Here is a 72,089-nt window from a genome sequence, read left to right as displayed (position 1 = left end):
ATACAACAAGTTGTTTAGTTAAAAAATGTCATAATTGTATATGGTTATTGTCTATATGTAAGTTCCTGTCATCAGAATTTAACATAAATGGACACCTTTATTAATGGACATTTTCTTGATTACATTCATGGGAGGAAATTTCATCCACCAGCAAGAAATGCAGAGAGCTGACAATTCTATTTTTTGACAAAATGATTTCGGAGAGCCCCTGGAGGTGTAGTGGAATGCTGGTATTTTAACGTACTCCTTAAATCCGTTGGCCTCTCCGGGAATGCTGCGTCCACCGCTGTTGCTTTTGGGATGTCAGGTATAATCACGCTGTGCCACGCTGCTTCGGTGTAACTATAACTGATGTGCTCGATAGCCCTGCGCCTTAGCCCACCCTGACAGGCCCGACTGTGGGGCCTCTGCCAATCAAATCATCTCTCTCGCTTACATCATAAAGGCTGCCCTTCAGTGCATCCTTGTTTAGACGCGGCGGTGGAGAAGTCATCATTATTTCCATGGCAACCATTTCATTATGGAGTGAAATCTGCGCCTGGATGCCTAGGTCCCTTAAAACTAATGAATTTTTATATAAATTGATTTTTCAAAACAACTTAATTGGCTCTCCTTGTAATTACACCCCTCATACCTCTCCGTTGGTTATCAGCTTGGTAAGGGGAAGTTGAAACAAATGTGCCTTTTCTTGTTTGTTTTCAACAACACTGAAGAAATAGACGGAAAAAGGTATTTAGACCACTTTGATCACGCAGTAATGCAGCTTGGTGGCTCGCATTTCGTCGCTCTGTTAAAAAAACAGGCATCTGTTAATGCTAGTGCAATCAGGTGTCACAAACACCTTCAACTGAGTCATTAAAAATAAATAAAACACTTCCACTTGATTTCATGCTCCAGCCAGATGGGTCTTCCTCAGGCAAAGCCTGTCCTGTTAAGAACTGGATGAGGAAGGCTCCTAGAAGTAAATGCCGCCTCTGTGCATATTTCACATGATTTAAACCCTTTTTCCCTCCCTTGAAAACTCAGTGCAAGCACTAGAGCACCCAACCCTGTTCCTGGAAAGCTTCAATCCTTTTGGTCTTCATTTCAACTCCATTTTGGCACACCTGGTTCTACTAATTAGCAGCTCAATGAGATATCTAGCTGTTGAATGAGTTGTGTTTTGTTACGGTTGGAGTGAAAATCTACAGGACTGTAGATCTCCAGGAACAGGGTTGGACAGCCCTGCTCGAGCTGTTGAATTAGGTGTGTTTTGGTTAGGGTTGGAGTGTAAACCAACTGTAGATCTACAGAAACAGGGCATCAAATAAATAACTGAAATAAAAGTACATTTTTGTTCTTTAAAGAACACATTTCCCAAGTGTACCCATTAGGCAGAATAATGTTCCATTTGGGAACTAATGAGTACATTTTACAAGCAAAAAAGGTACAAATGAATTGTGTATTGCAGGGGTGGGATACAACTTTATGTACCTATAGGGTCCCGCCTCAGAGACAAGAGGTTGTATCTTTTTAAGCACTTTCCATACCATTCTTTCAGAGTGAACTCACCATCAGCCTCAATGCAATTGCATCACTCGCCAGTGGCTTCACACACGCAGCAGAGTTTGGGTGGAAACCATAGGAACTCCAGAGTGGCTTGAAGTGGACTGCTTCTATCAGTCTCTCCTTTTACTGCCTCTTCACATCAGATTGCTGTTACGCCGTTAGAGCAGATCTTTCTCTCACTTTGCTCTGTCATGTTTTGGGGATTTATAATAATTGGTTGAAAAGAAAAAAACCTACCATAAGCGGAGAAATGGCTTTGGCGGACGAACGCAGCGTGCACTAAATTTCCGAACCACGCTTGAATGTGCACCGTGTCTAGCGGACTTTTCTGCAGGCATCGACAAACAAGTTGGAGACGGTGTCAGAATGAAAAGGTTAATGGACTGTTTTATCAGGTTAGCGGTGAGAAATAGCTTTAGCCAAAGAAACTTGGTGCAAGCAAATACATGAGGAGCCAGAATGGGGAAAGAACAAATGTGTGTTTTTCACTTATCGGAGAGGCACTTTGCTGAGGACAAGGTGTTAAGATTACTTCAAAAAGCAAAATCGAGTAAAGCTTTGATCGAGTCCCCAGAGGTGTGTGTGTGTGTGTGTGGGTGATGGAAATCTGTGGTCAGTGCAGGGAGGGGGTGGGACTGTGGATGTACAAGGGGGAGACTAATCAAAGCGACCGGCTTCAAAAAAACTCATCAGCATGAAAGGAAAGAAAAAAGGGAAAGTAAAAAAGAAAAGAAAAAGAGCGAATGTGAGAATGGCAGAAGCGCCAGCACCAGGGATTGCTGCCCACGCACTTTTCAGCAGAGCCAAATACCAAGAGGTCAGAGGGTAATGCGGAAGTATACACTGGATCAGTGTATCCTAAATGAGTTCACTTGAGCCTGTGACCTGCAGTGTATTATCTGCAGTACTGCAATGGCAGGTGAGAAAATGTCAATTTCTCCATAAAATGCCTTCTGTGTGTGTGTGTGAGTGTGTGTGTGTGTGTGTGTGTGTGTGCGCGTGTTTGTGTGTGTCATGTGAGCATGTGGATATGTGTGTATGAGATAACTTTATCAAGTATTCTATATCATAAAAGGTTATTTGATATATCTGAATAGTCAATATATATATACAGTATATATATACACACACACAGACACATTTATACAGTACCTCCTGCATGATTCATTTTTTCTATTTTTTCGGATTGATTAATTTATACATCTATGTAGATAACCTTATGTAGTGCATTAAAGCCAGTAGAAGAAAGAAATGTCAAGTATAAATAGTGAATAAGCAAAGGCACTGAACCCACTGACCTAAGATTCAGTTCAGCTCTTTCAAAAGTGACACACACACACACACACACGCAAACTGTAAGCATTGAGCCTTCAAACTGCGCATCCAATCAGTTGTAATTACAATTTTGGACAATCCATTCTATTTGTGAGCAAATGTATGTGCCCTCTGAGAGAACAGCAGTTGGACTACTGGGTGGCTCATCTGTTAAGGCACTGGGCACCACAGTCTGGTATCAACTCAGGACTGTTGCCAGTGGCAACTATGAATAGCAAGGCAAAGCACGATTGGTTATAGCATTACCCGGGGATTGGACTGTTTCAGGTGACTGGAATGACAGTGCCTCATGGTGTAACAGCGACCTCTGCTGGTCGGTCAGAGGCCGACCTGTTGAGCTACACATTAGCAGTCCTCCTCCAACTCATGTTTGTGTGAGCCTGACTTGTGAACTGCAGTGTGATAAGAAAGGCCAGTAGGTATGCCTGCTTTAGAGGAAAGCAGGTACGTGATCTGCACTATACGTACATTTACATTTAAATGAATAAAGAGGCGGGGGGTGGGGGGCGCATTTGCAAAACATGGACAGCAACCCTGTGTGATTCGTTTACAAAATGGCTCCAGCTACGCCTGAGGGCTTGCTCCTCGCAAGGTGGCCTTTATACGGTTTGATTGATGATGCTGTTGTCTTGACAGGTTGGTATTTCATTTCAGCATTGATGAAGATGGGCATAAACAGGCACCAGTGACCTCACCTCACATTGATCTCACAGCCCCTTTTTGTGTACATATTGACTACGCGCTACAAGTAACCATGGTGATGACGACACTGATCTTATCAGCAGTGACGGCAAAAGGAATTACGTCAACTTGGTTTCTACCATGGACGGAAGGAAAAAAAAAGGATTTATTTATTTATTGTTTCAGGTTAGGCCTTCATTTGTGTTAGTTACCACTTTAGGCAGTGAAATATTAGGGGGATATTATGCTAATGCCGGCTCTTTAACAACTTTAAGTGATTTATAAAGCCTGATGGCAGTTACTCCACTGTTTTTTTTTTACTACCTTGGGAAAACAGGTTTTAACTTTCAATCAGACCTGAGAGCTTTCACTTGGTCGCTATAATTGCTACTATAAGCGGGTATTGTTGGAGATTACAAATTCATCGTCGACATGTCAGGGGAGCAGGGAAAAAAAAATATGTAAAGAGCAACTGACTCCCCATTTTACCCAGACAGATATTGGATGAGATGGTCTAGTTCACATCGAATCAATGACTGCTTAATAGGGAAAAGTAAGAAAAGAAAATGGTCAGTTGCTTGATAGAAAGGTAGAAATGCCAGTTTTACCGTGGCTCCTCATTCTGCGTTGACCCAATATTCATCTTTTCCCACTCACGTCGAGAAGCTATTTAGGACCGTTTCCACCGCACGTTGGCTCAGACTTGCGTCATTCTGTCCCAAATGTGACCAAGTGATGATGCCCATGAGAGCCCTTCAGTTTGGCTCAGGAGAGTGTAGTGGCATATCAAGGGAAGACAGTCTAGGCGAGAAAGTGTCCATGAATATTTAATCTTTTATATGTCAAGGTAAGACCATAAGAATATTCTGAACGTGTTTAAAAACACAGCAATTCTTGTTATTTGGTTATAGTCTATCAAGATAAGACTGCATAAATATGTAAAGAGAGTGATAATATGTTTTTGTGGCTTGTTACTAATTGTGGATTGTTGTTTTATGTGATGGAAGGCTACACACAGGCTAAAAAACTGTAATTAAAAGATTGAAAAGGGAAATTAAGTTTGTGATGAATACAATGAGTAAACAAGCAGGAAAACAACAGTTTAGTGTACACTGGTTTGCTTAAAGGAAAAAATGGAGCCTCTCTCCTTTTTTTCCATTGATTATTTTTCTTCTCATTTCCTGGCACCACACTCTTTAATGGCTTCCTGATCTGCTTGACATGTGTGAATCCAGATTTGAAAAGTGCATTGGGCAACATCCATACAAGACAAGGTGGCTGGGTGTAAGACAGTATCGTTTTACAGCGGATGGACCATATCGGGATTAGCAATGTGTGCGTCAATCGCATCAACTTCAGCTTTCAAATTTGTGAGCTTGACACTCATTCTAGCACAACACACTGATTAGGAGAAATCGAAGTTTCACTTGAAAAGTTTAGACTGATAAGAATTTAGATTTTAGGCGATTTTTCATATTTTATGAAGGCGTGGGAAACTAATGCAATCTGTCCATAGGCCAGTCTGTAGTCTTGTTTTTTTTTTCTCTCTCTTCTTTGGTGATCTATTTCTGTATGTCCTGCCAATGACACACTGTGGACTCCTGCAGTGTCTCTAAATCACCATGTTTCGCAGAGGACTGAACATCTGAACAAACCTGAAAATTAAAAAAACTTAAATTGGCAGAAGCAAATCAGAGTTGCTCATGTCTATACACTCCCAGATAAGCGAAAATTTACCAACAGTGGAAATATGAAACCGAGTTTCAGATCAAAGTCAAGCCAATGGACCTAGTGATTCAAAGCTATACGTTCAGGTTTAAATTGACTTAAGAGGGGACAAAAGGGTGAATGGCCAGTCAGTACATATACAATATATTGAAATATATTCCGTTTCACTTGAAAGAGAAGTGCAGACCACTGCCAAAGCAGCAGTGGAGCTGTCTGCCAGTGCCGTCGTAGACAAGCGCGTAACATTCTCGACACGTCCATGCGGGAAAGCAGCGTAGCATATTATAAATACACTGGGCATTTTGTCAGGAAGCTTCACGTTCCAACGATTGGTCAGGCACTGCACTTGTTCCCCTTAAGGGAGGTCCTTAATCTGAATTACTCCAGTTGATGTCTAGAGGTATATTTGTATAATATATACAAATACGAGAAGCGTAAGTCATCCTGGATAAGGTCATCAGTCATAAGTAGATAAGTAATGTAATCTAATGATGCCTTTCACAGTGTAATTTGCTCTTGTGCAAAGCTCACAGCTTTTGGCAGCGCATTATCTTCCTTTGAAACGGCGTGATGCTGTTCGAGAAGCGGATAATTGTCCATGGGCAACAGAGAGACATAAGAACCGTGTGCCCTTTAGTTCCGAAAGATCTTTATTTATTTATTTTTTTGTCTTTGAGTAAAGACTGGTGTGAATTTAAAAAAAGTTTACAGAGACACATTTCTTCACACCTTTCATAAGACACGATTATATTGCGGGAGTTCAAACACTGAACGGCAGACTAAAACATGGAGGAACACTCTCAAATTAAAATAATAAAACTACAGTACAGTTTTGCTCTCGGTTCAAATACTTTATGAATTATGAATTGGGTGTATTCTTAAATGTAGCCCCCAGCATTAAGTCTGTGTGAAGGTAATATTGGCCAGTTAATAAGGTAATGTAGTGTTCTGGCCATATTGGCAACTTCATTATTTTACTGCTTGTGTAGGATTATTGCACTGTGAAGTAATCTCCCATCAACATTCAAACCCTTGTATGTGAAATTAGATTGTTGCAGCACATCAGTGGGAGACCACCATTTTAAGAGTTACCAGAAGTTTCCAAGGTGGGGAGTAATGGGAAACCAAACCAAGATAAACATACACAGGCACTACGGGTATATCAATCTTTTATGGATCAAATAATCCACACGGATTTATGCTGGAAATTGTACTGCAAAATTATAATCAAACATATTGAGGATATAGATGGTGGGAGGTAGTTCATCCGGAGTAATTAAAATAGATACGAATTAAATACTTAAAATGGCAGCAATCCATCATTTGAAATGAGGATTCCTCCGGAGATGGGAACTGTGAGTAAACAGGATGCGGAACAGCCCTTGCCTTCAGGGTTGTGAGGGTTGCATTCAAGAAATGAGGTGTGATCACATGCTTCCGGGTGACTGGTGGGGCTTTTCTCACTTGGTGGTGTACACTGCAGGATTTTTAACCGCGAATTAGCACTTTTCGAGTTCTTGAGAAAATCCTAAGAAAATCCGCAGTCTTTGCCAGACGGCTGTGCACACCCTCCTCTGACGGTTGTTTCACGTGAGAAGGTCAGTGATTCAATCGCACCCGATCCAGGCTTTAGCTAGTCTGCAACTCTTGTGAGAATATCAAAGCGGTGTGATTTTATCTTCGGTCTGTAGGCACGGCTCGTGTAGTGCGTGACCCCCTGTGACCATAACCTGTCGGGTTCTAAGGATGAAAATACCACCGGGTTTTGTAAGAGACTGCCATTATATGCAAGATGCTCTCGATTGCTAGGACTTTGTTAGGATTTTGAAAGTCGTGTAGCGTTCGCAAGGCATTGCGCTACACAGTGGATGGCAATCTTTCCTACACCAAAGTCAAGTGAGAGGAGTTAGCATGCCACAGCACGGAGGTTTCAAAATCTTTTCCCAAATTTAATAATTATCCATATAAGCATTTGCTTATGTGACAGTCTCACCCAGCAAAGCTAATATAGTTTAATAACACCACACCTGCCTCAGTAACTGACATGGAAGAATGAAATCAAATTTGCCCACAATATGGAATTCATAAATATTTTCCAAGACACAGAAAGTAACTACACAACGATGGTTTATCAGTCCTGGAAGCATGTCTCTATATCTTATTATAGGATCACTCTATAGCTGTGTCTGTAAATCATTTTTAATATTTCTGTGGATATCCCCAAATCTAGTCTGACTCAAGCCGGCTTGCTGAATGCAAGTTTTATCACATCAGCAAGACTAATAAAAATGTGGAATATAAATGTAACATTCCGTTATTGATAATGTCCTTTGAAATAACGACGTAAGCAGCGTATGTGTCTTTTTCTTGCTGGGGGAGGGGGGGGGGCATGTACAGTATCACATTTAATGATCTATGACCGAAATAGGGGAACAAAATAATAATGCAGGAATAGCAGGCAATAACCTACATTTTATTAAGTGCAAATAACATGACCGGTTAATAAGTCACATTTGTAGATAAGAGTAATACTCTGTTGTCGACAAGGGTCAATATTTCATAATAAAAGCTGTGAATTTAAAGTATTTCCTGCTGGCTCACATCTAAGGTGTCACCACTAGCATTGATGTTGTTTGTGCACATTGGGGAAGCTGATACCAACTGACTTATGAGCAGCAACTTAATTACATTCAAACCGTGCGTATGAGAGCTTCAGAGCTACCGACACAGAGGTCACAACAAACAAACGCACACTAATACGAAAATACAGGCCGACTAAATCTGTTTATGTGCCCTTAGACATCTGAAATTGTCGCGAGGAACCACCAATACATCCAACAGTATGTCCATTTTCCTTTTTTTGAATGTCATTTTTAAGGTTTCACAATGCACAATATTGTCTGGGTAATTCAGAATCGTTGCCAATGGTATCTGTGTCTAAAATAAATTTTAACCCCTTAAGTATCACCTATTTTCTTAACATAATCTTGAAAATTACATATCCCAAATTAAAATGGCTACTATTCTAGAACCCTTTGTACTACAGACATAATCCTGAAAGGTAACCTTTGGGAGAGTCAGAATCACTCTAGGATGACTAAATCAAAGTTACAGAAGCTCAAACACAGTGAAAGCGGAATATTTTTTACTCACTGAAAAGATTTGTTTTTGAGTGGATACTGATTATTGTGGCGGTGCTTGGCGCACTTAGAAACACAAAGCCACAACAAAAACACTGCACAAATCCCCTTTCACATTTGATGATAAGATCACCAAAACAGCCGAAGGTGTTTTCACTGTCTTCCTCAGAAACATTCCCTTGAGAATACTCTAGAGACTAGAGAGACAAGAGACCAGAGATTCCTTGGAGGTCTCCCAAAGGAATTCCTCTATTTAGACGTAGGTATCGCAAATATGTTGTAAAACTTCAACCTGTTTGGCCATAAAATCTACAGAACATTTTTTTGCTGAAGTGTAACAGTCTCAGCGTGCATATTGAAAATGCTACCGCTTTGTTACGCAGGGAAACAAATGCTGTGTTGTTTTATGAAAGTCTAACAAACTATACACCGTTGGAAATGTAATGCCATTAGCTACAATGCATCTCAATGGTTACTTTACCATACCACTAGCTAGTTTAGGTTCAGCTGAAGTTATACTGTATTTTTTGCTTAAGGATGGGATCACGCCTTTACTGTGCAACAGGATTACCGATACTGGTCAGAGAAGTTCATACGTGGGCTCTTCTTCTTCCACAGAGCCGATACAAAATGTTGGTAAAAGGATTCATAGGTACTTTTGTAGAAGTATGCAGCTGCAAAATAGACAATGATAATGATAAGTAAACAATGGATATTCGATCGCACGTTTTTAGAATTTGGTTTGCCAGACCCTTGCCGTGAAAAGGATACTGACATTACCTTATTTCATGTAATATATGGATTTTCAAAATACAGAGAAGGTGAGCCCCCCCCCCCCACCATGCTTGTTTTGCCACCCACGTTACAAAATAAGGAACTGTTGTCGCTAAAGCAATGGCATCTTAAAACAAGTTATACCAATAGAACCACAAGTTTTAAAGCTTTAAAATGGTATATCCTGTTACCATACTGATCGAAAATTGCATTGTTAAAAACAGAATTAATGCAAAAAAACCCACATCAGCCAAGCCCTGGTGAGACTTAAAGGGTTAATTATTTGGAAAGGTAGCACCCAAGTGATTACTCTTAGTCCTGTTCATAATTCCTGTCCAACATTTGCAAGCAAATAGAATTTAAATTTGAATTAGATTTTTTAGTTTCATTGCCAACAGCCCTAAGTTCCCAAATTAAAAGTGATTTCAAGAGCTCTGATACATAAAACGAAAAAAACCATGATGGAAAAAAAGTTTAAATTACCCAAGAGAGAACTTAATAATAAAGCTGGCTCAACAAAACCCTTGAGAAAATATTTACAGCAGAGCCTATATTTAAAAAAAACATGCTTCAAAGAAAATAACAATTCCATTGTGCAATATCATACATAATCGCTCATAATAACCCTCTGTTCATTTCAGCTGAGGTGTACAACAGTATGCATTTTCACATTAATGAATTTCATTTTTTAATAAGAGAATATCCACACCTGTCTTCAATCACAAATGTGTGTGTGTGTGTGTGTACCTCATGAGTTACCTTCGGGGCATGCACATTTTACAAATTTTAAGGGGGGGGGGGGGGGTCTCAAAGTAATATACATGATTTAATTGATACTGAGTTTAATACATCACTAAGAACCATGAGTCAAGACTCAAGCTTCATCTTGTAAATTTTACACGCAGAATAAGAAATCCGAATTCTTGGCATGCACTTTTTTTTTTTTCATGAAAGATCCCATTCCCAGTAATACCCATAAATGTACAAGCTCCTGAAAAGCATAATTGGTCTACTAATACAGGGTGCTTGGCTGTTGGATGTTAGATATCCATGATGTTTCATATGTAAATTGATCTGGTAAATCAAGCACAGCTGGAGAATGCGAGTCGCTGTGAAAATGAGTCAAATGCCACAATACCAAATCAAAATGGAGGCGCTTCCAACGCTCTCCATTACGAAGTTGAATGTGTCGGGGACTTCACCCTGAAAATGAGTACAGTTACAAAATGTGAAGCTGCATACTATATACCTTTACATCTGTTTTATGTACTTCCAGGATTCAACCAAATATGCCAGACGTGTAAGTACAGTGGTTATGAGTCTGAGCTAATAATGTAGAGATTGTGGGATCTATTTCCACAGCAACACTGCTGCTGAAACTGCGAGCTGAAGCTACTTAGCCTGAATTACGGTAGAATTTCCACCTGTATGAAATGAAATGCTATCTGTGCGTGACTCTGTGGATATTGCCTTAATGTCGTCTTAGCCTTTGTGTCAGAGATAGAAAAAAAAAGACAAAAGCTGTTGACTTATTGATTTATATTTTTGCCATTCATATTTAAACACGTCTTCCTTCAACACTGCTTTGTCAGAATTAAATAGCATCACAAGGCAACAGGTGTGGATAAATTATGCTTCAATACACAGCTTTAAGGTTGACAATTTCATACTTGCTTCCAAGTACTTGTCGCTTAAGTTCATGCACTTGAGTACTTGCAGAATACTTAGCTTGAGTTTGTGAGTTTTTCAGCTCATAAAATATTCAGATGTTTTTCTCTTTACAGACAGGTCAGCTTCTCTGGCCTGTCCTCAATGCAAAAGCCAATGGATGCTTTTTATTGCATTCAGTCTTTGCATTGAAGAACACATTGCAGCACCGATTGTAGGGAATTTGATACAACGAAACCTCAATGCCTCTGTCATAAGACCACTAGCTCTCCCTCCCAACCCTGACCCTACATTTTATCGGAGTTATGTAAAAGACTGATGAATCCTTGCCACTTTGATCCAATTATTGATCTTATAATTTGTTTTACCTCCTGGTAATTACTGCTGGCTCGATTATTCCCTGTGAATGTGGTTTCCTTTTTTTTCCACTTAGGCTTTAGTGGCCTGGGATTCTTGGAGAGCACCTGTGTCCATTTCCCAGAATCCTCTACTCCTCCCAGCACCCCCATAAAAAATAAATATTGAAAATGTGGCAATGATTGAGTATCTCTGGAAGCATGTTTGGAAGGAAGCGATGGAAATCAGAAGGATATGTCAAATAGACCTTGAATCACAGATCCATAAATGTTTGCTTATTGACCTTTTGTCTTTATGTGCACGGAAATGTCTCAGCCTCTGTATTTTCTGAAAGAAAAGGTTTTAATGATTTATTTAGTTTATTTATGTTTATATCACATGTTTCCTCTCAAGATTCTGATCGTTCGGGTAGATCTCGTCAGCAGTGGGACAGGTGGACTGAAATTACGGATGAAAATATGAAGTACTGTAGAGGCTAGCACACTCTGGGGGGTGAGAGCTACCTGTCCTCGTTGACAAGCCTCAGAAACAAGGCCACAGACCGGACATCTTTTATTTATGTATTGATTTATTTGGGGAGGCGGGGGGGGGGGGGGGGGGGGTTTGCCTAAACCAGGGATCCACATCCTGGTTCCTGCAGAGCCACAGGTTTTGTTTTTTTTTGTATTGTTTCGTTTCTTTCACCTTAAAACGCGGAACCAATGCAGACCTCTGAAACCAGACAAGGTGAGTTATCTGGGTAACCAAGTTGTGTACTTGATTAATCAAGCGCTGAGTAACAACAGGAACAAAAACAAGAAACCCCTTGGCCCTTCACCACCATGGTGGCAAACCCCAGCCTACCCTAAAAACGCTCTTGAAGTGTGCAATAAATCATGGAGGCTAGTTTCCAAACGCCCCTGTTGCAAGGATTGCAATATTCTCTTTGTGCTTCGGACACGCCTTAATGGCTTTTCATTCTCCGCATTCGGCGATCCGGGCCAGGAACACATTTCCGGAATGATTGCGGAACATTCCGGCACCCCGGGTGCTGTTTCATACCCTTTTCATATGTTTGGAAAAAGTGCGGCAACAGGCAGTAAATAAAGAGCGATATTTATGTGAGTTCTAGTCATAACGATAGCTCGACGGATTCCGGTGCGTTTCTTCTTGTCTTTTGAAGCTTTCCCGACGATTCGCACTCACAAAGTTCCCTCACGCCGACTGTCTGTCAGGGGTAAACAGTGTAGAGCACTCCATCTGGGCTCCTGTCTTCGACGTGTCTGCCGCTCGGATGCTGGCTTAAAGTGTGGCCTTGGATGGCCTCATTTGAATAAATCAATGAGTCAGTTGAAAAGATACTACATAACCGTTATCTCTTCCCCCCCCCCTTCCCCCAACCCCAAACCAACTGTTGTCTCCCATTAGCATTCGATGAAGTGCCTTTAAACTTTGGTGAGTGAGAAGACATGCTGAACCACTACTGAAACAGTATTGAAGTTTTTGAAGCATTTGTGTTCAACTGGCAGACCCAGCTGGTGAACCCTCCGTCAAAATCGATTGAGTGGTGAACCTCTCTACCCCTCCCTACCCCTCCTGACAGTTTGTAGGGAGTTCTTGCAAATCACAAAATTCATGGCGGTGGTCATGGTCAAGGCTTGCCCTAAAAATGTGATTGATGAATGGACAGTTTTTACGGCTGGGCTTCAGTTGTTCTGCTAGGCACACGCACAAAAGAAAACACACGAGGTCAGCACTGCACGTATATTAGTTTGGCAGTCTAGAAGACATGCACAATCAATGAGTGTACACAAATAAGGTGAAATAAAACTATTTTAAGAACCTTCTAGAAGGGGAGCCACAGTCAATAGGGTAGCCAACTCTCAACGCTCTCTGCTTCTCCCTATTTTAAAGTGAAAATTCATAAGGAGGGTAGGCTGTCTTACAAAAACATTGTAGAAGTATAAAACTGCCTATAGCTGTCTTTGTTTTAAGAAGTGAGTGCCACAGTCTACAACCTGATGAAGTTTTCAAAACTTTAAACTGGCCATTAAGATGATGTGTGGTGTCAGAGGTGATAACCCCTGCCTTTTTGCCTGTCCATTCCTTAAAAATATACTCTTTTTCCACACTAAATCCACTTTTTATTTGTAAAAAAAACGTTTTGCAGTCATAGAAACAGGCATATGAAATTTAACCCTTGGAAGAGTAGGGTTTTTTTATTTTATTTTTTTATTCCAGTTCAGTCACAAACTCCATTTGTGACCTTGGAATTATAAGGTTCTATCTGCATTCTGAGTGGTTTTGAGATATTGAGCTTCAAAGATACCAAAGTGAATGGCCTGGGAGCAGATACAAGCTTTTAAATGTAGCATTGTTTTCATACTTTTGAATAGTATTTTTGTGTACACACATATATAATGCCCTAAAAAAACATGGGGTGACATTGGCTCAGGTGGTAAGAGCAGTCGGCAGTCTGGCAGTCGGATGGTTGCCGGTTGAATCACACCCTGGGTGTGTTGAAGTGTCCCTGAACAGGACACCTAACCCCTAAATGCTCATGAGTGTGTGTGTGTGTGTGTGTGTGTGTGTGTGTGTGTTTGAATGGGTGAATGAGAAGCATCAATTGTACAGCGCTTTGGATAAAACATTACAAATTTATGACTCTTTTTCAAAATCAGTAGTGACTTCAGAATTAGAATGTTAATTTAATGTTCACCTAATATGGTGATCTTCCACCACAAAGGGTTAATTCAGCTCAAAGAGGAGTCAGTTTCATGTTGTTAACGTGGGGCAGAAATACACAGCTGTAATATCAGCTCCAGGGCATCGCTGTGGCCGATGTTTTGTCTCTCAAACTATTAATACTCGAGCATGAATCACCTTCCCTGCTGTCAGTCATTAAAAGCATGGTGAAAAAAAGCCTCTTCAACTACAGGTTCCTACATAAAAGGTCAGAGCTGGGTGAATCAGATTAAGCACACCAGATAACGGGTAGAAGACTTCATTAATTATTCATTCTTTTTTATATAAGGGTGCATGTTCGCAAATCAAAAGGCTGCTTTTTTTTCCGTGCCAATAAAGCGAAAAAAATATGTGTTAAAGGCATGTATGTGTTTCCTTTTTTCAGTTGCTAGCACACACCCACACACACGCACACATAACATTTCATGATGCCGTGTGATGGTTCAGCTCAGGCGATTAATATGAGCTCAAGAAAGTCTGTATCACCACATTCATCAGTTTTATCTATAAAGCTCTATTATATTTTTAACCGTTAAACGCTGTCTTACTGGTCTTCTGCCACGGGATTAAGACGGGCCTTGGGTGGTGATGGAGAGTGACACAGAAGAAAGAGAGACTGAACCTGTCCAGTAGGCCCGCAGCCGGGCTAATCTCTGTGCGGAGCGAGCCAGCCACATTAGGACGTGATCCCGGCCTGTCATGGGGGCTTAATTGTGACAGCCAGGTGCAAACAGCGTGTAATCTTGTTTGTCACCAACGGCGCTTTTATTTTTTACACCACTCGTCCTTGACGAGCCGTTTGGGGGCGGGAAGCCAGCTCGGGGTTCCGAGGTGGAGTCAGTGTGTGTGTGTGTGTGTGTATGTGTGTGCACGTGAGAGAGAGCACGTGTGTACCTGTGTGTGTGTGTGTGAGAGAGAGTGTGAGAGAGTTTGTGTGTGTTAGTTAGTGAGAGTGTGTGTTAGTGAGTGAGAGAGAGAGTATGTGTGTGCACGTGTGTGAGAGAGAGTGAGTGAGAGACAGATAAATAATAATTATTAATAATAATTATTATTATTATTATTGTTAGTAGTAGTATTAGTATTATTATTACTATTACTATTATTACTATTACTATTAGTACTTCTACTACTACTACTACTACTACTACCCTGACATAGTTTGATAATGACAAGAATGACTAGGCTGTTCATGTTGTAATGTATTCCTATATTTCTGTTTGTCCTGCGTGTGCTTTGGCAATATTTGTGAATATATGTATTTCATGCCAATAAAACATTTTCAATTTGTGTGTGAGAGAAAGAGAGAGAGACATTAGGAGGTAAAGCGGATGTCCCGATGAATGGCATGTCTGGTATATTGCTAAATGCTATTCCAGCCTTTTTCATCATGGACGACAGCAGCAATGACTTCATATAAGCAAATGAAGCATTAAATCGTTCTGCAGCCACAAAATTACAAGGCTCGTATCATCAGCAAATGATCGACATGCAGCTTTTCATTACTTTTTTTTATATTGTAGTTACAGGCACACGGTCAGATTTGTGAACCAATGGGAGGTACTCAGGGGACGTACCAAAACATTCGCGCCCTTGGGGTTTTGTCCAAATGCGCTTGACATTGGTTGCAGGTTTCCATCAATAGGCTACAAATACAAATACATCCTATTTGTAATCAAGTGTTTAACTTAAAATCATGCCGGTAAAGTGCCGGGACAATAAATTAATCCAACTGTCACAACTGTCAGTGACATTATGATGGTACGATTGTGGACATTTCTTCACTATGAAAAGAAAAGCATTATGGGAGACTGCCTATCTCGGCAATCAAAAAATGCAGAACAAGACTTTACAAATTGAAATCCCTTCGTATTCAGCATATGCAGCTATGCATTTAAACGATGAAATGCAAACTTTGAACCAGACTTCAACGCTATGTAGTTTGCAGTATATTTAGTTACATCCGCTTTACCTCCCTATAGAGAGAAACTGAAAGAGAGGGAGTGAGAGATGCAGAGATTAAGAGAGATAGAGAGCGAGCGAGTGTGTATGTGAGAAAGTGAGCATTAGAGCGAAGGAGGGAGAGACAGAAAGAGGGAGAGAAAGAGAATGCCTGTGCATGTGAGAGAAGAATGGGACAGAGAGAGAAAGGACGAGAGAGGGAGAGAAAGAGAGGGAGAGACGGAGAGGGAGTGAGAGAGTGTGTGCATGTGAGAGAGGGAGCATGAAAGCAAGACAGGGACACAGAGAGAGAGGATGAGAGAGGGAGAGAAAGGGAGGGAGAGACAGAAAGAGGGAGTGAGAGAGTATTTGCATGTGAGAAAGGGTGCATGAAATAGACTGGGACAGAGAGAGAGGATGAGAGAGGGAGTGAGAGAGAGAGAAGAGAGTGTGCATGTCAGAGAGGGAGGGAGAGATGTAACAAGAGGGAGTGAGAGAGTGCATGTGAGAGAGGGATCATGAAAGTGAGACAGGGACACAGAGAGAGGGAGAGAGGGAGAGACAGAGAGAGAGAGAGAGAGAGAGAGAGTCTGAGGGAGAGTGCGCACATGTGGGAGAGGGATCATGAAAGCCAGGCAGGGACAGAGAGAGGGAGAGGGAGAGAAAGGGAGGGAGAGACAGAAAGAGAGAGAGAGAGTCTGAGGGAGAGTGTGTACATGTGAGAGAGGGATCATGAAAGCCAGGCAGGGACAGAGAGAGGGAGAGGGAGAGAAAGGGAGGGAGAGACAGAAAGAGAGAGAGAGAGTCTGAGGGAGAGTGCGCACATGTGAGAGAGGGATCATGAAAGCGATGCAGGGACACAGAGAGGGAGAGGGAGAGAAAGGGAGGGAGAGACAGAAAGAGAGAGAGAGAGAGTCTGAGGGAGAGTGTGTACATGTGAGAGAGGGATCATGAAAGCCAGGCAGGGACAGAGAGAGGGAGAGGGAGAGAAAGGGAGGGAGAGACAGAAAGAGAGAGAGAGAGTCTGAGGGAGAGTGCGTACATGTGAGAGAGGGATCATGAAAGCGATGCAGGGACACAGAGAGGGAGAGGGAGCCTGCTGGGAGCTCTGCTGGCTGATGTCCTGCCCGGAGCAGCCCGAGGCCTGTGATGAGCACAGAGGGTGTGTGTCTGGAGCGCGCAGGCATCATTAATCAGTCAGCCCTGCCCCTGACAGCTGCCTGCCAGCCCCGCGTCACCCGCCGGGCTTCTGAGCAGCCGCTAGCGCCCTCGCCGCTCCGCTCGCCTGGGCAACCGCCACGGCGTCTGCCGTCCGACCCAGCGTGAGGGATCCTGCCGTGCACAAACTCTGCTGCTGCTGTCTCCTTCTCACCCATTCCTGCCGCCTTCAGCAGCTGATCTGTACTGCTCATCGCTACCGGCTCATCTGTGCTGCTGCTCATTACCCGTTTCTATGCTGTTCATCATTACCCGTTTCTATGCTGCTCATTAGTACCAGCTGATCTATACTGCTCATCAGTGCCGGTTTCTAGGCTGCTCATTAGTACCAGCTGATCTATACTGCTCATCAGTACCGGTTTATATGCTGCTCATTGGTACCAGCTGATCTATGCTGCTCATCATTACCGGCTCATCTATGCTGCTACTCATTACCGGTTTCTATACTGCTCATCAGTACCGGTTTCTATGCTCCTCATTAGAACCAGCTGATCTATACTGCTCATCAGTACCGGTTTCTATGCTGCTCATTAGTCCCAGCTGATCTATACTGCTCATCAGTACCGGTTTCTATGCTGTTCATTATTACCAGTTGATCTACAGTATGTTGTTAATTAGTACCAACTGATCTCTGCTGCTTATCATTACCAGTTCATCCGTACTGTTCATCATTACCAGCTGATCTATGCTGTTCATTGTTACCAGCTGATTTCTGCTGCTCACCATTACCAGATGATCTATGCTGCTCACCATTACAAGTTTCTATGCTGTTCATCATTACCAGTTGATCTCTGCTGCTTTTTGTTCCCAGGTGATCCATGCTGTTCATCATTACCAGCTGATCTCTGCTGCTTGTCTTTGGCTGTTGATCAAAAGTGGCTGATCAAAAGTGTTCCTCTGTAGCACCTGAGCTCTGGCTTTTCTGTGTAGCAGTTGATCTCTGCTATTCCGCTGAAGAGGCTGATCTCCATCATTTATGTGCAAAAGTTGATCTGTACTCTTTCTTCTGTGGTTGATCCTCGCAGCAGCTGAAGTTTTTTTGGGGTTCTAAATGGCATATCTGTGTCATATGCCTTTAGCGGCGGATTTTGGCTGCACTCGCTGATCTCTGGTGGTTTTCTCTAACTGCTGATCTATGCCGAGCTCGCACAGCTGCTGATCTCTGGTGGTTTTCTGCAACTGCTGATCTATGCCGAGCTTGCACTGCCGCTGATCTCTGGTGGTTTTCTGTAATTGCTGATCTATGCACAGCCGCTGATCTCTGGTGGTTTTCTGTAATGGCTGATCTATGCCGAGCTCACGCAGCAGCTGATCTCTGGTGGTTTTCTGTAACTGCTGATCTATGCACAGCGGCTGATCTCTGGTGGTTTTCTGTAACTGCTGATCTATGCACAGTGGCTGATCTCTGGTGGTTTTCTGTAACTGCTGATCTATGCCAAGCTCTCACGGCCGTCTGAGATATCAGAGGCAAATTGTACTCCCTCTCTTTTATTCCACCGCACCCCAGCTGCACACGCGGCAGAGGAGCCCGGACGGACTGCCCAGGGAACCCATCGCCCCACGTCTGGAGTCAGATACGGGGAGACCCCGGCCCTCACCTGCAGCCTTGGTTCCTGCTGTCTGTCGCCTGTCCGTCATTGTCCCATTGTTGTGTTTAATTGAGCGTGCGCTCCCTCTTTCTATTCCTCTCCCCCGGCGCTCTAACCGAACACCACTCCCCCCCCCCCACCCCGTCCGTGTGCTTGACCCTTCTCATTGTGGCATTGTTTAGGCAAAGCAGAGCCCCTCGCTGGGAAGCTGCCTAGCCACCGCAGAAGACTCCCAGAGCGGATTAACAAGCCAGCCTTTGTACCTGAAATGTTACGCCATTGTTCAGTCTTGCTCGGCGATGAATGAGGAACACGTCCTCTGGTGAATCCGAGCCTCAAAAGCGCCTCCTTCGACGAAACAATGAGCCCAATAAAAGGGCCCGTGTTGATCTAGCGCGTTCCGTGAAAGGAGAACAACTTCTCCGCGGAAGACAGACGTGCACATTTACAGAAAGAAGAATGCGCATCTTTGAAAACAGATAAAAAGCATATGGGGATTAATATCTAATTGCAACCATGAGCGCAAATCTCATGTTCCAATTCATTTCACTCCCTGACATTAAATGTGACATCGCAGGGGGTTAGGAGGCACGGCTTTATTTCATTTGCGGCTGCTTGCCGCAAGTCATCCATCACTAAACATAATGACCTTTTTAATGAAGTCCCCGGCATTATCAGAGGACTGCCGCGGATACTCCTTTAATGAATTGTTTGGGTAACTCTTTTTTTCCCCCTTTCTTTTCCGGAGCTTTTTTGTGCATGGCTGCTCCTGATGAAAGAGCAGGCAGGTACTCTCGGCCATTCGCATCGACTTCTTCGGCTCCCACAACCCTCAGCGTCCTCAATTATTAATGTCATGGCATTTATCACTGTGTTCGTTCCGAGTGTTTTCAGACTGCTCCTCTGCTCCCTGGAAACAGGCTGTCTCTGCGGCGCATAACGTGAGCCTGGCGGGTCGGTTCCTTCTGTTCTTATTAGTACAAGGGTGTATCGAGCGTTACACGTCTACCTCGGGGTGCGTGCGGCTTAGCACAGGAATTAGGTGAGCACCTTCTGAAGTTGAGAAGGGGGATGTTGATGGACAGGATGCCAGCCGTCCCCAAGGACATTTCAAGCATTCCGGCATGTTCTCGTGTCTTTTGGATAGGGCACTGAACGGCGTAGTTAGGATGGAGCAGTTACCTATTATATTACTTTACATGTCATTTAGCTGACGCTTTTATATAAAGTGACTTACAGTTCATTAAAATAAGTAGGAGACAGTCCTCCCTGGAGAAATGTGGGGTTAAGGGCCTTGCTCAAGGGCCCCACTGGTATTTTGCACTGTAGCCCAAACTGAAGTCTTTAACTAATGTCAAACTCTAATTAAACCATCACAGCATTTGAAAGATTAAATGTGAAAGATACACTGCATAGATCCGGTCTGGTACTTGAGAAGATATTGGTCAATATCAGAAACCCCACTTCTGAATTATGTACTGTAATTCATGTGATAGCAGTTGTAAATTCCTACTGAATATTGATTTGGAGTTCTCTTATTTTATTCCTGAAATAAGATGTTTAAAATGTACAGGTTATATCCAGTAGAGTTACATGGAGATTTAAAAACATCCTCCCAAGATCCTCTCTTATCTCATCGGACTGAGGTAGGATTTTATATTGCACAAGCACATCTTGTTCAGGGGTTCCTAGCATACATCACCCATCTTTCCCTGACTAAAGCATCCAAGGATATCTAACCAATCCATCTTAAGATTATATGAAAGTTAAACTGAGATATTAAAGTTGCACTCAACTTACACTCTGAAACTTACACTGGTTCTGTCATGTTGCAGCCTGTGTGACAATAGCCTTGATATTTGTAACAGTTCCAAAATCATTTGCCCACTAGATTCCATAACATTGAAATATTGTTTGGATAATACAAAATGTTTTCATTGCTGTTGTGTTATGTTTGTTCTGTTTTCTACACTCAGCTGGGACTATCATGGATGGCTTTGTACAGCACAAGTTCTAGAAGGTTCATTTGAAGTCACACCACACCACCCTAAATACTAGACAGCATAATAAGACAGAATGTTATGACTGAGTTACATTTTGACCTGTCTGCAATGAATTAACAAACTGTCTCTGTCGGTCTGTTCTATAACCAAAAGAGAAAAATGAACAACTATGGTGTTAAACTATCTTATGCCCTTATGGCAGAATAGGATTTGTCAGTAAGGATGTTTCTGTAATGTGGCGCCTGGTCTGCAGCAGCTTGAGTAGGCTTAAAGGGCGCTAGTGTGCCAACAGTAGCCTCTTACACCAGGTGCGAACAATATAACTCTGGCTGGGCGCCAGTGCTAGCCTGGCGGTAAGTGATCTGGCATGGTATTGAAATATTCATCATATGATCTTCGTGACACACTGACAACTTAACCAGCTGGATGAGTTCCTCTGACTAACTGTGTGGAGTCTCAGTTTAATTTACATTGTCACAATAAGAATAAGGTGGCATCTTGTTTGTTAAACCTTGGAGGGAAGATTAGATTCCAAGTACTGTCATCCAGCTGCGGCCAAAACAAGACATCGGTTTAGCATAATGATGGTTTTTTGATACACAAAATATATATTTTTTTGCAGGTACCTAGAAACACAACAGCAGTATGAAGCCAAAGTATAATTCCCCCACCCAAGGTGACAAGTGTGAAAAATGTTGACTTTTTTCACTCTGCTTTGCTGCAGTCATTCCCAAAGTGAGAATAAAAAGCACTCACTTCTATGTGTTATAGCCTGCAATTTACATTTTTATTTGGTCTTACACGTTCCAACCAAGTGCAGAAAGACAATAACAATGTTTTTGTAGGGGGAAATGAGGGGGTGTAATCTTAAAAGTTATTATTTATTAAGTACAATGAGTGAAGAGGTTTTTGTTGTTGTTTCCTGAAATCGGTAGCAGTAAAAGTAGGTTTCTGCTTTCTGCATACACAGTTTAATACAATCTTAATTTTATGGCATATATTAATCAACCGTCAAAATCTTCCACTGTTCTTGTAATTACATTATCTTGTACAGAATATGCTTATGAGATGGGAGGTGATTAATATATGCCATACCAAGATACCAACCCAAGCAATTGAGTGAAAAGCCATAGTAAGTCTGTAATTTGGGTTCTCTAAAAGAAGTTACTTGTTTCTGGGTAGAATCTAACTTAATTCTTAGATTTTGGTGATGGTGAGAAGCCAATGCTAGAACTTTAGAAGAGGCTAATTAATCGAGAAAGGAATAGTTAGTGCCACTCTTATGCCTACACTTTTGCTTTGGTCCGGTTCGTAGAAACCTCACTTGTGAGACTAATAACCTTGTGGTAGGTACTATAGAGCCTATGTGTCAACCCAGTTTCCACAGAGGCTCTTAGCCAATCAGTTCATGATTCATGTGCAATTAACAATCCAGTTGGAAGCAATGTTTCAAATCAACTCTTATCAACCGGCAAGATAAGATTAGATAATGTGCTAGTACCAAGCAGATTGTAGGATTTTTTTTAGCAGAATGCAGCACAAACTGTAAATTCCATTCCAAGCACGCTAGAGGCACACAATCTGGGGTCACGAATTGTGAGGCAGAAGACTGAAAAAAGTATTTATCTAGATATATTGCAACTCTCTAACATTGCCACATTGACTCTTGTCTCATTCCTCTCGTGTAGAGTGTAATATAAGGGTGCTGCTTAACGCTCTTGTTTATATGAGTCATACTGTATGTTTGTGTATGATAATATATAGAAATTTGATTAAACGTGAAGCGGATGCATCCAGCAGTATGTATGCTATGCAAACACAGCCGTTCTCATTCAGTAAATATCTTAGTGTTTTTCCTCTCTTTTCTTCACAAGACAACAGAAGGTGTCATGCTGGAAACTTCAGGAAATGTGCCATTAATTAATTTAAGAACGTTTCATACGAAATTGCCTGGAAAGGCAGAGGAGCCTGGAGCAGGGTAATAAAATAAGAGAGACCATCGGCTTCCAGATCGGCGGACCAGGTTTTATTCCTGTCCCAGGTGCCTTGGGAGCGATCCAGAGGCACAGTGGGGGTCCGCCCAGGCCTTAGAACCGTGAGAGACAAGCCGAGATGTCCTCAATTCATCTGTGACGGCTAGAGCTGTGGAGCCGGCTTCAACAGCTCCCTGTGATCTCTATGGCTGTCCTCACCAGAACTTTCCTGGGCTCGGTCCGAGGAAACGGCCTCCTGTACCAATCATACTTTAGACAAGGCTAATCAGGGACCTGCTATTTCCCCCATCCGGTCAGTCTGTCGGCAGCTCCCTGGCTTTTGAGCCTGGTCCACAGCAGAGAAGGTTAATGAACTTCAATAGCATCTTCAGCTACACTGTTTCGAAGTCTCTGCTGTGTCTTAATATCTTTTTTAGAGCGCAGAAGCCAGATGAACAAAGCACTTCACATTTGGAAAAAGGCCAGCCTTCTCCTTTCTGTCTTTTGAAGAGTCTTCTTTTTTTTTTTTGTTACACTAGCTTATAGGTCTCTCCATAGACAGGCACTACAGAGCCGATGGTCTCACAGTAAGTCATGCATCTTAATTTGACTAAACAAGCACTTTGAGTTCATGCATGGAAATTTAGCACGGTCTGAACTTTTTTGGTGCATGGAGCAACTTGTTCTGGGTCGTTGTACCCAACGCTCTTGCTCTGATATTCTACCTGCTCCATGAACAAATCACATATTTATTATTAAAAAACTGAAATTCCACTGAATAATTTATTGGAGTTTTTAAGTGTGTGTTCAGATATATCCTCCTGAGACCCAGAATAAAAACGCTAAAGTATGTTTTGACATAGTAATATAAGTGTCATGGATGACAAAAACATTGCTGTGAAAATATTAATATATATTTTTTGCCCTTTGTAGTATAGGTTTCTGTGTAGTACTGTAGAATATAAGGTTTTTGAAATTAAGATCAGATACTCATGTACAAAATTAATTGTCAGGTCTTTGGTGGATATTCTTGGATGACAAGTTGATTCCAGACTTCAAATATGAAATCACCAACTTCCAACATACCACCCTTCACTGTTTCATAATTCACTGTACACTCACTACTTACTCCTCCCGTTCCGTGCCAAAATATCTGTATCTTCCAGGATACAACAGCCATTTATGGGTGAACAATTTAGATATGTTTATATTTGTTACATAAAGTAAGCACGGTCGGTATCCACACATTAGATTATCAAGGTAAAGAATGAGCCAGTGATACTGAAGCTTCTGTGCCTCTGTGACTGCGGGCACTGCAGGAATGAGCAGAGCAGAGAGAAGATGGCCGACCGCTAGCTTCACTGGGGAGGGGGGAGGTGGAAGGGAGGTGGAGGTGGAGGGGGTGGTGAGGGTCTGAAGAAAAGAGGATGAGTGAGGTGAAAATGAAGAGGCCTGGCTCTGGTGTAATGAGAGCTGCAGGGAGCTGGCCAGGCAGAAGGACATATGGATGGGCTGAAGACCTGATGATGAGCATCATTTAAAAAGACCCTACTGTGAATAAGATGAACAGAGGATTGCGATCGCACCATTGAGCTACACCTACTGTGGTTCCAGGAACACCTTTATGCACTCCTGGTTTCTGGCAAATATACGCCTAATGAGTTCTTTATTTTTCTTCTTTTTTTGTGATTCAGCAGGTGGTATCTGTTCGATTTTGGGTTTAGTGTGGGGAACAGAAGTTTGAGGACTACTACCAAGTTTTGGTAGTTTTCATTATTTATCAAGGAATAATGGAATTACTGAACAGTACTCACACTTCTTATTCAAAGATACATAATTGAGAACAGGGGGAGCTCGCTGGGTGCAATTCCCACCACAGTCACCAGACCTGAACTCGATCGAATGTCTGTGGGCACAGTTGAGGGAAAAGGCCAAACATCATGCAATGTCAGCAGATCATCTGCAGGAGGTATTGAGAAAGTGCTGGGATGAAATGGAAGATGAGGTGTTGCATAAGCTGGTGGAATCAATGGCAAGCAGCATGAAGGCAGTAACCAAGGTGAGGCGGATTCACCAAATAATAACAACAATCTGGGGTCAAGTATTTGTCTAGATATATCGCAGCTCTTGAACATGGGGAGCTCATGAGGAAGGCCTTCCCACCAAGCAGTAACAACGTTTGACCTCCAATAAATACCAACACACTTATTGTGACATACCATTAAAAAATGATGTGTTCTTGAAAGAAAAGTATAAACAGAGTATCATTATCATATTAGCCCTAGATAAATAATGAAAACAATAAGTTATTGGTAGACCTCAGACTTTTGGTCCCCACTGTACATAGTAATTGAAACAGAAGTACATCTGCTGCTTGTTTCGAACCACAGCTGGCTGTTTCACAGGAGACCACAGGAGACACAATTAGCCCGCCAAGCTAAAGACCAAGGTCCCTCGCCAAGAGAATTTATCAAACTCCCACTACTTCGCCAGGGGTGAGGTCACATTCTCTAGGGGACATTCAGTCACATGTTCAAGTCTGGGTACTTCATCTGTACTTTAGTGTTTTAAAACTGTCAGGAGAATATACTTACATTATGTAGTCTCTTTGGCACCTCGAGAAGTAGCATTCAAAACACGGCCACATCTCCATCACAGGGAATTGCACATGCCTCCCTTGTTTTTGTGTTCGATTGTGTTTGCGCGCTGTGTTGGTTTGCCTCTAAATGTGTGTGTGTGTTCAGCCGCTGTGCCTAAAGTCAAGTTTGTGTTCCCTTTGCTTTAGTCTGTGCACAGCTCTCTCAAGGCCCAGGGTCACGCTCTTGTTAATCTGGGACAGGAAATCAATTAAACTCATCAGATCTGCAATCAATATGCACTGAAGTAGCTGTTCATTTTTATACATTTACACCGCTTTCAAAAGGCCATCCTACGTGCCAGCGCAAGCATCCTTTTTAAAACCCAGCGAAGAAAATGGCTGATTAGTTTTGCTAACAGCCAGTGATGAACAGAGTCTGTGAAAATACTGAATACATTATGCTGAATGTTAGCTCTCATCCAATCAGATAGGCATTAGAAATTAAATTGTTTTTAAACTGTTTATTGACATCTGTCCATGTGCGCCTTTTATTAAGTGACACACATGCAGTCGGGGGAAAGTGTGATAACGAACCTGATTTATTTATTTATTCATTTATTTATTTGGTTTCTGTGAGCCCTTACCCCTCGGTGCATCAGTGCACTTTAGGCATACACTGCATTAAATAATGGATTCAACATACATTTTTTTTTTGTATATATTACATGTATGTTATATATGTATATATGTAAGTTTCAGACTTTTTCTGATGCCCATCGTTAATAAAAGAAGTGGTGGTCATATGCACGCAGCGCATACATTGATAACCAGACCAGCTAGTTGCATCAGCAAATAGAACATTGTACATTTTGAAAATGGCCAAACACTTTTCTCAGTGACTCATAACAGTTTAGCGATGAAATAGCTGGCTACAGTTAAAGCTAACCACTGCTTGCAAATGTGTTCCAACTGACATTTCTTCATTTATGAAAATTGCATAACTTGACAATCAATACTCCCTTCCCCTATCCCTGCCAACAATATTTTTGTGGCTTGTATAACAGCCAGACAGGCAGAGACTCAGTCGATAGCCCATCGGAATAATTCCTCCCGGCTTCGCCACGTTGTGAACCACCACTCATATAGATGAGTACAATCAGAAGAAGTGGTGGACGAAACATAAGTTGTGAAATTGGATTTAAACCTTCGCTGTGGCAAAATGACCAAAGGGCATAATTGACTTTTTTCTTTGATTTTTCCATCCCACACTGTCTTGTCTTATTCATACAATTATTTTATGAGTAGTGAAAAGTCCATGTATCCGATCATTGCATTTGTGCCTAACCGCCATCAACGGGTTATGGGAGTTAATGACGGCAGGCGCACTCTTCTTCTGTGTGGAAGTCTTATGCTGGCTAGCAATCCGTCATTGTTGTTTACTTTTATATCCGTCCAGTTATTAAGATACGGCCAATTAATGTGATGCATTGCCGTAATTAGTTATGTTTAAGCTTTGTATTGACATACAGGTGTATTGTGAATATTAAAATGAAAATTGCGCGTGCATGTCAAAGCATGTGTTCTAAAATATTTCCTGAGCCTTGAAAAGTGCAACATTCAGTACACAGCTGTTTTACTACTATTTTATACAAAAAAAATTAACTTTTTTTCAGTGGGTTCTATCAATATGCAGAGTGCTTTGACTAGTTTTGAAGCTGCCTTCCTATGATTTAATTATGAGTCACACATCGAAATGAATTAAATTACTATGAGCCGATTGGCGGCTCACCAGCTGGGACTTGCGTGTTAGATCCACTGTGATTTTAAATGGAATTAAGTCCTGCTGGAAGGCTTGACAGTCTGAATTGCGCAGACATTTGTCAGAGACTTAGACACATTGGGAGAGTTCACTCTGCGGCGGTTCAACTCCCGGTTAGCACAAAATGCGCCCGTTATTTTTTAGAGCCTTTGTGTTGCGTTGAAAACTCAAGGAATGTCATTACGCGTGTAAATTAGCGAATAATGAAATGTGAATTCGCCGCTGACTGTTGCGCTGTCTGCCACCGCAGAGTTTGTTGTCTGGGTCCTTGCATGCTGTTCGCTAAAAGAGGAAGCTAATAGCGAGCTGTGTCTCTGTAATTCTACACAAATTTCTCGATAAATGTCAGCGTACGGATGAAGCCGACAAGCAGAGAGCTCTCTGTTGGGTCCCTTCTAAACTTAATGCTGAATGACTTGCTGATTTTCTAACAATGGCTCCTTAACCTCTGAGATGACACATCACTGATACATCCCCATTGTGCTGTCTTCGCCCAAGTCGTCACATTGTTTGACGTGCATTGGAACAGACACTTTCACTTTAATCACGGCTTCTATAATGAGCTGTTCGCAATCTGTGAAGTGCTCCTCAATTTATAAAAAAAAATGAAACCATCGCGGGAGTTTCAGTGTTCTTAAGTTGGACAACTTTTCACAAGAACAGAGCCATGCTAGTCCTATGGGAATAGATCGGACATTGCCAGTCCCTCCCACCGATCAACTGCAAGAGCAACAACGCAAAGCTGCCCCCCCTTGCCGCCAGTTGTCCAATTACTTTTGGTCTCCTAAAATGCAGGGGCTTTTGGGGTGAGCGAGTACGGCATTACCTGTATCTGTATCTGTTCAACCAACTGTATTATCTGTACCCGTATCGGTATTCCTAAATGGACGTGGTTTAAACCAGAAGTGGGCGGAGCCTTGTCTACGTTTTGTATGATAACTTCCCATTCCTATAGGGCCAGGCCATTCGGAGATTTGCCCTTTGACAAAATCAGTGAATCAATGAATTATTTACCTCTGAAAGTTGTATGCTGTATGTTGTTCCTACATCGCCCAATGTCAATACTCAAATTAAAGGTGATAGTCTGCACTTTATCCTCATATTCATTGTTTCATTTAAAATCCTATGTGCTGGAGAACTCAGCCGAAAGAACAGAAACCGTACTGCTGTCTAAAAACTTACGCACTTCACTGTATACATACAGCATGTAGTCAGCTCCAGAATTATTGGCACCCTTTTTACCAACGTACAGTAAACAAACAAGCCAGAGCAAAATATTTTGTACATGTGTGCGTAATGGTGAGAGTTAGCAACTGTATCTGCAATCTGCATGCTCACAGCCAATATTATTAAAAGGCTTGCTTTATTCTAAATCAGAAAGCACCTTGCCTGCTCAATTCGATTTAAGGGTAGCCTAACTAATTAGTAAAGTAGTTTATAAACTCTAATTTTATATAAAAACTCATTTGTTTACTGTGTAAGGTGTTCAATATGTTTCGGTTTTGTTCATTTTTTAAAAACTGCAGTGTTGTGTGGAATCCTTGTTCACATCATCATCGGTGCTGTCTAATTTCAAATGGTAAAGTTGGCTACTTAATAGCCTAAAGTAGTAGTAGTAGTCACTGTATTTACGGATTTACAGATTCACAGATTAACCAGATAAAGATGTATTGGAGATTTGCCTGCCTTTGAGCGCAAAACTGTTGTAGTTGTGCTTCTGGTGCTGGTCAGAACATTGTGAGCTCACACAGTCTTCATGATTGCCACTCTTAAAGCTGAATACCCCTATTTACCAACACAGTGCACCCAATGAAATAGATACATAAAATGTGCCAATTATGCAATCATCACGGATATTGATCCAATTGCTCGTACAACACTTGTGCTCTGAAAAATATCATTAAATAAACCAAGTACTCGGTTCACCCCTAGAGGGATTATTGATAAATAGGGTGGTCACACTTTACAATAAGGTTAATGAATTGGCATTAACCAGTGTAGTTGTAACATGAATTAATGATAGACAGATACATTAATTAAGCATGGAATTAACTTTTCATTAGTTCATTCATTTGTTAACAACGAACATATTTGTTACATGATATTTATAGATCAGCAAACTATGGAATGGACTTATAATTAGCTAACCATAACAAATACATTAACTATATTTTCCATTCCAATATGAATAGGCAATAACTAATGTAGTTGTTAACATGAATTAATTATGTACAAATACATGAAAAGAGTTGTCCAAATACACCTTAAAGTGTTAACAATCGGGCAGTAGTTCCTGCAAGGATCTCTGGATATGGGTATTGGTAATTACCCTTAAATTAAATTTAAGCTGGTAGTGTTTACTTTTACTCCATATTCGTTGTTTCATTTCAAATCCAATGAGTTAGAAATGAGAGTCAAGACAAAAACTTGCTGTCCAAATTAAAGGCCATTTTCTATGTAGGCCTTTCTCTGACTGAGTACAGGCTTGTCTCCAGTACAGACTGAATTCTTCATGGTTGCACCAAAGTGCTTTAGAATCTAAATTTTGTCCATATTTTTGGCCACAACTTCATACTGTGAACTGTCCATCACACCTCATCCCAAACATGCTCTGTTAGATTCAGACCTGGGGACTGTGCCTGGGGACTGTGCCAGCCGCTGGTACAAACTGAAGTAATTGTCTTGTTCATGAAACCAGCCTGAGATGATGCTTGCTCTGTGACATGGTGCATTATCCTGCTGCGGCTGTCAATTTTACAAAGAGTAGATGGTGGCCATGACGGGATGCACGCGGTTAGCAGGAAGGCTTAGCTCTGCCACCTCCCTGCACTGTTGACAGGGCAGGATGGATCCGTGGATTCACGCTGTTTGCTCTAAATTCTGGCCCTGCCATCTGCGTGTCACAGCAGAAATCGAGATTTGTCAGAGCAGGCTTCATTTATCTTCAATCATCTAGCTTTGGTGGATATGTGCCCACTCTTGCCCGTTCATAGCTGACAGAAGTGGAACACTGCACTAGCCCATCCGCTTCAAGGTTCGACAAATTGCACATTCAGAGATGTCCTTCTGCCCAATAATGTTGTTAAAAGCTGATTTCTTCAGCATTTGTGGCCTTTCTGTTAGCTGGAAGGAACATGCCCATTCTCCTCTGACCTCTCTCATTAACAAGGTGTTCTTGCCCACGCAACTGCCACTCGCTGAATGGTTTTTTTGTTGCTCGCACCATTATCTGTAAACTCTTGGGATTGTACGAGTGGAAGTCGCAGCTGTTCCTGGGATGCTAGAACCAGTATGTCTCACACCAAGAATAATATCATGGTCAAACTCACTTAGATAACACTAAGAGCATGTGTTTCTAAGGTTCAGTTGAACAGCAACTAAACCTCTTCATCATATCTACATGTTTTATTTATTGAGTCACAGGCTATATTGTGTAGAAAGCTATAGCATCAATGGGCAGGTGTACTTAATGAAGTGCATGAAACAGCCCCATAGCCACAGAATCTCCCCCATTTGTGATTCTGGAGGCTCCAGAATTTGCTGAATTTGAGCAAAGGCTGCATCTTGGTGGCAAATGGAATGATTGAGTCAGGGAGCCATTTTGAACAAATGGATACTAAGTAGATTTAACCTGTTGGATTATGGGTCTTTTTTCCCCCCTTCCTCCTCAGCTGTCCGGAACCCCCGCTCCTCTCCCCCCTCGCTCGCCCAACCCCCTCTCCGCACACATTAGAGAGAGTGCCTTGATGATTGGTGTGAACACCCACAGGGGATGGGGATTAGGTAGGGCATATTTGCAGCATCACATGAAGTTCCATTTCACGGTTGGGTAACCTGGCTCAAAGTAATAGCAGAGGCCATGGATGTGATGAAGTGGCATACCCGCTAACTTTCATTACGCTTTCCTAACCTTGTCCCGTCGGCCAATTAATGTAACTCTACCAAGGCCGCATACCTTAAATCAGTTTTCGTCTCCCGTGGGTAAATTTCACACGATTAAATTGGGCTAGGGGGATTCAAGTATCGGGGGAAAAAAAAGTGGGTGATAAATAACTCATTCATCACTAAACAATGAATTAGACATTAAACCCAATGAAGAAAGACAGTGATAGATAGTGTTTCACGAACGCATGTTTGCGTTTTAGCTGATTACTTACGACGGGTGATTTGGTTGACGGATTTTCTCAAATGATTTATTTTAACATATGTGTGCATACATTACCAGCGTTTACGTCGCTTGTTTTATGTACTTTGTTATTCATATATTTTGTGCTTGCATTTTAATCAGAGACGAGTTAAGAAAGAAAAGTATGTCCTGTTTCAGTTGGGGTTGCTCATTAGGATTTTAGTGCCACCCAGTGTACAGAATCAGAATACCCCTTTTAATGAGCGATCGGATTTCATCATCAAACCAAAGGCTCTTCACAAAGGCAAGGATTGATTGGCATCTGTTTTCAAATCCCCTCGCTGCTACCAACCAGTCAGGTGTATTGTAATGTAAAGTGACAGTGGCAATATGTTTTTATTCTTCAAGGATCACATTTCCCAAATGTATCCTGAAAGTACAGTCATGTTTTCTAAGCGAAAAGGTACAAATTAATTATATTGCTGGCTAGAGGTATGATTGTATGTACCGCCCTAGCAACAAGCATTTATACCTTTTTGGCCACTTTCCTACCTTTTTTCTGACAGTGTAATCACCCACTACCAAAGGTCTCAAAATTATTATTTTTATTTTTTGTTTGTGTTAGTTCACTTCAGTATGCTTTACAGAGATATGTCGATCCAGACATAATTATAATTATTTGACTGCACAATCTGTTTTTGTAGTAGTCGAAAGCAATCTGGATTATCCCAGATAATAGTTTGTATTCGTTGTAATGAGGTTTGAAGTGTATTACTGCTTGTTATTGAAATTGTCAATGATCCAGAACAGGCTCGAAATAATCAGACAATGAGATAATCTTTTTTTATCTGTTTTTTTTTGTCAATCAATTTGGATATTTCAGTTCCTTGTAGTGTATATATAGACGTTAGGGTGTCTACAATTACATTTTAAAGGCAGCAAAGGTAGAAGCACGAGTGTGATTCCCACCCCTTTTCTTCTTTTATGATATTCGCGATATTTCTTTATTGCCTGAAGAGAATCTCTTTTGTTTTTCTCAGGGAAACATTATTACCTCGTCTCCCCCTAATGAGAGAGTTTGCCGTTGTTTGGCAGAGTCCTCAGCCCCCTCTCCCTCTAGTACTTCCACTTTCCTTTATTTTCTCCGTATCTTCATTTTGTGTTTTTCGGTGTTTTTTTGCCGTTCCCTCTCGGAGAGCTGAGGGACCCAGGAGGAGCCATTTTGCCGAGCCGCTGCCACGGCCACGGAGAAGAGATGAAACAAAAGGTCTCCGCTGAGGTATCGGCTTCGCTCACGGACTGTTTAGCGACTCCAGAGAGATGAAGGAGCGCAAAAAAGAAATCTGTCCTTGATTAACACGGCCAATAAACGGAGCCTTCCCACTCAACGGGGCTGTTCGGGGCCGTGGTCTAGCTGGTCTGTGTGGGCCTGTGTTGCTCCGTCCTGGCTCAGGCAGAGCAAACAGAGATAGAGCCTGGAGGTATGGACGTGGAGATGGACTCGCACGTGCTGTAATAATCTTCGACACATGAGCCCATTTGCTGGAGATTGGGTTGTTGGCAGCTAGCGCGGCCTTCTTGTCGACACGCTCGGTTCCAAGAGCGAGTCAGTCTGCCTTTTCTTCACAAAGCCTGCCCTGCTGCTACCTGGTTCTAACTGGCAATTGGGGCACGTGTCTGTCCTGGTGTTGGCCAAGACAGAGAGCTTGGGGAGGCAGCCAGGGACTCCAGCACAGAAGTCCTCTGTAGTTCCAAGGCCTCTATGCATCTTGCTGTCAGGAGCTGGGTGATGAATGTGTGCAATGGAAAACTACCCTTCCTCCTTCATGAAGCCCGGGTGTGAATATGGGTACTGAACAGGCAGGAGGCAGGGCTGCCCACTGCTGGAGATGGAGGGAGTGCGCGCCAGTTCAGGGTCTGGGGTCAGGACAATGTCCCCAAATATCACAAGATTTTGTGGGCTGTCTAAATTCCAGTGGTGACGGTTCCTATGTGTTTATGTGTATATATGTGTTTGTTCTTTTGTGTCTGGGTGTTTATGTGTATGCATGTATGGATGTGTTCCTGTGTGTTTTTTATGTGTGTGTGTGTGTGTATGTGTGTGTTTTTGTGTTTGTTTTTCTGTGTCTGTGTGTGTGTATGTGAGTGCATGCATGCATGTGTGTTCATGTGTATTTGTGTAAAGGCGTGCCTGTATGTGTGTGTGTGTGTGTGTGTGTGTGTATGTCCAACAGGACCGAAGGAGAGATGGAAATCATTGTGCTAGGGATTTCGCCTTTATGTATTTTACATCGAGGTGAGAGGCTCTGTCTTCATTTGCTTGTCAAGCCATTGGCCTTGCGTGATAAACATCATGCATATATTTAACATGCAGTGATATATTTGAACAGAACAACACGCCGACTGTCAGATGCCATTGCGTTCCTCTACCTCTAAGACGAGGAATTTAAAACGAGCGCTGGGCAAATATGAATGATGACAAAAAACAGATTGCAAATGTCAACACGCCGTTCCACTTCGGCTGTGAGCGAAATGGAAACACTGTGGGCAAGTGCCTCACATCAGGCCTGTTTCCACAACCCGAAACTGGTAAACTACGATGTCCACATATTACTGCTCAAATTGAGCGCAAAATGACCGTAACACCCGGTATTTTACTCCTGCCTCGTAGACGTAGCATCGTCACAGCTGAGGCCGTTTAGCATTTGGATGGGAGTCCTGCATGGAAGCGAAGTTGTTGCTGGAAGCGGGAAGTTTAGAGCGAGAGAGACCGAGAGAGGAAAACCAATGTGCGCTTTGTGCGGTTTTTGGGGACGCGGCGCCGTAGAAGACGCAATCATTTCATGAGATGATACAACCAGGTTCCGCCTCGCTGTGGCCGTTTCAACTCCCGCTGCACCGGAGAGAGCCCTGCAACTGTAAACTATGTTTATTGCAAAACATTAAAAAATAAATATGTGAATAAACACTGAACCCAAGCCATAGAATGAGTGTCAGATACGCAGCAGTGGTCTCATTATGTGCTGGATTACAGGGCCTGCCGAAAGAACATAATTTAAATAAGTTTGGCTGAGCCGGTTCGAATGTTATCACTAGATTGAATGGCAGTTATCAGTGATTGTCAGCCCCATACTGTATATCCATTACATTAATGGCATTTGGCTGACGCTCTTATCCAGAGCGACGTACAGTTGATTCGACTAAGCAGGAGACAATCCTCCCAGGGTTAAGGGCATTGCTCAAGGGCCCAACGGCTGTACGGATCTTATTGTGGCTACACCTGGGATCGAACCACCAACCTTGTGGGTCCCAGTCATTTACCTTAACCACTACGCTACAGGCCACCCTGTATAAGGGTTAGTAGGGGCCTATTATACCCATTAGTAGGTTCTGTTATCTATTCACATGGTTGATCAATGATAGGGATACAATAAGACTCCCTTACTTCCATCCCCATCGAATATCAATGTAATGATGGAATAATATAACGATTCCCTTTCTCCTATCCCGACCCCGACCCATTTTCAGTGTTCTCACTCGATTGAATGGCCGTTATCCTGGATCTGGAGTGGGCTTGTATTTGTATCATTGATCAACCAAGTAACTAGATGATAGCAGCCTTCTGAACCTAGTAGTAGGCATAGTAGGCCCCCAATAACATATGTACACCCACTTCACACTTTAGGTATTTATTAGACTTATGAAGGCTTCTGCTGCTATAGCCTAACCACTTAGAGGTTTGATGTGTTGTGTGTTCAGAGATGCTCTTCTGCATATCATTATTATTTGCATTACTGTCGCCTTTGTCAGCTTCAGTCTGGCCTCTCTCAGTAACAACGCATTTCTGCCAGCAGAACTGCTTCTCATTGGATAATTTTCAAACCATTCTCTGCAAACTAGAGACTGTTGTGTTCTATGGTCAAAGTCACTTTTAAAATCAATGCATTCCCCATTCTGACAATTGGTCTGAAAAACAGCTGAACCTCTTGACCACATCTGATAGCTTTGATGCATTTAGTTGCTGCCACACGATTGGCTGATTAAATATTTGCATTGACAAGCTGTACAGGTCTACCTAATAAAGTGCTCACTGAGTGTTCATGCGCCTGATAGCCACTGATAACGGCCATTCGATGGAGTGATAACATTTGAAACGGGTGTTTGGCTCTGTTCCTGGCATTTCCCCTGCGTTAATGCCGGCGACTCTGCTGGCCTGTCTCCACTGTCAGGCAGGTTCTGAGGAGGCCAGACTGAATTCTCCCTGCATGTCTACCGCCCTAATTAAATCTCCTCTCGGCACGCACTCTCCGGCTAATAAAGTCCAGCAACGCGGAGGCAATAAAGCCTATCCGTGGCATGACCGCCTGGCGCCAGGAGGCTCTTTCCAGCTGTCAGTACACCTTCGCAGACATGAACCTGTCACCCCTTTTCACCTGCCGTTCTGCTACGTGTCCCGGATGCTGCAAAAACATGCTACAGGAAATTAGACAAATGGCCTTCAGTCTAGTTTTGTCAAGGTACATTCATGTAAATTTTTTACCATTATGGATACAGTGTCAAAAGAAGCCACCCAGATGACAATAGAGCATTAGAATTGGGCTTAATGTGATATAGGAAGAAAACGGAATGAGGAACAGTTGAAATGCAAGGTAATGTCTGTGTGTGTGTGTGTGTGTGTGTGTATTATAGCAACATGTATGATATAGTGTTAAAATTAGTCAGTCGATTGTAATAGCGTGTAAATGTGTGGCCAAACTAAAAACAAAACAAAAATCTAATTATTTTACACAAACATATTTCTTCTCTTCTCATTGTTAGTCTAGAATCATCTGCTTTTGTTGTTCTTGTCGCCTACACATATTTAATTTGTTATTTTATGAAAATAAGAATGAACAAACTGTATCCAGTTATTATTTATGCATGTGAATGTTTTATTCATTATGTGCCGGTGGGTTGGTTCTTTTAAATTGTGTTTCTTGTGGGACTTGTTGATAGTAAAGTATTTAGAATCACAATGACTGTGTCTCTCACACCATTCTCTGTGTGTGCATGTGCGTGTACAGTAAATACAGTACGTGCTCTCAGAGGTATGGTGACATTGGAGGTACATTTTCATTCTTCAAGGATCAAATTTCCCAAATGTACACTGAAAGTACAGTACAACTGAGTACATGTTCCAAGCATACATTTCATACATTTATTTTATTATTTTATTATATACAGCGTGTGTATATATATGCTGCATATGCTTGTGTGTGTGTACTTTTTTACCTATGTATCAGGGGACCATGGTGTCATTACACATCCACAAAGAAACCAAGTGGGGACATTTTCTAGGTCCCCTCTTGGCAAATGCTTTTAATCATGTTAAAATGATGAGTTCACCCCCCAGTAAAGTTTTATAAAGATGACCAAGAGGGGACGGATGTGTGTTGTATGTAACTTCAGGGCTCAGTGCTGCCCCTGTATACTGGAGCTGTGTGTGTGTGTGTGTGTGTGTGTGTGTGTGTGTGTGTGTGAAGATGGGGGGTTTGGACTGAGGAAGGATAACTTCAGACAACTCTTTAAATGTTACCTGACTAAATCCCTGCCAAAACGTAGTCGGAAGCCCTGGAGTAAAAACAGGATGAAGACAGCTTGTTTGGTACGGAAGAGGTTGGGAATGTCAGCACCAGCCTCGTGTGTCGAATGCTCTAATTAATGGTAACACTGGGCCGGCTGACACTAAGTGGCATCCTGCTGTAGCCCTGACAACACGACCTTTAAAAATCTCCACTTTTTTCTCAAAAACATACAGAAAAGAAGCAAATTCCTTCAGCCGCGCTCTTGCTGCGACCGTGCTCCTAATACGCCCCGGCTTTAATCATAGCATCACTGAGTTATCCGCAAAGAGATTTACCGCACTCACCTGTTGAGTGGCCTTTAAGAATCTCAATTATTTCCAATTACGGCACCTGTAATATCCCCCCCTGAGGGCGAATCCGCTTTGCCATCTTCCCTGTGGCTTCAGCCTTTTAAATGTGCTCATTTAGCCATGAGCCCCCCCCTCTCTGGGATGCAAAAATGGGGGTCTTATTGAAAGGGGGGGGGGGTGCTAATCCGAGCAGGCTAATCACATCCATATAATCATATCCATATTCATGAGCTTGCTGTTGTCTCTCTTTGCCAGGGAGATGCGCGGTGGTCGCTCATCCATTACCACTCAGGGGGCCACCATTTTGTCTTGTCTCTGTAAACCTGGGCCTGTTACACTTCCTGTATTTCTTTCTTGGTTGGACAATGGTAGGATGCTGGTGCCTTATGACCAACTTTGAATAAAACAAATACATAATAATGTATGTATACCATAATTTATAATGTATTACTTAAAGTACTTTATATACCACAGTATATGACCATAGTCAGTAGACATATTTATGTGACTATGTGACTGCAGACTACATTGTCTATTTAATCAAGTATAATATACATTACATAACATGTCATTTGGCTGACACTTTTATCCAAAGCGACTTACAGTTGATTAGACTAAGCAGGAGACAGTCCTCCCCTGGAGCAATGCAGGGTTAAGGACCTTGCTCAAAGGCCCAACAGCTGTGCAGGTCTTATTGTGGCTACACTGGGGATTGAACCACCGACCTTGCGGGTTCCAGTCATGTACCTTAACCACTAAAAAATATAGTTCATCATCTATGTGCATGTGATTAGCATTCTAAGCACTTTGGCTTATTGATAAGGATCAGCTCGAGATAATCCAGACCAGACTCACTCTGAACACCTTCCAGCATTTTCTTTTTTCTCCGATTAATAGTCCATCCTCTATTTACCATTGCCAAAGAGCAGTTTTAATAAGAGATAAGTGGCCTTGCCAATATTTCATTAATATAAAAGCTGAAAATGGACATGAACACTGAGATTCCAAGTTAAGGAGTCTTTGGGAAAGGATTTGGAAGAGAAAGAAGAAATCATTTCAACGCATTAAAATTCTGATGTTGCAAATTGCGTGATGAATGTTTGTTGATTATTTGACTAGGATGCAATTAAGAAAGGATAACAACATAATTTATTAACATGAAATTATGGATGAGAGCCAGAGAGGTGCAATGCATGCCATTCTGCTGAACTGAAACAAATGGAGAAAATGCATTGGGAATGAAAATTAGCAGCCAGCTGATGGGCTAGCTTTCCTGTTAACATTTTGGTCGTATCTTGTTAGCTATCAAACGTTGCATTATATGTCTCTATTGTAAAGCGGGAATGGAGAACCAGACATGACTGAAAAGGGAATATAAAAATTACCCACAGGATGTGTGATAGCCACTTAAATAATCTAGGGTTCTCCCCAATATAATCTAGGGGAACCACTAGAAGAGAAAGGGAAAACGGAAAATAGGGCAGAAAACTCCTTGGCGAAAAGCCAACTAAAACAGTACTGTAAACCATCGATTTAGACTTAATAGGTGAAAGAGAATATTCAAGAAACACTGATACAGTTACCTGAATATGGGGCAACAGGCCTTTAACTATATAAAGAAAAAAGACTTCCAGGCTACCTCTAACTGGCTCGGTGTCTGAAGCGAAATGCAACATTCAAACACAGAACGGAGGGACATTGAGCCCACCTACCAATAATAGATCATTGGTTTCATAATTAGACTGCACCTGGATACCAATTAACCAAGGCAGCTATCTGCACGCGTGAGCCCAAAAAAAAGGTACTGTCTGGAAAATGAGTTGAGAAACCCTGACCTCTATAGACACCTGGCAATAGCAAACAAGGTCGGCATCAAGAAATGAGCAAGGCAACTGCCCCATTGCTAGCATCATGATAAGGTACTATATTGTGTTAATATCCTTAATGGTAAATCTTGGCTTTAGAAGTTTGCTACTTCATACACATTTATGAAACCGAAATAAAATGGATAATACCTTTTCCTTGCATTTTATGAAAATGTGTCATAAGATGTGCAGTCTTGCGACTAAAAATTTAATGGTGCTGATAAAAGTACATATTTTAAATGTTATTAATTGTAATTACGTGCCTCTGAACTCCTGACGGGCCTCAGAATGCAATCCTCCGGCGCGGCGGGACTCCCAGGACTCCTGACGCGGCGCCAGCTCCTCCCGGTGTCGATTAGCGGCTCCCGCGCGCGGCTCTCCGCACATGGCGCGCACGCGGGAAACCGCCTGGCGTCGGCTGACGCTCCGCCAAAGGTCAGCGGGGGCCGCGGGCCTCGAAACCCGAGACCCCGCAGACGCGCGGAGCTTAGCGCAGCCGGGGAGCCCAGCCTGGTTATTCATGACGGGCCGCGGAAGCGCCATCTGGACCCGCTCAGGGGAAGGCCGTCTCTGAGCCCCGACCGGACTCCTCGGGCCCGTGTTTGTTGACTCATCCTGGAGGACCAGACACCACAGCAGCGGGGGAGTTTATTTTTCGCTGCCGGCGTCTGAGTGCGTGTGTGAATGGGTGAAGGAGGCATTCATTATGAAGCGCTTTGTGTAACGGCAAGAAACATGTTGAACATATTTTGAATAAAATTAAAGTGAGATTTAATAAATAAATTGCATCATATGGGACCTATACGTGATGTACTTTTCTTCTTCTAACACCTGTTGTAGAAGGGTACAGATGTGTTTTTATTTGGATAAGAGTTAATTTTTATCATTCCTTTTTTTTTTTTTACAGCAGACTGGAGTGTCTCAGAGTGAAGTACTAAAGTATGGTTTTCAAAGAGGGCCAAATAGCAAAATAAATATATATGCCATTCTTCATGAGTACCTTGTAAACTTTTTTGTAAATCTTTTTGTAGGTTTTGGACCTCCATGAGTGTTCTTCAATCTTCTGTAATCTATGTGCTGTCATTCGCAGAAGAGCCCGGTGTTAAATTTTACAGCTAAAAATGTACTGAGCTGCCAAGCATCATTGTCACGTTCGATGAAATGTCTGCCTTGGAACTACCCCTTTCCAAGACGAAAGGTCATAAAAACCATGCATCACACACAGGTACAAATTGGGCAGCACTTAAATACAAGGTGGACAGCAGCAACCTGAAGTGGTGGGAGCTTAAAGGCACAAGGTTGACAAAAAATAAAATAAAGAAACTGACAAAAAGCCTGTCTTTTGTGGCAAACTGAGGAGGACAGCAAACCCAACAGTAAGGTAGTGTGTATTTATAAATGAGGCACTGTTAAAGTTGAAGCCTGCCAGAGAGGACCATGCAAGGTACTGCTTCATAAGACACACACACACGCGTGCACACACACATACAAACCACGCACACACACACAATCCTCTTCACTATGGCTATTAATTTCACCACTACTTGTAGCTGTATGCGAGTCCCGACGCACCACAGAGGCAATGGAACAGGAGGACCCAAAATGGCTTCTGAAATAGCTGTTGTGCCGAATGTGGCTGGTGGGAGCATGCGGGACTACGTTTGTGCTCGCGGACGGACTCCCCTCCCTGGATCTCAGGCAAAGACGGGGCTAGCATATCAATGAGCAGGACGGACTGAACCTTTAAGTGGGACTCTGAACTGAGGGCCTGGCGCTTTCTGGGATTTGGTCAAGCTTATGGAAAAAGGACTTTGGGGGAGTGTTGGAAAACCTCTCAAAGAAGGTGGCTTTTGTTTTCAGTTACTTTCGAATCTGTGGGTTTGGTTTGCCTCGAGCAGCGAAAGCTTGCGGCTATGTCTGGCCTTTGCTTTGTTGTAAGTGAGACATTTTTTTCTTTCTGCTGTTACATGTGGCCAAAACAGCAATGTGAGGATGTAGGATATACAGTGGCATTTTGAATTTGTTCAGCCCATACCCTTATTCATGGTCCTTTTCATCATGTCTAAAGATGCTGAGAAATAGACAGGCAGAAGAGGCATTGGCTTGTGAAAGGCTGTAAGCTAACCTGAAATGGGTTTATATGATATGCAGGTTTATGTAGCCTCCAGTCTATTTAAATGAGTTAGGGCAGTGACACTTGATGTAATGGTTTCTTCACTGTCAGTTGTGAATGAAGTGCCACCAATGATCAATTCTAACAATAATAATGCATACTGGTTTTTTCCCTGTGAAAATATCTCAATGGTCATTTCTTCCTTTGGATTATTAGAGTGCTACCTTAACATCTGACACACAGAGGGACAGAGGAGGTTTTGTCACATAAAAGACTAGAAAGACATAAGCTTACTTTATCATGGCCTCCGTGAAGAAGTCAATTAATGCAGGGTAGTTGTGGGTGGATGACTAATATGCAATCACCAACAATTCATTGGTTATGCAAGGATGTGAACACACACACCACCTTCCTCAGCTGTCATTTGGAGTTTCAAACTACAATACCCATTCTCAAAACTACAACACCCACACTTCCTGTCTGTTATTTTGTTCAGGTTCCTCTCAGTGCTGCTAATATGCAAATTACAGCTCGAAAATGTCAAGTCTATGCTATCTATGTCTATTTCTGCATTTGTTTTTCAGTCGTTTCAAGAATTTGTTCACTGAGTCATTTTCCTCTCCCCAAGTGCAGTACTTAGCGATGCTAAGCAGGACATAAAATATTCTAATTTTGCTCTCCAGTCAAAAGATGAAGAACTCATGAAAATGTAAGCTTTCTGCTAAAAAAACAGTTTAATTTCAGTAGACATAAATAGATGCATAATTACACAACTTTTCCCACAAAGCAACTGCCTGAGGCCTGTAGATAGAACAATTAAAAACATAATTTGTTTTTATGCTTATTAAAAAATCTCATTAAAAAACATACTTCACATATTCACTGTTTTATCTGCCACATAAATCAACAAGATGGCAACAGAAGACACCTCAAGCCATAATGTCTGCTAATGTTCCGCAAATATCACTCATGTTTTTTTTCTTCTCAATATTAAAATAATTAGGACGATGATTTATTTGCATGTACACAATTTTGAATATCAGTGTGAAATGTGTTCCTATAACTGAATGCACCAGAGCAGGCAGAGTAATTTTCCACTTGAATTGCATAAAAATATATATATTTTTTAAGTTCCTCTCTTCTCAACTCGTTATTTATGTATTATGAGATTAAAAATGATAAAAAGGTACCTTAGTGAGGAATGCTGATTTGTTACGGATGGTCTTATTGTATTTTCAGCGCCTCCTGTCTTTTCTGTGTGAAAATAAGCCTTTGAGCAGTATGACTTTCCGAGAAGATTAGCTCAGTAAGGTTAATTTCCTAACCTCATCTTTCGGATCTAGAGGCCAGATATTTTCCCATAACATCTAATTTCGTGTTCTGCAATCCTTTGTTTGGAATTTGATTATTCATCTTAATTTCCATATAAATCCGTAGCAAACTCACCGCTGGTAGCTTGTCAGCTTGCCTCCCTAATGTCTAACTGTCAACCCCATCCACTCTGCCCCCTTGTGGTTGAGACGTCGACATCGAAAATTATTGTTACATTCATATTCATATCATACAAAAAACTGCAACGTAATAAAACCGCAAAACGGCAATGCCAGATTACTCTCCGCTAGCGATTATAGCAGTTTAGATTAGATTTAGCAACCTCTTATTTGCGATACAGGGTAATAAAGCAGGAGGCTCCCCCATTCCCCGCTTACAGTTTAAAACCCTGAGCTCATCACAGACTCAGATGATGCCTTCTGGTGGGGGGGTCAAAGTGGAAAGGGTTAAGAAATAAATTATATAAAAATTAAAAAGAAATAAAAACTATTTGCCATAGTGGTATGGGGTTTCGGTTCTCGATCCTCCTCGTGAGTTCTGAATAACTTAGAATAACTAACTATGCATTATCCCCTTTTTCCCTCATCATGGAATTCATTGGGAACGCTTGGCTGTTGATATATTATTATTGTTTGTGTGTGTGTGTGTGTGTGTGTGTGTGTGTGTGTGTGTGTTGTTTGAAGTCATAGCAACAAGGCTCTTTAAAATTAAATGTTGCCATCTCATAGCCCTATAAGGGTAAAATGCCTATCTAATTACTTATGAAAGAAATGCATCAAATGCTCTCCTTAACATGAATTTAAGAAGAGGTGCGTGACAAATATTTATTGTTTTATTTCTTAACCCATATGACCAGTACTCCATGATGGAGTCAGTGTCTCCTTTTGGTGCCACTTTAAAACACCACAACATCCGGCATGTTCTTCTACAGACCCGAAGAACGAGGTGTGTCCTGCAATAACCTCCCTCTTCTGCGATGGGAGCACGTTCCCGGCTGGCTGCGTGACGGGGAGTTAGTCATGACCTCCCCTAATGGCCTCCCCTGGATGAGATGAGCCTATGGGATGTTGTACAAAACGATTTTGTCACAACAACGCTGTCATATTTTCATTTTGTGACCTGCTGGCTTTGAACCTTGAAAAGCCAAATCAGTCAACAATTTGCCCTTCCAGTATTCATGAAAGTTGACAACTACAGTCTACAGTCCTGGGCCTTTCAGAGCTGACGACAGGGTCTGGGGAAGAGATGGCTGCTTCCCAGGTGACCGAGTCAAGGTGCTTCACCCAATTTTTAACTCGACAAAACACACCCTCATTCCCTCATTCTACAAACCGGATTAAATCGGGGTTTTTTCCACTACCCTAGGCAGTAACTTTCCAGTGTTTATAACCAATGCCTGGAAACAGATACCAGCAAATGCCAGCCTGATACAGGACTGAACATAAACAGGTCCTCATTCATTATATATATTTGCTACACTGACATAAACATGAATACGTTGATTATTGTGAACTTTGCTGACTGTATTGATTATTGTACCTTTCTCCAAAAGGTTCCAACATATTCCTTTATGTCTCCATAGAGGAACCCCATCTGGTTCAAGGGTTCTTTGTCAGTCAAAATGGAGCTTTTACACTCTTCACATCGACCGTAGAGGGTTTTGTAAAGAGCTGACAAGGGTTACCCTATGGAGAGCCGCCATACAGCCCTTTCTTAGCGTACGGCGCTCAGTGAAAGCAGGTAAGGGGCTGATCTCTCGTCTCGGAGGTCTCTGTGACCCCAGTGCATTTGCGATCTGGGCCCACTGTTATTTTTTAAAGGTCAGGATTGCCTTCTCGCGAGCTGGCTCCGGGGAGTTTGCTGTTTGTTTTGATGTTTTATGTGTTTTCGGTACAGTTTGCTTCAGCACTTTCAGCTCCTCCGTGCTGGAATGACCTTTTTGCCATTATCTTGATTCCAACGCACTTAAGAGGACGGTGCCTGTGTGTCTATGTGTGTGTGTTTGTACGTGCGAGCATGCGTGTGTGTGTTTGTGTGCCCGTATTGTCTGGGGAAGGGCCTTTAAAATGGCTGAAAACTTTTCAACTTATAAAACTTCTGGAAAGTTTCAGTTTCCTCCTGTATTAGGTACTGTCCTACATAAACAGGTGCTACCTTTATGAGCTTGTCCGTGCATGTGTGTGCATGTGTGGGTGTGTGTGTGTGTCCGTGCCTGCTTGCGTGTGTATATGTGTGTGTGCCTGTGTGTGTGAGTGTGTGGGGGTGTGTGTGTGTGTGCATGCGTGTGTGTATGTGTGCCTGTGTGTGGGTGTTTGTGTGCATGTGTGTATGTGTGTGTATGTCTGTGTGTTTGTGTGCGTGTATGCCTGTGTGTGTGCGTATGTGTGTGTTTTTATGCCTGTGTGTGTGTGTGCCTGTGTGCCTGTGTGTGTGAGTGTGCGTGTGTGCGCGCATATGTGTCTGTGTTTGTGTGTGTGTGTGTGTGTGTGTGTGTGTGTGCGCGTATGTGGGTGTGTGTGTGTATGTGGGTGTGTGTGGGTCTGGGTCTGGGTGTGGGTGTGTGTGTGTATGTGAGTGTGCCTGCAGTGTGTGTGTGTGTGTGTGTGTGTGTGTGAGTGTGCATGTGTGTGTGTGTGTGTGTGTGAGTGCGCCTGCATCCCCCTCCTCGTCCCTGGCATTTCAGCTAGTGGGCAATTACACAGTGTCATTTTCCCTCCCCAGAATCCCGCTCCAGTCAATGAATGTTGGAAGGAAAGCAAATGTCAGATGGAGAAGAATGACAGCCCAGCCGTGGTCCTAAAACAACGGGCACCGATAGCAGACTTCAATTTAATGGCAGTGCTGCTCATCTCCCCTGGCAGGTGAGGTCCGCAGGACGGTGTTGCAGGAGCGCGAACAGGTGAACACTGCCTTGTCAGTCAATACGGACGGATCCTTGTGCCGGAGTTTCTTCACCGCAAACTTGTCGCGGCGCCAAGCGACACCCCCTCGGTGTCGCCGCTTCCCGGTTGCAGAGCGACGGCAGAGCCCCCTCATTACCGCGGCTTTAATCTTAGCAACTGGAGAGGCGCGAGATTCCTCCCTCCGCCGGGTTTACTGACAGCGCTAACGACGGGAGCGCTAACGACGGCCGCGCTAACGACGGGCAGGGGGGGGGGGGGGGGGGGGGGCGCGGCTCTCGCAGTCGCTGAGAGGGGCGATCAATCTCGCTGATTCGGTGTCCCTGCTCAAGCGACGCGTTCTGATTTCCTGTGCGCCTTTGTGAGTTGGGAGGTCAGGGACGCTGGCGCACACCAATAAAACCGCAAATGGATGGGAGCGGTTCATACCTTTTCCTTTCACTGCTAATTCAAGATTTAGCAGATTAAACACGTTCCCTGCGTCCGATTCCCCAGCGCTGGGCTCACAACCAGCTGATCGAGCACGCCTACCTGTCCCACAATAGAGACATTTTAGCAAAGGCAGAAACACGGCAATAATATCCATCATTTTCATTCACACTGTAGGACTATTTTAGGGGGTAGCCTGTAGTCTGTCGGCTAAGGTACAGGTTGGTGGCTCAAGCCCCAGTATAGCCAAGATAAGAACAGCACAGCTGTTGGGCCCTTGAGCAAGGCCCTTAACCCTGCATTCCTCCAGGGGGATTTTCCCCTGCTTAGATAAATCAACTGTAAGTCGCTCTGGATAAAAGTGACAGCAAAATAAGAAATTATTATTTATTTAAAAAATATGAATGTTCAGGGCTATTGCATAGAGTCATGTTCAATAGTAATGCTGAAATTGAAATTATACAATGAAACAAAAAATAATCACTAATGCAAAATACCAAAAATAGTATTCTGGTTGTGGCCAGGTATGACCGTACGCTCACCCACTTTTTTGAACACCTTACGTCAAAAGGATACGGTCACATTTTCTAGAACATTACAGCCAGCTGGTATGACAAAGTCTTGTTCCACTGCTCCTCCCGGGTAAAGACGATGAATAAAATCAAAAGGAAGTCTTGTACATATCAGCTTACCTTTTATTCCATTATGCCTTCATACTTTCTTATGAAGCATTCATAAGTTTGGGGTTTTTGTATATAAAGGTAGATGAAACGGAAGACTTAGGTAGAGTCTACACCAGACTGTAATTCCTTCCAGCAGAATGAACAAGGGTAAATATATCATATTTTCTACCGGTCAGAAAGTTTTACATTACGAAAATAAGAAATTGAAATTGGTATTCATTTTCGATTGAAATGTTTTCACCTAAAGTAAAAAAAAATATATATTTTTTTTGCTTTATTGCACATTGATTCAAATATTCAATTACTATTTTTGGAAGAATAATTGCCTTCATAGATTGAAAATGGAAAATGTTTTGGGCCTCAAGGGGGCTGGCAGGAGTTTGTGATGTGCATGTGTGCCCCTGTGTAGTGCTGCAGGGTTGTGTGTGGCTGATGCTGTGGCACAGGATTGTGGGATACCCCGTGGACTGCACGGAGGACCAGCCGGACGGCACACGCTGCCCCTCCATCACCCTGGACAAGCTCCTGGAACGGATCATCCAGCACGCCGAACTCATCTACAAAGTCTCCGAGGAGTCCTGCACACTGTTTGTGAGCGCAGCTGTAGAACGGGGGGAGAGAGGGGGAGAGAGAGACTGTAATTAAAACCCTACAACTTCAAATCTTGTAATATCTGATGCAAATGAACAAATCAGTACTTTTTCATTACTATTTCCTTGGTCTCTCATCATCTCTGTTTAACTTTGCTTTACTGAAATGGATGGTTCTTCCTTCACATAGAAATAGCAATTTCCAAATTAATGAGATAATAATCCAATGATAAATCAAGCCGACGTTATGCGAAGCCAACTTGTAACATGCCCTGAATACACAAGTAACGTGCTACATATACATCCTTCAAACCCTTTAATTGCTTGTTTCGAGCTGTGATTCCACAGATAGCTACAGTACGCTGTAAGTCCTGCACTTAGACCCTTAGAGTGAATATATTAGCATGTACGGGAGCACAAAATGGTGGTGCTGGTTCAGAGAGGATGAATTAGTGGACCGTAGCTCAGTGTTTGTTTATCTGTCTCCGTCGACAGGAGGAAATGTTCATCCCCCTTACGATACGGCCTCAGCTGATCCGTGGAGGGAACTCGTGCGGCACCAGATCTGTTCCCGGATCCAAGGGTGAAATCCAGCAGATCTCAGTAAGACAGAGGCCCATCCCGCTCTTAGCCTGGGGTTTGGATTCAGTTCCATGCACACTTGCTAAACTTGGCCTTGGATGTGGTGTGGGGAGGATATTTTGGTTGTTCTTTGTATGCATGCATCACATGAAGACACGCACACACGCAGACACACACTCAGTCTCATCATTACTTCTCTGCAAGCTGTACTGAACTGATCTCTGAGATCAAGATTTCTTTGATGCTCTGGTAAGGCATTAAAGGCTTTGAAGATATTAATAAGTGACAACATTTCTGCATTTAGGTAGTAAGCCTTGTATTATTGAGATTACAGCACATTTTGTAGATTCACACCCCGATTAAAAAAAACAGCTCAAGCTCTATTTTGAAGCAGCTGGTAGCTGGTACTTCAAGCAGGTCATACCTGGATTTTACACCAGGGCTGCGAGTGTTAATCCTTGTACTTTTCTGGTATTGTACATAGGATAAGTGGCTCCTTCATTCGACGCTGATGGTGATACAGTCGTGGGTCGGGCCCTTGCATAGTCTGCAGATCACACTGGACCTCTACGACCACGCACCGGAAACTCTTCTCAACAAGACTAAGTGGATGTCCACCAAGCTGATGAATCTCGAGCAGGGGGTGATAGTCCTCATCAAAAAGGTATGTCCAAGAACATCTGACAACATAGCAGGAAAGTCGTACCGTAGATGCCATAAAGATGCCATACTGTAAAGCCATCTTCAGCAACAATCGTTGTCATAACCGGCCATGACAACGTATCACAGTTAAGCTAGCACAGCTAGTGTAGCCGCAGATGGTACTGCAATTATAGGATTGATGCTGCAATCTCTTTGTAATTATTTAGCTGTTATTTTGAAGTCTGTTCTGTTGCTGCTGCTTTGCTGCGTACATGATGGCATTTTGACTTGAATACGCTTTGTATCCTGAGCTGTACTGCTCTGTCATTGCTGGTAACAACATCTCATTTCACTCCTGCCTGCTGCCATATGTTGTCTTAACCAGGCCGGATAACAGTCTTATTTATCTTCTTTTTTTTTTTTCTTTAGACATGGGAAATAATTACTTTTTAGCACTTTTAAGCTTTGGACTCTTAATTGGTGTTTTTATGTTTCTTATGTTGTCCCTTTTCTATATGTTCTTACGCTGTTTTTAATTGTTACTGTAATTGTTTTTTTAATGACACACTGTTTTGATTGCATGCCACTGCTGAGGAACACATTTTCCTATGGGCATTAATGAAGTACCAACTCATCTTATCTAATGCCACGATTATAGCTGCATTATGTACAATTTGCAGTACAGTTAAAATAAAGTGTTACCACGTAGCTTTTTATTCACAGTTACCGTAGGACAACCGTGACCTCATCTCTAATGGGGACAGCTGTCAGAGTGTTAAAGATTGGAATTTGTAAATTTACATGGACCACGCCCCAAACAATCAACATAAACATTACAATATAAAGCCTTCTATACTTTATGAAACATAGCTTCATGCAATGCTAAGTACGCTTGCTCAGTCCGCTCATCCACTTAGCTGAGCATAGGCAGAGAGCCTGTGAGAGGAAATTAAACAATGCTCACCGGTGGTGTCTGTGAGAAGCAAAAAAATATGAAATTTCACTGATAATTAAGATACCACTCTCATCAACTATCAGGCCACCATGTTAGCTGAGGTCGTGATTAATTTGCATGGACTTGTTCCACACTGTTATTTCAGTGCTACTCCCTGCTGTAAAATCCAGATATGCCAGCTTGACCAACTTGAAAATTGAGCTGGTCTAGCAGGGTATGAGCTGGTCAACCAGCATGGCCAAGCTGATCATGAAGCTGATCTAGCTGGGTATGAGCTGGTTAACCAGCGAGTACTGATAGCTTGAGCTGGTCAAACCATGTCAAGCTGGGAGCTGGTCTGAACTGGTCAACCAGCTACCAGCTGTTTTCTTTTTTTTTTCTTTTTTTTTCCTTCTTCCCAGCAGTGCTGTGCATGCTGGCTTTGAACACTCCACCATATTTTGGTCTTCCTTAAGACCTGAGTGTGTTCGGGATGCAGCTCTGTGATCCACAGCCCGTGGGACTAAATGTCAGACACAACTTTTAATTGCTTTAAAAAAATAAGTCGGCGCAGACTCCCCGGGAGTTTGCGAGCGCTCCGCTCTCCTGCAAAAGATGCCAGGCGACTCTGGTGATAAATTAGAGGACCTTGAAGGGAGGGAGCCCTGCGGAGCTTCCCCCTCACATGTAGCTTCCTTTAATTAATCTACCAGTGCCCTTCAGATCAATTATTAAAATTAAACATACTTTATTACTTCGTGTTATCTGCCGGATGCGCTGTTTTTAAGTATAACCGCACCTACGTCGTTGGGTGGCAGATCTGCAAAAGGTCGTTTCCTAGCATCGTGTTATACGGATATTATACGCATATCATATTATACGCAGCCACAAAATGTAAGCATTGTAAATTAATTTGTTTGCTCGTCTTTCATTGATTGGCAGAATCGTTCAGAAGTAGAAGCAATACAGCTTACTAACAACTGCTGTATTTTGGGGGGTGTTTTTGGCAGTAGGTTAGGGAGATGCTTCAAAAGAAAACTCAAGTAAAATCCCAGGGCTGTTTGTGTACAAGAGCAATATACTCGATCAGTTCTGGCGCGGTATTTTATGTCAATCTCAGCAGGAGTACCCCCCGGCCAAACACGTTCCCCGCACACGCCTCCCTGAGGTGGCTTTTAAAACCTCCTGCTCGGGCAATGTTTGAACATATTCAGAAACATTGCCATCAGCTTGTCAGTCTCGTCGAAAATTTCGCTCGAGAAAGCACTTAGGCGCATGCTAATTACTCGTAAAATTGCATTCGAAACTTGTACAGCATGTTGTACGCCTCAAACGCGTACAGTAACACGGCGGTTGGGATGAAAGAAAGTCCCTTTGTTAAAATCGGCGGCAGGTGTTTGTAGCAATGTTACAGTTTTACACGGTATGTAGGGGTGGTTTTGGCAGTGCTTTACTCGATTTCACTTCAATCATTCACACATATTCAGAGTTTATGTTGAAGGGATGTTCTGTGATCAGTATTACGTTTTAATTCAAAATGAGCGTGTCAGGCTATGGACAGGTGAACTTATCACAAATCAGAGCTCTAACACTGATGATTTGTGTTAACACTGGCAGTAATTTTCAAACAACTATTGCTTTGGAGCGGAGGCTGTGTTGAGACAGCAACCGAATGCACAGTTGAGAGGAAGGTCAAGCAAATATAACGACCCTGTCTCTGATGAACAAGGGCCGAACCCGTTTTAACCACAGCGTGCAAATTATTATGGCAATGAACCATGCAACACACGATATGCATGATCAAATATTCACTAAAGGTTGCCACATAATTACGCCTCAACAAAAGGCCTGCTCTTGTGTTCAGCTACTGCACGTCGCAGTCTATAATGAAACCGTCCATTCGGAGGCTGACATTTGATTGGCACCTGATACACTGTTAATTAGCTATTGGATATTTTCCCAATAGCCTTTGACATTATATATTCAGATTGTGTCCTGCTTAATATAATTCAGTTCCTAGTTCTTCTCTCTAATATCTAATGGAAATTGAATACACTGAAATATGTTGAAATATATAAATATATTTTCAAGATCGGAAATTATACGCTTAAATAGAAAAGTCCACATACTTACAATGTAATTTAGTGTAATTAATTTCTATAAATTTCTATCTCTCTCTCTCTCAATTCAATTTAATACATGCTTTATTGGCATGACAAATTTGGACATTTGTATTGCAAGATACAAACACAAATCTCTCTCACACAGTCTTTCTCTCCCTCTCCCTCCTTTGCGACATTGGCTCAGGCGGTAAGAGCAGTCAGAGAGCAGACAGAGGGTTGCCGGTTCGATCCCACCCTGGGTGTGTCAAAGTGTCCCTGAGCAAGATACCTAACCTCAAATTACTCCTGACGAGCTGGTTGGTGCCTTGCATGGCAGCCAATCGCTGTTGGATGTGTGAGTGTGTGTATGAACGAGTGAATGAGAAGCGTCAATTATACCGTGATTTGGAAAAAGGCGCTATATAAATGTTGACCATTTACCATTCTCCTCAGATGCTGAATGAAGACATTGTGGTGTCTGAGCCCAGCCAGAACATGACCCACTACATGACACAGCCCAACATGGTGGAGTCTGTGCTGACCGACTATACCCTTCTCACCTGCTTCAAGAAAGACTCCCACAGGGTGGAGACCTTCCTGAGGTTGCTCAAGTGTCGTCAGTCCGACAGGCTCGGCTGTTTCCTGTACTAACGGGAAGTCCCCAGCCCCCTCCTGTCCTCCTACCATAGAACCCCAGAGCCATCACATCTTTTGTTGATAGGACATCTTTCAATTTCCTTTCAGGCTGTTTTGTTTCATCCCTTGCTGCTCACACTCATGGCCAGATTGCATTTATATGAAGACATTTTGTTTATCCTTTACTTTTATTTGCAATAGATGTGACAACACATGGAAAGTGCAATTAATGATATTAGATGATATACTGACATGCAGCCTGTAGACATTGTGATAGTAGATTGATGAATAGAAAGCATACATTTTAGCAAAGAAATTTAATTTCTAGCCGGATAGCTGAATAGTTGTAGTGCATATATAAAAAAAAACATTTAAAAAAATTGAATGTATGAATGAAAACTGTTCTTGTGTATTAGCGTGCACATTTGACCATTAAAGTGTACAGTACTATATGAGTATGCATAATTTTTTACTGAGTGTTTATATTGCCAAGAATCTAATCTTTTTCTTCTGAAGTGTTTAATATATGAAAGAAAAATCATGTGCTTGGTGTTAGGAAGGGTATAATTCTGTATTTCCTTATGATTATTATTCATGAACAACTGAGTGATTCTAAAGTGTCTTACCATGCTATTAAAGTTTATAGTAATAGCAGATTGGAGAAAGAGCCATGGTCTGCCTAAAGTGCAATATAAATACTGTGCTGTTTACTGTAGTTTTGGACCTGCTGTAAACATTGCAATGAAGATCATGGCTGACTCAAAGTCCTAAAGTCACAGACCTTGAGATGTGAATACCAAAGGAGGCTGTGTAACACAGTGAATCAGTCACATTTCCAAGGTGAGTGTGTCCTTTTTCGAGGCACTATCATGCATTTCCATCAGAATGAATCGGTCTGGATTCAGTACATATTTGCCCTCAATTTTGAATGGCAAATTTACTTACAAACTATTTTACAGAATTTGATTGGTGTGATAGAATTGTGTTTATCGCTAAAAGCTGAAGATAACTAACATGTATTTAACCGTGAGTCAGGGTCCAGGGTGGATGTGGACTGAGCCAGAGCCTGGGTAACTGCTCAGGTACAGGGAATATATCACTGAGCACTTTATTAGGTAAACCTGTACACCAGCTTGTTAGTGCAGATATTTAATCAGCCAATCATGTGGCAGCAACAAAATACATAAAAGCATGCAGACGCAGTCAAGAGTGACTTCAGATCACTAAGAAATATGATCTAAGTGACTTTGACCATGGAATGATTGTTGGTGCCAGACAGGGTGGTATCTCAGAAACTGCTGATCTCCTGGTGAAGGGTCAGACTAGTCAAAGGACCTTGCTTAAGGACCCAACAGCTGCATGGATCTTATCACAGCTACAGTGGCGCTTGAAAAACCAACCTTCTTGGTCCCAGTCAAGCACTTTAGCCACTAGGCTACAGGTACTAATATACCGAGATGATATTTTACAATTAGCTCATTCCCTGCTCTACTGAAGATACCCAAAAGAACAAACAAACAATTAATAAACAAATAAACATATAACTAAATAAATACATTGACTTCTAATGTGTACTTGACTCTGGGTTCCTCAGTGGTTCATTTTAGCATGCCATCATTGCTTGCATTAAGTTTAATCACGGTTGTTCCCAACTGTAATCCAGGAGCAAAGTGATTATGTATCACCTGAATGCTAAAAAAATAATATAATCACCACTGAATATCTTCAATCGCATATCCGTCCATTCATTTTTTATGTCTTCCCTCTAAAAACAGGTGATATTGCGAATGCATGGAACTCACCTTTATTGTGTTCAACACTCAGAAGTATGGTAACTGATCTTTCTTCCAGAATAGCTGGGTGGCAGAAAAAAAGCACTGAATAATAAATTGTATTTTTATAGCTTCTTTCATCCTTGTCAAGGATCTCAGAGCACTTTATTCCAAGGGCCAGTAACTCTTCTCTGCAAGTAACCAGCAGTCACAGTGGAAAGCAGTGGCATGAGGTCTCCCCATGCTCTCCCTCTTCCTGTAAGCGGTTCCCAGTAATGCATATATACCCAGCAGCTATACCCTCATGCACCCTGCTCCTGCCAATTGTTCAAAGCTAAGCAGATACGGGCTTGGTTAGTACTTGGATGTGTGAACTCCTAGGAATACTAAGTTGCTGCTGGAGGTTGAGTTGGTGGGTCAGTAGGAGACAGTCTTCCCTCTGGTCAATTATCCCTAATGCCCCAGCGCAGTGCTGGGGACACTGTACTGTAAGAGGCACTATTTTTTTGATGAGACTTTAAACTGGGGTCCTCACTGTGGCCATTATAGATCCCATGGCACTTCCCAGTGTCCTGGCTAAATTCCCAACCCTGGCTCTTTCAACCTGCCACCAAATCATCTCCTGATTCAATTAGAAAAAGCATTGTTCTATCCCTCAAAATGGTAGTGCATTGATAAATGATCTTATCAGTGTGTCTACAAATATCTTACACATATCAGTTTATATGAGTCCAATAAGAAATACTATAGCATAATATCTCAATCCATAGGCCTATCACAAGTATATTTTTTCACCAAGCGTATATCCATTTAGAGCTGTGTACAGTTGTGATGAGGGCTCGGAAACGGAGTGGCAATCCGAGGACCACACCTACTGGTAAAGCAGGCACACACCTGGACTACGATGTGACTCAGTCCAGGCCTTTAGAACTTGTGTGCTTTCCACAGTAGGTGTCTGAGACCAGGAGCAGAGGCCCACGAAGTAGCAGAGACCCGCGAAAGGCGAAAAGCGAAAGGCGAAAAGCGAAAGGCGAAAGGCAAAATACCGGGTTAAGACTTTTGTTTATTTTTCCGTTGTAGGTGTGTGCTCTCTCTCACTCCTGCGTCTGTTGCTCAAAATATAAAACATTTTACATACCTCCCTGTGTCCATCTTTTCTGGCATGTGACAACTGTTTAAGCCCCTTGGGCTTGCTGCAGCCTGTATGCCTTTTTGTATTTTATTACCAGCTTGGTAAAATTCAATTTGATAAATGACTTTCACACATTTTTGATCCTTTCTCACTTTTATTCTATTTCTGCATCATATCCAGTCAGTCAAGATTGACTTGCTTCCAATGTAATCACACTGAGCTCTGCAAAAGTCAACTGGGGAGGACAAGCATTGCAGAATATCTGGAGCTTATAGCTAATATAACTTCCTTAATATTGAATACTATTAAAATACAGGAGCAATAAAGATTGAGCAGTAGATATATCTGTTCTCAATCATAACTTATTGTTAAGAAATACACTGAGATTTCATCTCATTTTGCCAACTATAATTACAATGCAAAGAAGCTTATGATAAATATTCTTCCTGCCCAACATGATCTCGCAATGATTTTTCATGCCCTGGAAATCGGTTCACATTTACCGAATCCTGGATAAGAGCCAACCCAACAACGACACCCTGCGATTGCAAGGAGAAATATAATAGAAAGCAAATAGATGTATTTACACATAATTTGTCAGCAAAAAATTGTAGCAACAGAGGTTATGGTTAGCATTAGGGTTACGATGTAACATTAACAATATAAATTGAGCATAGTGACACAAAAAGGTTTTGTACACACGCGTTGGAGTGCCTCAGTTTTGGTTAACGTACTGCTAACTTCAACTGCTAGGGGCAGATGTTCAGATTTCTGAACACACAGGTTGATTTAGATTTCGGTCAACTGTCGTCGAATTAGAGTGAAACCAGGCTCTCCCTGTGAAGGATGTTTTCTTTTGACATGAGACTGAAGTGCTCTCCTAAAAGCTACAGCCCAGGTATCTACTTTAGAAACAGTCTTTGCTAAAGAAACCTGCCTTTTAGCTTTTTATGGCTTTTCAAGGCACGTATTGAAAAGCCCACACAAATACCATTACGGATATTCATTATACAAAGGCCCAGACCAAATAACTTTCATCCAGGCATGAACTTTGACCTGCAATTCCATTTCAGATTGTTGTTGTTTTTTTTGGGGGTTTTTTTTGCCAATTCAAACATGGCATGTCAAATTCAATGGCCAAAAATGAACTGACATGGAATTGAGTACAGTGTGTGAAGTATGCGTGTCTGCCAGGAGTTTAAACCTTGAAATCAATGCAAAGTAATTATAAGCACACCCACGTTTAACCAGCCGATCCATGTAGTGCAGACGCAGGTTTGAGATCTTTTATTTTCAATTAAAAGATAAATGCACTGCATAATGGTTTTGCCTTTCAGTAACGTTAGTTTCTTTCCATTTATTTCTCACACAGATGTTGGTCTTGTCATGAACACTGTCATGTTTTTCAGTCTTATGCGTTGTTTGGCATGATATAAAATGTGTTTAATCTATCCAATGCATATCTGAGGTGTTTCTAAAGATCAAATAATCTCATGGAATGAGAATTTCAATTCTGCTTTGGACCACATTTGTATGTGCTCCTAAGTTCAGTTCATGTGGCGGCCTGTAGCCTAGTGGCTAAGGTGCATGACTGGGACCCGGAAGGTTGGTGGCTAAAGTCCCAGTGTAGCCACAATATGATCAGTGCAGCTGTTGGGCCCTTGAGCAAGGCCCCTAACCCCACATTGCTCCAGGGGTGATTGTCCCCTGTTTAGCCTAATGAACTGTAAGTCACTTTGCTAATACCTGGTCATGCAACGCATGTCTGACTGGTCAAATCTTTGCCTCTTCAAGTGTTGTTTTGTGTCTTCCCAAATGATACAGTGCTGACCTACTGTACATTATCAGCTCATGACAAATAAAAAACATGTAGCTTGTCAAAATCCTTGGATCTGGCTGCTTGTAAGATTATTGTGTGGACAGTCAGCAAAAAAGAAAAACGGATTTGAAAAGAATAATCCAATTTGAGCATTATGGCCGGCAGTCTAGACCACGTTTCAGAACAGAGGCTCTCCAAGGGACGGGTTTTACTGTGGGTTTTGGCCTTCATACACTTGGCCTTGTCTCTGTTTCCTCATTTTTAAATAAGCTCTCGCTTAAAGTGTTTCACACAAAGCGGATGACAGAAGGTGCATGCATATTTTCAATATGCTGCTGTTCATTTTCAGTGTGCTTTCATCAGTATTAATAAAAAAGGAATGCATGATATCTCTGGAGATATGGGAATGCACGTATGTATTTGTTTTGCACATTATGTTGTCAAAGTAAAGTTAATTTTGTATATAAAGAAAATGGCTTGAGTTCAAAATAGTTAATCTTCATGGGTAAGTGTTGTTGCTAATGGCATCCTTTATGAAGTAGATATAATGGTGGAATAATATGCTGCATCATTTAAAGGAAGTCTGGAGGAAAGAAATTGGGTCAGTATTATGGCTTAAATGTTTTTTGTTGTTTCCTGTGTTCTTCCATTTTAATAGAACCACCATAATGGCTTACATGTATTGTTGTGTATCGCATTTGCATTGCATTATGTACTGTAAATTGGACATGCAGCCATTACTGAGTCAGCTAAATACAAGTTTTAAAGTGTGGGCCCATTTTGTACAAATCATGTACAGTTTCTGAACTGAAAGGCTAAAACATATAGAAAACACAAAAACCTGTGTGAATATAAGCGCGTCACATAAATAAGCTAATAGTCAATTCACCATTCAATCAAGTCTAAAATAATTAGACCCCTAAAGCACATAGCATGACATGGAGTGCAGAGACCTACATGCAGTTAGTTTGACAAAATAAGAATTATTCAGGTCAAGCCTTCAGCATATTTCCCGCAGAAGTTTGGGGAGCTAATTTGCCCTGTATTTAATTTCAGCACACGTGCCTCTGGAAGACTGTGTCACACTGGTCAGGGGACAGGGCTAGTGGCTCAAAGTGTGTCTGTTCACTTCTGACGCAGGGCACTGCTGTTTGTTCCCCTGAGCGGCATGTTTCATCTGAATTATTTAGGAAAATGTCCCGTTCTTGAAAAATAGGATTGCATGTTTTGTTTTGTTTTTTAAACCTGAGAAAGTTGCTCTGAATATGAGCATCGGCTAAATGCCTAAATGGGCAAACGTGAATTTTCAACAAAGCACATAAACAACACATATGTGCACATGAACAGCTATGCATACACTACCTACATACAGTACAGTATACTGTATATCAGAAAAAAACACAATTCAATACACCTATTTATTGATATCAAAATGATCAAGACCATTAAAATATGATAAATATCTGTCACAAAAACAAGGTTACCTATTGGTCTCCTACATTCATTTACGGCGCGTCTCCGCGTCTGGCCATTAAAGAGCGTTTGGGGGCTCGCTCTGTGTTTGTGTATCCGCATTCAGCGCATTTACATGTGGACCGAGGGTATAGAAGCAATGTATTATGCAGTGCACATCACATACAATCTCTTCAAAGACAGCGAGATGTTGGCAGTAATGGCTCCAGCAGATATATGGGTTATACTGACCCCCAGCAGGCTTCATGACTTAAAAGCGGCTACCTTTAAGCACAGCTCAATGTCATGCCATATAGATGTCCAAAGACTCCTTAAAGATAATTGCAGGCCTTCTTTTGCTCTGTCTCGGCAAAAGGCGATGTATTTCATTTACAGTGCTCGTGTCAGTGCGTCATACGCGGGGAGAGGGTGGAATGCCAGCTGCTGTAGGGAGAGCCGGGGGAGTGGATGGATTTAGAAAGTTCATACATTCAATATATTTTTTGTTTTCGGGATATAATCCCTCAATAAACAGATATTTGCATGACTAATGATCTGAGGAATCTGAATAATGAAGATGAAAATTATACTTGCAGTGAATTATCTTGTCAACATGAAATCCAAGCACACGTGTTTTTAAACCTGCATGCATCCAGCATGCATGTTTCACTGCTTATGAATAAATAAATAATCTCTTCCACCACCTCTCTCCATCCAAACTGATTTACTCATGCTAGCTGTTCAAACCATACAGTCCCTGCCATATGTTGTATTTTCCTGGAACGCTGATTGTTTAATGGTATGTCTGCATAATTACACTGGTTTCTGCTTAGGAAAGTAACACTGATTAACCAGCCTACTTCCCGGGGCTGTTTTGGGTCATTTCCGCAGACTGTATACTCTAGATGGTTTGAAACAAATTTGTAGAGGTTCGGAACAGAGTGGAAGATTCCGGCACAGGCTAAGCTGGTTCCAAGGGAACACAAGGCTTAATTTTCTGCAACATTTAAAAATGTATACAAATCAGTGGCAATAAAGAGGAGATTAATTTCTCCCATCATTGTGGCTTTTGTACTTTATCTCCCATATTTTAACAAAAGGCTGAACCACTTTCCATGAAAACCTCCGGAATGGAATGAACTTTGTATTGTTGTATTTTTTCCTTTCTGTCTGTTTGACCTAGTTGAATTGGTCTGCTATATTATCTTGGTACACAAATCAATAGACACAGAAACACTACTGAATAACCTAGAAAGGTTAAGAAATCAAACATGGACATTTTTCCTCTTTCATACAGAACCCGCCGCCCCAAAATGAGGCGTATATTTCGCTGGGTTCGGCGTGTGTCAAGGCAAACGACTCGCGGAGAAATCCATAACGCTCGGCCGGTCAAAGGGTCAAATTTACGAGCTAATTACTGGCATTCTGACCAGCGACTCCCCTTTTAAGTACAGGGTACAGAAAGTCAGTGGATTTCTCTGGCACAACAAAAGCGTGACATTTACAATTGACTAAATTCTCTGTCTGTAAGTGGCTGGTGGTTGAAAAGCTTGCAAACAACTAAAGAGAGTAGAGGGCTCTGGTAAAATATAAAAAGGTCCAAAGGGACTCGCTTTGCTGTCAGTTGGAAGGGAACTAACTAGAATGGCCACAGATGTCATGCCTTCCAGCACCTGATGTCTTTCATGCTGGGCAGATTCTCCATTCTTCATTGTATACGTAGCCTATGAAGCTATTTCTAATACTGTGACCTGTCCAGCATACCGGTCCAGGGAAGTACAGCACGATGAGCAAGATGGGATATCTTTTATCTTGATTTGACTTTGTGATCACGTGGCTAAATTGCACATTTCCAGCTTTTTATTAAAGTGCTTTATCATGCATTTTCAATATACATACATTTAACTTAAATGTTATTGTGTAACTGAGTAGTGAGCCAAATAAAGAAAAAATATATTGTTGTCCCAAGACATATGGAGCTCACTGTATATATACAGTAAGAGGATGGAACACTCCTATTGTTTTGCTTTGCTTTCGGGCAATAACAAGCAATGGTAGATGTGCAAAGAAAGAGAAAAATCAATATCCTTGCGCTGATAGTATCAGAAACCCGACTAATGCCTCATCCAGTGATGAGAGGAGTCCAGGTGCTTTCCCCGAAACTGGCAGAGGCAGCAGACGGGAGCTTGGAGACCTTTTGAGCAGTGAAAGGACACGGTCTTCTGTGTGCTCAGAAGGGCAGCCTCTAAAACAGGAGCGCAGCTGCTACACAGATTCCTCATTTCCGATAGAGACGGCGTAGAGATGGCCTGAGAGATCAGAGGACAGGAGGACAATGCGGGAACATGAGAAGTGCATGTCTGCAGTGCTGCGTGCGTGTGTACACGCGTGTGGGTTTGCCTTTGTCTCTCTGTATCTATACGTTTTTATATGAAGTGTATACCCATGCCGAGTACAGTCTTGTGGTTTCATTGATGTGAAGCCCCTGACAAACTAACAAACACACGTTTTAAAACGATATACAGCAAGAAAATTGCTTTGCTGTCTATGTGTGCACGCATGTGTCGTGTGTGTATGCACGCATTGTATGTGAGTGTGTGTGTGTGTGTGCATGTGTTCATCCTATATTTTCAATGAAGTAAAATGATGCTTTGTTTCACCTTCACGGTGTATACAGCAATCCAAGTACCACAGGCACAAATCAATAGCAATACAGCTAGGACAATGTTTCATTTAGTACAAGCTGACCTGTCTGTGTACAACTCAGTGTCTGGGAGTTATTGTCAAAATGAATCATTGTTTTACATAATTGCCTAATAAGATAGGGCAGCTCAAATGTACACGTGCAGGGCTTTTTCCCTGTCGCAGTAAGAGGAGTTGAACTTGGGCTGACTTTCTTGTGAAGAGGGAGAGGAGGTTGCGGGAGGCAGAAAAGCAGATTCAGTTTCAGAATCGAATCTTATCTAACACCAGATGAGTTTCGCTTAGAGAGTCAGTTTGTGTTTTGCAATAAATAAGGTGGGAACCATTGTGTGAGTGTAACAGGTGAGAAATTGCCTGAGTCCGAGGTGGGATTTGAACCCCGGCCTCTCACTTTGTCCAAATATTTGTTGAACGAACGCGTTACCAGTCAGCTAAAGACGAACTCGCCTCTAGCCAAGGGCAACAACGTTCTTTTGAATTTGAGGGTTACGTCATCGGGGAGTGTTGTCGCGATAACCTGCTACCAGCCTTCGCTTTCACTGCACCATCCGTGCTTACTAGCGAACAAGCTGAGCTAACCATGCTACATGAGCACAAATATATTCCACATTTTTTTTGTCTTCCTGGCCTGTCGTCAATGGGAATTACAGCAGAGAGAAAGGTTAATTAACATAAAACATGCAATGGAGGACAGATAATAACTACGGCAGTGGGTTACAAACGGCCTACAGTATGAGCAACAACAAAAACCAGCAGACCTTGCCTCCCTCAAGGACATCCTACAGTATCCTGCAGCATCCTACAGTATACATACAGCCATTACACCAGTTGTGTATAATGGCCGATGTTGGGATTGCATTGACGATGTCGCAGTTGCACTAGTTGTATTGCTTATCTTATACAAAAACCAGCAGACCTTGCCACTCTCAAGGACAAGAGTTATAGACCCCTGGTCTACAGCATCCTACGGTATGCACACAGCCATTATACCAGTTGTATAATCGCACAACGACCGACGTAGGGATGTCAAGTTCACGATGTCAATTTGCGTTGCATATCTTCACAGAGGGAATCGTTTCAAGCAACCCCCCACGCCCCACCTTGAATTTCTATCCGGCGGAGCACAATTACCCCTCTCCCGTGTCACGGGAGAACGCGCATCGATTGAGTCGGAGGGCATCAGGCTGTACATCCACCCCAGGGGCCTTCGATCCTGTCTCCCCGGTGTGCGCCTACCGTTCGCAGGGACAGCGGCCGGGCGCTTTGTGCCGAACGCGGTTCGCATCACGAAACGTCCTGTATATTCATCAGCCTGTGTGATTAGCGCTTCCTGCTGCTGTCTGACCGGAGCCAGAGAACAGCAATAGGAAGGCAGCCGTCTGCCGTGAGCGATGCGTGGAAGGCGTTGTGTTGCTGACGGAAGCACATCATTTCAGTGAAGATAATGCGCTCGCATTAGCAGGTCGTTAGCGGAACTGCGGTGCAAATTTGAGTGTGGGTAAACAATGCTATTTGGTAAACAGAAGACAGGCCTGCGAAACAATCCCAATTGAAGCAGATTGTAACCGACGCGTTCAGAAGGTTAAACCAATTGCTGTGTAGCCCACGTTCATATTTGCAGGCAATTCTGAATAGATCCTTTGAGGTTTTCTCTCAAGATGCTGGCGATATTATTATCGCCTCAGTTGAATCAAAACTCAGAGAGCTATAAGATTTAAATGGCAATTGAATTATTAATAGTACAATAATACACAGGAATTGCATTTACATTTGTTCTGGAGTGACAATATGCTCTTTACAGAATGTGCTCATATAAGTGTAAAATATAATTACAGAAATAGCAAGTCTAGAAGTCAAAAGTGTAGGCTATATTTTCCATGAGTCCTGCAAGAATAATCACACTTGTAATGACAAGTCATACCTGAAATACACTAATAGCTGCTTTTGTGTTTGTCTACACAGCAAATGTTTAGTCTTACATTAATTCTGAGGAAATTACTATAATTTAGTATATGTGATTAAATGTGATTAAATGTTGACTACATAAACGCTGGTAGATTTGAATTGTTGTGGGTATGAACAAGCTGAAGAGGATGTCCTCCCTCTACTGAGTCTGCTGCCTGTATACCACAAAGAGAGGCTTTCTGTGTCACTGTCATGTTTGGCTTGCTTTTCTGGGAGTTTAGGCCAGGGCATGCTCCTATGATGCACACTGTAGGTCCATGTTATTTAACAGAGTAGGAGTCTTGATGGTCTTGGTCTGGATCTTCCTCTTGTCCCTCAAAGTCTCCAGGGTTCTGGGTCTTGGTCTTGGCATGTGGTTCTGGGGCAAGACCATCATCTCAGAGATGATGATGTCCTCTTTCTCCCCTGTTGCTCAGGACGATATTAATTATACTCAACTTCAATGAAAATGACAAATGACTGAGAACTACACAACCTTAAATTCAGGTTTTTCTGTCAGTTTGTGACTGGACAATACACATTTCTAAACTTCACTTGCACATCCTGATCTTGGTCTTGAACTCCAACTCTGTTATCTAACCTCCTGAAAATACCAGTTAAGATCAGCTTTAAGGTTTAACATGTTATTTTCAGCACTTCTAGCTGGTTGTAGCTGGTTGTCGGCTGGTCAAAGCGGGCCTATAGCTGGTTGTCGGCTGGTCAAAGCGGGCCTCTAGCTGGTTGTAGCTGGTCAAAGCAGGCCTCTAGCTGGTTATAGCTGGTTCTAGCTGGTTGTAGCTGGTATGTGGCTGGTCAAAGCAGGCCTCTAACTGGCTGTAGCTGGTTCTGGCTGGTTGTAGCTGGTTGTGCTGGTATGTGGCTGGTCAAAGCAGGCATCTAGCTGGTATGTGGCTGGTCAAAGCAGGCCTCTATCTGGTTGTAGCTGGTCAAAGCGGGCCTCTAGCTGGTTGTAGCTGGTCAAAGTGGGCCTCTAGCTGGTTGTAGCTGGTCAAAGCGGGCCTCTAGCTGGTTGTAGCTGGTCAAAGTGGGCCTCTAGCTGGTTGTAGCTGGTCAAAGCAGGTCTCTAGCTGGTTGTAGCTGGTCAAAGTGGGCCTCTAGCCAGTGAAGCTGGTGGTCAGACTGGTGGACAAGCTGACTATATAGGCTGGTCAGCTGGTGAACAGCTGGTCGACCAGCTAAAAGTGTTATAAACACAGCTTAAACCAGCCTGACCAACTTAGATTGGTTTAAGAGTGAATTTTCAGCAGGGAAATAACTCTGTGCCGTGGTCCATGCCACAGTTTAAACTGCATCACGGTCTTCACTGGTGTTAACACATCGAAATGTAAAGCAGGCCCCTGGTCGGGTGCTTTTAACTCTAATAGAGTGTGTGTGGCACCTATTGGGCTCATAGCTACTCAGAGTTGATTTAATGCAGAGATTTTGCTGTGAAGGGTGTTTGCCAGTGATGTGTGTGCTGCTATCAAAGATTTCACATCGATATTCCATTTCAGAAGTTTAAGACGCGTATTTATCAGCTTATGGACAGAAGGGAAATCATTCTTATTCAGCTGACACTGAGAAACCACTGCTGTTTCTTTTCAACTTCCTTTACAGTCCTTTGCGGTTATTTATTTATTTGTTCTTTTTTTTTTTTTTTGTAGTTATAAATACTTGCTGTGATTTTCCGTTTTCTTTAACAAATCCAAGGAGGACGGGGGCATCCCTTTCCCCCAGAAAAGAATTAAATGATACAGATCGCTTTCACCCAAAGCGTGCTGATAACATTCACCAGCATGGCGAGATAAGGGTGTATGAAAAGCTGTGGAAATCATAGCTTTTGATATGCTCAGCTATAAAGCGATGGAAATCATACCAAAAAAAATAAAAAATGAAATCCTGCCATGTTATCTCCTCACATCACGAGGAGAACAGATAAATCTTTCAACAGTATTTTAAGGTTAGAAATAAAATCACTTGAGTGTTTCTGAATAAATAAACACTGTTCTTATTATTTAATAGATTGAAAACTAAGGGCAGAATAATGGAATTTGCAGCATATCACCACTGGTGAGATAGGATTTTAAGTGCAAGGATTCACAGTATGGCTTCGTGCCAGGAAAGGTGGTATCCAAGATTGTGTGTGCATGTGTGTGCATACCTTTGCCTGTATGTGTGTGTGTGTGTGTGTGCATGTTTCTGTGTGTACATACACACGTGTATATGTGCTTCTGTGCATGCGCATTTGTGTGCATGTGCTTGCGCTTATATTTGTGCTTGTAGTTTTGTGTGCTAGAGTGCATGTGTGTATCTGTGTGTGTGTGTGTGTGTGTGCATACATATATGTGTGTGTGTGTGTGTGTGTGTGTGCGCACATGTGTGTATATCTGTGTTTGCATATGTGTGTTTGTGTGTATGTGGTTGTGTATGTATGTGTACATATGTGTACATGTGTGTGCACGTGTGTATATCTGGGTGTTTGTATGTGTGTGTATGTGCTTGTGTGTGTGTGTTTGTGTCTGTGTGCTTGATATAAGAGGTCATAGCCACACCTATTGTATATCCACACCAGTCTTCAACCGCTGTGAGCACTGTGCGTGTGTGTACGCGTGTGTGTGTGTTTATATCTGTGTGTGTGTGTGTCTCCTTTGCGAGAGTGTCTTGATGAGAACTCCGCCCGAGGTCTGCCACTGCTCCGAGCCTTCCCCTTCTTTCATCAGCCAGGAGACGTGGCGATTAGCGCAATCATCGAGTGCCAATTGTATTTAAATGAGCATAATTGATATGCAGATGAGGGCTGTCTTTCTGTACGCATCAGTCTTTTTGTGGAGCCGTCTCATCGAACCGGGCACCCCCCCATTACCATGCGCGGCACACCTCGCCCCCGCCCTCCGTGCCCCACGGGGTCACCGGGAGGTCAGCCGCACTCGGAGGAAAATGTCACTCCGCCCGTCATTAAAAAGGATTTATTCAATCAACACCGTTTCCCATTACAAACTTAGTCTCTGATGTTCCCCGCACCCTCCCCGAACAGCTATAGCTGCTAATATGCATACATTCTCAGGAAATATGGAAGCATAATGTCTCCTCTAATGTCGGGCTACAGAGAGACGGTGTAATTTGACAGATTATGGCGTGCTACTGGAGAAAGATGAAGAATGTTGCGTCCCCTGCGCGAGACTATAAAACAGAGTGTTTATTATTATCACTCAACGAAATGCCCTTGTGTTTTTCTTTGCAGCCGTGATATTACTCTTTAGCTCCTGGTTCTATGATGATCTGTGAAATGAGTCTGAGTGAAGGCGATGGCTGAGTCAACTCCCCCTAACAATCTGTCTGTATCTGCCTTCAGTCAGTGCTGAGTAGACCTGGGTTGAAATAGTATTTGTGTTGGCTTCAAATAGTTTTCTGCATTCGACTAAACTTGCCTGGTGTATTGGATGAAATGAAATGCCAAAAGTGTAAACCCTGCCCATTTGCTCCTCCATACAGGTTCAAGTGCACCAGACAAGATCAATAGAGCTCAGAAAAGCAGGGTTGTCAAACCTTATCTGGAAAGGGCTGATGTAGGTACACGAAAACAGCTGACTCAACTGGTTACCTAATCATGGTCTACAATCAAGATCATTGTATCAGCGACAAGTAAAATCAGGTGTCTTAGTGCTAGGCTAAAACAAAAACCTGCATCTGCACCAGTCCTTTTTGGATTAGAAGATTGGATACCCTGCCTTAAGGTTTCTTCTCCAGGAAACACTCCAGAATTCCAAAATGGAATTTTATCATCAGCTGGGGCGCCTAGCAACGGTGCATGTGGCAGAGATCCTGGGGCGATAATTGACATGGGACATATTCATGAAGTTATTAGTAGAACTTATGTTTTATTTAAAGGCAGTAAACTCAAGTATAGGCTAGTGCCACTGCAGGTACATCTTTCTGCTATAATTAGAACTCCAGGGTCGGGGTAAAGTGTCCTCCAACTCAAACAAAGTGGCACTTCGCCAAAAACATGCATGCTTATGCTTGACCAGAGTAGTTTAAAGTTGTCAACATTAGGTTAATGGCTTTAGGGAAGTTAAAGACCCACATGCATCAGCATTCTCTTCCTGGTTTTAGTTATCGAAATCGCCCACAAACGTTCACAAAGAGCAGTGACCTAACCCTGCCCCCAGAGCCCAATTCCTCCTCCCCTTTCACCTCCTGTGGTCAGCTCGCTGTGTTAACATTTAGCAATGTCATCCATTAATTCTGCATAAACATACATCATGTTATGTGTAAAAATAGCAGTTAGATTCGAAAATATACATACTTCTACCAAAATTGCAATTGTTCAACTTAAATCAGTGTGGAATACGAATCAAATGCTCCAGGATGGTATGAATAGCTCACAAACACGGAAAATATGCGTGTCGGCCTGCATTAGGTGTGAACTATCCCAGATGAATGCTGAAATGTGTATCGGGTACTGTAGTTGAACCTGGGCACTAAACTCCCGTTCCCAGATGATTCCCTGGGATAGCTGGCTTGTATCCGCACTCAGCTCTTCCCATCAGATGTCATAGTGCAGTGCTGTGAGTTTACTGCGGGTCCTGGGAGATCTGCGTGAGATGTGCACATCTCCATCCTGTTAAGAGCCAGACTCCACTCTCTCTCCGTCAATGCTCTGCCACTGGTAGTGTTGGGTTTTTAATATTGTCCCAACATCTTCAGATTGACATGCTATCTGTGACTTTATAACATATATTTTGACAGCTTGTCAAAATATTAGATTGCAACTGTTGTTTTCTCTTGGAATACCTTTCAATAACCTGTCATATTCCCTGCAAACATATATATGTATATATATATATATATATATATATATACAGTATATTTTAATGTATTGTGTTGTGTTCTCTTAAAGAAAAATGACAAATTATTAGTGACATACAGCAAATACTGAATAGTTTTTCAGACTACCGGATACATTGTTGTAACTAGACCAAACTTTCAACCTTTAAAAAGCCAGCTATAATGAAAAATGGCCATACGCAACTTGTCCTGTAGTGTATTTAATGCAGATTTACCCCCCTTGGAGAAAGATGGAATCAAACAGGTTTCCAGAAGCTTCTCTGCAAGTACTGCGGAGAGAAACACAATCACAGGGGGGGGCGAAAAACGGCCCAGAGACCTGACGGGTTCAAGAGAATGTATATTAAAGAGGGATCAAGGGCCTGTCGTTTAAACTGAGATGTAGCAGGGAGGAGACACTCCTACTTTCTCCCACTGACATCTGCCTGTGAAGGTTTATCATAGGATGCATCAAACATCACACCGCTGCTATTCTTACCACACGCGGGACACGGAGGAACAGGCTTATGGAACGGTGGGAGTTAATGCATTTATTTATGTATTCATGTGCGGTTGTCATTGCCTGCAGCTGTTATCGGACCAAGCTTTTTAAAGTTGCATATTAACCCTGTGGAGGAGTATCATTTATTCGATTGGCAATAAAAAGCTGAGTGTTACCCAGAGCTACGTGGATGCAAGACATATCAAGTGACCGCTCAAGCTTTGAATCCATTACAAGAACTATCCTTTTTTGATATACTATACAACACCCTCAACATGATAAATAGCATAATTGTTGTATTGGGTTTTTATGAAAGGTATTGGAAAATATGAATTCCATTTATATAAGTGTCAGAGAATCAATACATTGTGTTGTTATCTTTGTGCATTCAAATTGTTGCATATGTTGTACTACATTTAAAATATTAGTGAGATATTTTTCCTGCCTCCAAGTAGGAATTTCAGGTAAAATGAATGCAGTTAAAATTCATGAAATAATATAGTTTGGAGAAGTCTGCTCCCGGGGTTTTTTCAGGGCTGATGGGCACGGCTCCCGGCAGCGAGGTTTGGGCGGAGATCCGCGCGGGGGGGGCGGGGGGGGGGGGGGGGGGGCGCTGAGAAGCCATGGCGGTTTGCGACAGCCAGAGGCATCCCTGAAGACTCCTACGCTACGTGGCTGAAGACACAAAGCTCCACTGCTGCAAAGCCCGTTAACAGATCCTCTGCCTGGCTCCTGCAATCCTTCCCCCATCCTGAGCAGGGAGGAGACGGGATTGGGAGAAGCCGGCCGTGCAGGAACGAGGCGTGGGGATTGTGTGTGTGTGTGTGTGTGTGTGTGTGGGGGGGGGGGGGGGTTCTGTACTGAATTGGGTAATGGGTATTGTGGCGTACACAATTTTAAAAAAAAGAAAAGGAAAATACCCTTTGCTCAGATATGTTTTCTATTACTGAGTCATAATTTCAATTCCTGTACTGTATTGGTAACTTGTACTGTGGTGATACATTTCACGATTTTACATTCATAACAAGCTTCCTGTTGCACAAGTCTGGTTTTGACTAAATGTACATTTGGCAATCCTAAGTCAGACAGTTTTTAAAATATATTTCTATATTTTTGTCATATATTATTGGTTACACCTTGTAATTTTCATAAGACGAAAAAGCGATTAAGAATCCGCCTCCAAGTACTCATTAACTTGAGTAAACTGTCCCAACTCTATTGTGCTGTATTCTGCATGGGGATAAAAACCTGCATGGGGAATCAGTGTGATATAAATAGATTGACCTCATCTCTGGCAGCAGTACTACAGCAAACGGCGGCCATCTTGTGCAGCGTCATCGACCTGGTCACGCTGCAAGTCACGGTCAGAAGCGTGCGCCAGGCGGGTCATCCTAACGCACAGCGCACAACCCAGGCAGGCCAATATGTCCACATCCTCAGGAGGATGATAAGATTTGTACAGTGGTTGACCTCATACAGGGACATCCCCTCTGACTCTGTCTGTCTCTCTGGATTAATGTGACACCAGTAACACTCAGTTCCATTGGCCCATTTCCCAGTGTGTGCCACAGCCCTGCTCCTCCCCTGGTTCACGCCGACGCCTCGACACATCCTGGAGCCGGAGTTGCATCACCCTGCCTCTCTAAAAACTGCTCACTCTGCTTTCCCTCATTTTGACTTCCTACTTTCCCAGATAGTTTATCACCTCCACTGTAACCGGTTCAAGCCATTTGAATCGCCGTAATAGATTTCTTATTACTTTTCTGTTATATCCATCCTACCATTACCTTACATCTCGCCGGCGAGCAGAAGATGGTATTTCTTCACATTAGAGAGTTCTTTCATGACACTTTTTGAGGGTTTTTCTCCCCACCGGGGAGTTTTTTACCTCGTGTGCCTGCTATTCGGGGGTTCACGCCTGGTGTTTGCTCTTCTCTTTCTGCCCTTCTGTTACTCTGCAAAGCATCTTTGTGACAGTCTTCTGCGAAAAGCTATACAAATAAAACCGGATCACATTGAATTGAAAACAAACAAGAACTGAGAGGGAACTCTTTACACACTCTCACTGTCTGGTGGTATCGTCTTACCGTGGAAGCCACTCACTCACTCAACCAATCAAGAACTCAGTATGTGACGGACACTCTCGTGGCTGATTCTCCTCCTTCCACTCGTTGCCAGAAGCCGAGTAAACAAAAGCGACAAGTTGGCAACAAGCCGCCCCCCCCCACCCCTGCCTTTGACTTTGTACATCATGGGCTTCTTAGGAATTCAAACTGAGGGAAGAGTTGTGGGAAAACAGCTTGAGTGCCGCCGAATTTGAGCCTTCCGCTTACGCGGCCTGCTCGGATTAAAAAGGAGACGGCTATAAGAAGTGAAAAGCAGGCAGACACGCGCACAGAAGCTGGAAAAGGTTTCGCCGCCGGTTTGATCAGGTGCCCACTGGCTGCCTTCAGCTCCGCGATCTGAGAGCAAACTTTGAAAGCTGCGCCCGAGTCGGACTTTTGGGCACCGCTCTCTCTCTCTTTCTCTCTCTCGCGCACGTACGGAAAAAGCCAGACTGCTCACTCTTCTCTTTCCAGAAGCAGCGGGAGCCGCGTTTTGCGCTCCTCACTGTCCGCTCTGCTCTCTTTCCTCTCGTCCGACGAATTTTGCTACAAAATCAAGAGGGAAGATGTTCTCCACGCTAGCCAGTGAAATATTCATTGTTGAATGAAGTGTAACGGAGTTAATTTGAGTCACTGTCGGACTCGTATGTTACTGTTAGAGTCGAACTACTACTGTAATTCATTTTACAGTATAAACCACTTGACACAATTTTATCATCTGTGTGTTGTAAATTATGACTGAATAAATGCTATACAGAATATAGCCAGGGCGAGGATGTGTTATTGAGTACATAGCAAAAACTGCAGTTTGCAGTTATACAATTTTACTGCGATTGCATTGTCCGGCCGATGAAAGGATCACGCGGAGAGATCAGACCATTGACAGTGTGTACAAACAGCGAAGGCCTCTTCACTCGTACGTGCCTTGCCCTTGGCCTGTCTACACGGCACTCTCTGCGCGGTACGGTGCAGTGCATGTCGGCTGCTTTGTGCTCAAAGTGCTCTCCCAGAAAACCCTCACTGAATGACCTGATCTGAGTGGATGCTACTAGAAAGCTGCTCTACATCATCCTGTCTGTGTTATTACAGCTGAAAGTGTGGTCCTCCATCTCCCCCGGCACGCTCTCCAGCGTGATGCATGGCGTCGACGTGTTTCCGAGCTTAACCGCGTTCGCCAGATTATCATTCCGGGTCCCGATATAAAGACATGATTTAAGGGTCTGCAGAGTCCGTACGCGTGACATATGTTTCCGTCTCGGAGACGCTGCTACGCTAATTGCCGCGTATGCGGTATCCGGCGGGCAGGAAAAAGCAAACCGCATCTATAATTTACACCTCCTGCAGTGCGTTGTTATTACTTCAGGTTTTGGGTTGGGGTTTTTATAAACGCGCTCCCTTTGAATCTCTGCGGTTCAGGCCTGAGCCGGGAAAGAGTTTGACGGGGGGAGTCCTTCTGGGAGCGGGCTTGGAGGAGCGGGAGACAAAATAAAAAGGGCAAACGGATGTATCTGAGGGTCAAAGACGGGGCCAGGGAGCGGGTTAAGGACGTGAGGAGCTGCTATTTCCTCTCGGGCAGAACTGGGTATTTGAAAAGCAGTTACAGGCAACCTTGAGTGAAGATACACCTGAGAATAATACAAAGCAACACACACACTCGCAAGCACACACACACACACACACACACACTGACATTCACATACATGTGTCGACGCTGAAGACAAATAGGAGAGAGGTCAATCTGAAATTTCCCTTGAGTCTCCCAGCCTTGTCAACATCTATAGAAGCGGAAGATATGATGTGAAGAAAGGAGCAGGAACAAGGCTTCGGGCCTACTTGTTCTGGCTGTGCTGAGAGGAGTTTCATAAGCCGGCTCCGGTTCTCAGTCTGCTGTCGAGCTTTGATCAGGTATCAA

At 42.6% G+C, this 72,089-nt stretch overlaps 1 protein-coding gene and 1 pseudogene across 1 annotated transcript; both read left to right on the top strand.

The window, feature by feature from the left end:
- The first annotated feature begins 17,042 nt into the window (after positions 1–17,042).
- LOC133133358 (uncharacterized) lies at positions 17,043–32,989 on the top strand (annotated as a pseudogene).
- Positions 32,990–43,216: 10,227 nt separating this feature from the next.
- On the top strand, positions 43,217–51,936 carry smtlb (somatolactin beta). The gene is made up of 5 exons (XM_061249254.1): positions 43,217–43,232; positions 46,845–47,026; positions 47,521–47,628; positions 48,092–48,271; positions 51,739–51,936. The coding sequence occupies exons 1-5, from the start codon at positions 43,217–43,219 to the stop codon at positions 51,934–51,936; spliced, it is 684 nt and encodes a 227-aa protein (XP_061105238.1).
- The last annotated feature ends 20,153 nt before the right edge of the window (positions 51,937–72,089 follow it).

Source organism: Conger conger, chromosome 7, assembly GCF_963514075.1.
Source record: "Conger conger chromosome 7, fConCon1.1, whole genome shotgun sequence".
Taxonomy (NCBI): domain Eukaryota; kingdom Metazoa; phylum Chordata; class Actinopteri; order Anguilliformes; family Congridae; genus Conger; species Conger conger.
This window is presented reverse-complemented; position numbering and strand designations above follow the sequence as displayed.

Bases quoted from the DNA above. Each gene is read 5' to 3' on its own strand.
- smtlb (XM_061249254.1), top strand. The intron at 47,027-47,520 runs GTGAGCGCAGCT...CTCCGTCGACAG, and splicing joins AGGAGTCCTGCACACTGTTT to GAGGAAATGTTCATCCCCCT. The intron at 48,272-51,738 runs GTATGTCCAAGA...CATTCTCCTCAG, and splicing joins TGATAGTCCTCATCAAAAAG to ATGCTGAATGAAGACATTGT.